The following is a 72,089-nucleotide window of genomic DNA, read 5'->3' on the forward strand; positions in this document are numbered from 1 at the left end:
TGTTAGAAGAAGGATAAATGAAAGACAGAAAGATGCTAAAGACAATTGCCATGATTCTGTTTGGGCCAAATAGTGGATTTGCTGAGAAAGGGAACACCAGAGAAAAAACAAGTTTTGGGATCGTTTATTAAATTTCTGACTTTTGTAATAAAAGTTGACAAGCTTATGAAACATCCAGATGGAATAAAATTATTTGCAAATCTTATGTCTGATATGATAAAGAACTTGCAGCTAGAATAAAAAAGGAACTCTTCTTTTTAATTTTTAAAGTTTATTGGGGTGCCTGGGTGGCTCAGTCGGTTAAGCGTCCAACTTTGGCTCAGGTCATGATCTCGAGGTCTGTGAGTTCAAGCCCCACGTCAGGCTCTGTGTTGACAACTCAGAGCCCCTCCCCCTGCTCACACTCTGCTTCTCTATCTCAAAAAGAAAGAAAGATTAATTTTTTAAAGTGTATTTATTCGTTCTGATAGGGGGGAGAGGCAGAGAGAGGGAGAGAGAATCCCAAGCAGGCTCTGTGCTGTCAGCACAGAGCCCAACACAGGGCTCGATCCCACCAACTGCGAGATCACCCACCAACTATGAGATCATGACCTGAGCCCAGGTCAAGAGTCGGATGCTTAACTGACTGAGCCACTCAGGTGCCCTTAGGGGGTTAGAACTTTTAGTCACTCTCCTCTCACACATACCTCCAAGGAGGGGAGAGGGGCTGGAGGCTGAGTCAGCCAAGGATGGTGACTTAATCAATCCTGACTACTCAGTGAAGCCTCTGTAAAGAGCCTAACAGACAGGGTTTGGAGAGCATCCAGGTTGGTGAACACGTAGAGATGGGAGAGAGAGGCACACCTAGAGAAGGTATGGAAGCTGTGTACCCTTTCCCTGTGCCTCACCCTGTGTATGTCTTCATCTGGCTGTTGATTTGTATCCTTTATCACATTATTTAATAAACTGGTCCTCAAAACTAAGCGTTTTCCTGAGTTCTGTGAGCCGCTCTTGCAAATTAAGAGAATAAAGGAGAAGGTCATTGAAACTTCCAGTCCATAGAAGATTGGTCAGAAGTATGCAGGTAACAGCCTGGGGCTTGCAAAACCGGCCTCTGAAGTGGGGGGAGCAGTCCTTAACCTGTACAGTCTGTTACCTCTGGGTAGGCAGTGTCAGAGGTGAGTTGAATTCTTAGACTTCCTCCTGGTGTTGTAGGGGATGTGGGGACCCCCCCCCCCCAACCCGACACACACATTGGAATTGGGTCTGAAAATCTTAAAAGAGTTCCAGATTTATAAAGTTATTTTCTATGTTCTTCTAAGAAACTGGGGCATGACTGAAAGTTTTTAGAGAGTGATTAAATAACCTCAGAGTTAGCATTCTATGTGAAAATTCCAGCAATTATGAATTTGAAAGGATTTGTGCTCATTCCAACTTTACGTTCTCAGTCCACGTAGAGGTAGCATGGTAGAACAAATAAGGCATTTTTAAAATTCATTCATTTTATCACTCACACATTCGAGAAACATTGGTAAACACCGACAACCTGCCCGGTATTTGATTAGGCACAGCTAAGTGAGTAAATAAACAGGATCATCTAACCTGGTAAAAAGCACTCTAAAGAAAAACATCAGTTTCACATGATGGAATGTGAGGTAAATTGTAATATGAGAACCAAGTGATGAAAAAAGTAAGGCAAGTAAAACTTATGGGAGGAACACTTCAGGCAAAGGAACGAGTTCCAAGGCTCCAAACCAAGAGAACCCAGAGTGATTGGAGCCTGGTCATCAAGGAGCTTGTTAGGAGATGAGGGTGGGTCAAGGCCATGACAAGGGGTTTGAGTTTTATTTTTAAGGAAGCTAAGCTCCTGGAGGACTTCAAGTGGAAGCTGGTGACCATACGTTACATTTTAAAGGCTCCCTCTGGTTTCTTTGTAACAAATGTTTCTATATGTTGCAATCATGGGGTTCATTTACACACACACACACACACACACACACACACATGCACACACACACACACACACACACAAATCACTTCTCTCATTTTGGGAATAGGGTAGGAATGTACGTTCCTACCTTTTGTAATGTTAAGCTTGGTCATATGATTGGCTTTGGCAAACGAATTACAAGCAGAGGTGATTTGTGTAACTTCTTGGTCAAAGTTTTAAAGAGCCCTTTCACAATTTATTATGCCCTTTTTGTTCTGCTTTGGGGATCATATGTGGAGATTGGAGCCTCCATTAGCTAGATTCCAGAAGGTCTCAGATGTGCTGAGCACTTTCTGTGTACTCCCTCCTCACTTGTTTTAAGCCACTGAGATTTTTGCTTTGTTTTGTTACCGCGGCATAATCTAGACTAACTGATCAACACGGCATGTTTAGGGAATTTCCATCTGAGTCCTGACTTGCCAAGCTAGAAGCCATCACCCTATTTCCTAGCTTCTTTCGTGGTAGGAGCACGAGTGTGATATAGGCATTTTCTATGTCCTACTTTTTCAGTTTTGGAAATTGTATGTTTCTAGGAATTTATCCATTTCTTCTAGGTTGTCCTTTTGTTGGCATATAATTTTCCATAGTATTCTCTTATAATCCTGTGCATTTCTGTGGTATCAGTTGTTACTTCCCCCTTTTCTTTTCTTATTTTATGTATGTACTTTCTCTTCTTTTCGTGACAATTCTGGCTAAGGGTTTGTCAGCTTATTTATCTTTTCAAAGATCCAGTTCTTGGTTTTATTAATTTTTTTCTTTTTTTTTTTCTCTCTCTATCCTTTGTCTCTTTGTGTCAGTTATTTCTGCTCTAATACTTATTATTTTCTTTTATTCACCTTGGGTTTTGTTTGCTCTTCTTTTTCTAGTTACTTTAGGCGGAAGATTAGATTGTTTGAGTTTTTTCCTGTTTCTTGAGGTAAGCCAGTATTGCTGTACTTGCTTCTTAGAACTGCTCTTACTACAGAGATTTTGGACCATTGTGGTTTCATTTTAATTTGTCTTCATGTATTTTTTTAGGTTCATTATTTATTTTGAGAGAGAGAGAGAGCAAGAGCAGAGGGGCAGAGAGAGAGAGGGGGAGAGAGAGAATCCCAAGAAGACTACACACCTTCAGCATAGAGCCCAATGCGGGGCTCGAACTCACAAACTGTGAGATCATGACCTGAGCTGAAGTCGGACACTTAACTGACTAAGCCACCCAGGTGTCCCCTGAAATTCCCTATTGAAGACTGTCAAAGTAAACACGACTGGAAGAACTGAGGTAAAATATCTTTATTTTACTTTTTCCCATAATCCTCTGCCAGGGCAACATTTCCCAAAATGTGTGCTCATGAACGTCAACTCTGTAGACGCGATAAAAGATGTTAGATGATAGAAAGTTTCAATGGCACACTAAAATTTATGGACATCTGAGTTTTGAAAAATAAGCTTTTAAAAAAATTTTTTAAATGCTTATTTATTTATTTATTTATTTTTGAGAGAGAGAGAGAGAGAGAGAGAGAGAGAGAGAATGACGAGGGGAGGGGCAGAGAGAGAGGGAAACACAGAGTCTGAAGCAGGCTCCAGGCTCTAAGCTGTCAGCACAGAGCCCAATGTGGGGCTCAAACTCATGGACCCTGAGATCATGACCTGAGCCAAAGTTGGACGCTTAACTGACTGAGCCACTGAGGTGCCCCTAAGCTTTTTAAAAAATGTACTATTTCCTTAATCCCTTAGTATGTAAATGTTTATTATGATTCTCTGGAACATTGAGAGCTACAGTTTTTTTTGGAGCAGAGTTCAGGAAATTGAGGTATATATCACTTTCTCTTAAAGTTTTCTGCTTTAAATTTATAGATTCTGAGAAGTAAAGACATTTATTAGTAAGTCATTTGCTGGTTGGTAAGTTTTCCCATGAACTCCTGTTGGTGCACAGAAACGTGTTAAAAAATAACCCTATTAAACTGTGTATTTTTCCTCAAAGATATATAAGCACTGTCTTTGACTAATAGTGATTAGTCGCTTTGACTAATCAGTCAACACCACCAAACACAGAATTTTTATTCTCTGTACTAGACTGTGTTTCAGGAACAAGGCTGAATGAAATATAAGTTCTCTTATCAAAGAAATTTTTGGTCTCTTTAGGGAGAGTAGACAGAACTAAATATAATGTAAAAGAATGTTCATCTCTAAAGGGAGTTAAAGTTTATTGGGAGTTTTGAGCCTGGAGAGATTCCTCACACCTGGGGTCACCTTTACTTTAAGAGACAAGATTTCTGGCCATCCTCCGCTGGCTTGGCCAGTGCCATTGAGCTTGTAAAGTTCTGTGGGATCCTGCTCTGCATTGGTTTGGCTGCCTGCCCTGGTGGAAATTCTCATTTCTCCATCAGCCGATACCATAAACAAATATGCTTTATGTGCTGCTTTTGTGCTTATAGGATCTGCATGAAATATGGCCTTGGGCCACTTGAAAATGTAACTATAAAATTTTATGGGGGATAATGGTTCCCAGAGTGCTGTCCCCCATCTTCTACACTCAAACAACTTTTATGCAATGCCTACTGCTTCGGCAATAATTGACATGTCTTTGCGGAAACCAATCCAATCTCTGACTATTAATTATTTTTTAATATAAGATGGACTATTTAAACAAATATTCATGCTAGTGGGGCTTTGTGAAGAAGGGCCACGGTGAGGTTGAAGGAGAGGGGCTGCCCAGGAAAGGGTGACCGGCCATCCAACCAAGCTTCCAACCGGGGGCCTTCACTTTCTTTCATCCATCAACCTTGTCTGTGGGCTCACCATCATTCTTTCTGGTAACCCATGCTTTGAATGCCCCCAGAATTTTGTGTTTTGGCTTCCCAGAGTCTGGCTTATGCTTAAAAATAGTTCACAAATATATGTTATTTTGCTGTCTTTCCACCTCTCCTCCCTACCTGCCTCCCACTTCCTTTGTTTCTTATGTTTTGAAATGGATAACTTAAACCCGTTTCTCATGTCATGACACACTGTGATCATTGGTCTGCTCAAGACCTTTTTTGGTTTGGTTTTGTTTTCAACAAAACTTTGACTTTGTGTCTTCATTTCACATAGTTGTTTCTATTTATACCTTTATGGAAAATTTTTCTGATTTGACTAATGTGGGTTTTTTTCTTCTTTGGAGGGAGAAGCTGGAGATTTTCAAAGTTTGGACTGATATGTCATCTTTTGCACTCATTTATGGAAGTGGTATTTTCATAAATATCTCATTCTCTTTCTTATTTATTTTATACAGTTCCATGTTATTAGTATGGAACCATGTTTGTACATATAATCTATTGCTTCCAATGATTATGGAGAAGAAGTTCAGTGTATATTCAACATGCTTAACTTGTCCAAATGATAGCCACTTACACCAGGTCTAACTCTCTGCTACCAGGCACTGTAATGAACATTTTTATACATGTGCCCTTATGGATCTGTGTGAGACTCCTTTGTGGCATATGATCTAGAGAAAAAAGTTGCTGGGTTATATGTATTGCATGCATTCTCAAGAGTGATATTCTTGGAGTATGACCACAGGAAATGGCCAATAAAAATGGACACTGTCCATGGTTCTGGAGCAAGTTCCTGGGGGACCTCAGCTCTGCCAGGTATCACTATTTGAGGTAATGGACCATGAATGATCTAAAGGTTCCCTGAGAAAGATCCAGGTTATTTGTGGTGGCAGGAGGCAATTGAGAAGATCGAGAAGAAGCAGCTATCAACCAATCAGAACAAAAACATTAACAGATACATGGTTCCTGTGCCTCCAGCTGGCACAGGAACTCATGTATTGACTCCATAGTGCCAGTCAGGGTCTCCGGAATAGAGCCCTGGTCCACACTCCCAATAGCAGTGTGGGAATATTTTGAAAAGATGGACTTCTACCACGCCATCAGTTTGTTTCAGTGGTTTTTTTTTCAGATTTCATTTTTTTCTTGAGTCAATTTTATCATTTTTTTATGTTTCCACATTTGCAAATATTATAGAGGTTTTCAAATGCACTTATATATCATTAGTCAATATTCTCTCCCTCTCCTCTTTAAAATTTCTGTGTGTCTCTTCTAAAAGCTCTGAAAGTCCTAGCAGACATTATTATTATTATTTTTTTTTGCAACATTTATTTTTTATTTTTGGGACAGAGAGAGACAGAGCATGAACAGGGGAGGGGCAGAGAGAGAGGGAGACACAGAATCTGAAACAGGCTCCAGGCTCTGAGCCATCAGCCCAGAGCCTGACGCGGGGCTCGAACTCACGGACCGCGAGATCGTGACCCGGCTGAAGTCGGACGCTCAACCAACTGCGCCCCAGGCGCCCCTAGCAGACATTATTAATAAGAGTGGTCAAGTTATATGTTTCTCCAGAAGTATTTCTTTTCTTTCCTTCCCTCCTCCTCCTCATTATTATTCTTATTCTCTTTTCCTCTTGTTTGGGCCCTCCTCTGACAGTCTTACATGCTGTGCACAGAAGTAAACTATGGTCACCACTGTGTCTTTTTCTACACACACCCATGTCCAATGCTGCTACTTCTTATGAGCACTGCCCTGTCCATCATGTTCTGCTTCAGCCTCCATTATATAATACCAACTCCCAATTGACTCCAACTTTATTACTGAATACAGCAGCCCAGTGGCCCCACTGCTTCTACCTGTCAATCATGTTGCAACGGTATCACCATCTTCTGTCAGATATGGCGTTGCCCTCCTGCCACCTTTCTGCACACTTTTTTCACTGCAGTGCCCCAAACAAAGGGCATTCTGTGTTGAATTTACTTTTTATGACTCTCTGAGAAAGATTAATAGAGCACATGTGTCCTAGTATTTCACAGAGATTTAGGAAGCCAGATCTGGAAGCTTTTAGTTATAGCCACCAACCCTTTCTCTACGACTCACATGCGAATATTGAAGGCCTGGATCAGGAGACAGATTTTTACGTCAGATAATAATGTTCTTCTTCTGAAACAGAGGCCAAGCTTGTTTGCTTGGTATTTCTCTCTTTGGGTGTGAAGGCTCTTCCATTCCCTAAGGAAATGGACTTTTAGTAGATTAACTTCCATCAGTTCAGCTATGTCAGTACCCCAGGGATGTACATTGCTCCTTCTCTCCATTCCATCCAAATAAGAATGCCAACGGAGAAAATAACTAGAAGATGGATAAAATGTTGGCAAGGGCCTAGTCAGTGTACCTTTGCTCCAAATATACCAAGTTACAGAGTAAAAAAAAAGAGTCAGATGAAAGTGGGCACAGATGACAGGTAATAGAGCATAAGAGTAATTTACAATTATAAATATGTCTGGGAAGTGCTTCCACCTCTGGATCGTATTTGGATGAGTTTTGGCAGTCAGAATTCATGAACCCACCTGCCCTGGGGATCATTTTGTCTCTTCAGTATGGCTTGTATCTCTTTACTGATTTAGTCAGTATGCATTATGTATCATAATCTCCAAGAGGCCAAGATGATACTTCTCATTTCCAGGTTCTTATGAACCTTTCTTCCATTCCCCTACCTATGCAACAGATATTCTAAATCTTATAACACTTTTTCTATAATATTTAAAGTTTAACTTAACGTCTGTGCTGGCTGACATGGTATGACATTCTTAAGCTTTTGACACCTTTTTCTTTATGAAAGAACCATTGATGAAGGCTAATGGGAGGTAAATTGTAATGTTCTTTTGTGCTTGAAGGAGTTACTTGTGGAATAAGAGAGAGAAGGCTTGAGGTTGAGTCCCAGATCACCAGCTCCTCAGACCTATGGCTGTGGCTAACTTATTCAACCTTTGTAGGTAGACTACCAGGCTTCTTTCTATGATAAAAAGTAGGATAATTACCCCTGGCTATTATGGTACCACTATTGAATAAAAATCGGTACGAGAACACTTTATTGTCTCTAAATTTTATGCATGTATAGCAAGATGGATAATATTTTATTTTCCTAACAACTTACTAGGGGCATTCTTCTTAGAATAGAACTAACTTTATTGAGTCAATTATTTGATGAGTCTGCCAGGGGTAGAAGTTAAACCTCTAGTTGGACAGACTAGCATAAAGTCTTCAAACTAAAATTTTGAACTGAGAACTTATAGAAGAAATTAGGGAATATGTGATGAGTAGAGGGCTTTGTAAGCACCCTGAGTATCTCTTTGTGAGAAATGTAGTATCTCCACTTGAATCTCACCCACCCCCACCCTCAGTCTCTACCATGTATCCAACACATCTGAATGTGTTGTAAAATCTGGTGGAAGGGGTCGTTTTTCATTTTGAGAAAATCACTTCTGAAAGTGGTTGGAACGCAAGGTGTATGGTTGGGGTGCTTGCTCCTGCAACATCTTTGTCTATACCAGATACATCGTTTTAGATGAACTGACCGAGAAGAAAAGAAACACAGTTGTTGAGTTAAATTCTTGTGGATGAATACTTCCCACCATTATTTCTTTGTAAAAGTTATGAGCAAATGTAACTACCAACCCCAAACCATGGCAGTGCAGGTCAGGCACTGGGAAAGAAATATGTCCCACTCGTATAGGCAGCTTGGAGATTGAAGACCAAGTATAGGGTTCCTAGAATGTGCAATGGTTCCTAGAACATGGCAGAAAGAGTGGCTGATAGCTTAATTTGGGCTATAGAACCAGGGTTTCTTCTTGGTAGAGAAGGGGAGGGTATGAAGACATAGGCCTAGGGCAAGTTATCAGCGTATGGGTGCTCTGCAATTAGCATACAGACTTGAGAGCAACCATTTATGGTCAATATCACAATTTCTTCTGGGTTACAGTTGGTGGAAAGGCTCCCTCTTCTGGGCCAACATCCTGAAGTTCTCGGAAGCCTATGAATTCTGCCGGAAGTCTGGAAAGATGGCCACAATTCCCAAACGTCTGGGAACCATAATCTAGAAGATGGTGAGGTGAGAGATGGCAACTGCTAGATATAAGTCAGTTACTGGAACTGTGTTTGGAATAAAGGCAGCAAGAGGAAGAGAAGCTTAATCCTCAGGTGTCCAGGGAGAGGCCCTGGACAGAGTGAGAAAGGCTTGTTCATTAGGAAACACTCCCCTGCCTTGACCCTCAGAGGAGCAGACCCACCCCCTACCAAGTTCCATATTCTGATCCTCTAAACCCTGCCAAGACAGAAGCAAAATCAAGGCACACCTGAAGAGGGCCAAACAGAACAGCAAGCCTCTGCATATGTGGGATATCCTTGGTTATTCTCATCTTTCCCTCATGTAACTTTGACATGAAAGTTCTTTTTTTTTTTGTCCTTGGACCCAATTTAGCAAAATCCCCTATTTGAACCTCATGTTATCCATAGAAATGTAAGCAAGAATGCACAGAGTGAGATGGAAGAGTTTGCAAATGTTATGTCACTGAGACAGACCTTCCTCTTATCAATGGTGGAAACTTGACACTTGTTAAGAGAATATACTCAAAACTTGAGACTACATGCATTTCAATATTGAACTTGAAAACTATCCCTTAGGGCTGCTGAGGAATTATTTAAATCTCAGGAGAAATTATGTTTCCTGGCTTTTCATTTATTATTGATTAGAGTCCAGACACTGAAATTAACACATAAACTTGTAGGGATTGAGGAGTTATAAACGATTTTTGATCACCAGAAGTGGAAATGATTTTCTTTCAGATAGCAAAATATAATCCCAAAGATCCATAGTTTTATGGACCTGTAGAATTTTGACTAGTTGTGCATGTAACTTAGCAAAATCATTTCACTATCCCAGTTGAGCCTGACTATATAAATTTCTGTTCCTTAAATGCTCTTATAACAGCTTTACAAGCCTGTTATTTAACTCATTAATAAGTTAAATTATCTTTGATATGTTGGTACAAGAGTCATGTTTTACTTTATTGTAGAAACATACATTGAGAGACTGACAGAGAAGTCTGGACAGTGAAAGAAACTCCCATCTAGTAATTTTTACTCCTTTTCCAAATAAACCAGAGTCTCAGTTGCATCTCGTGACTGATTCCTTGATTTTAACCATTCATTGTGCGTAAAGTTAAATCCCAGGGCATTTATCTTGTTGTATATACCCGGATAATTTATAGAAAGAATATGAAACTCAAGTCATGCAGACTAGACACCATTATTATTTGGGCTCAACACTGTAATTTCCTACTGCTTGTCTGTCATCATTCTAAGGTTTCTTGTTTGATAAAGTCACCTCTGTTTCTTTTTAATGCTACCCACTCAACGCATGTATCTGAAAACTGCTTATTTTCCCCCTGTTTATGTATGATGAGAAAATGCCTACTCATATTTAAAAGTATAAATTACTCTGATTTGAATAGATGTTCTAGCTCGCTCACTTTTTCTTCCTCTTGTTCTGTGATTCTTAACTTTTTGAGGGTACACTTAGGTAATCTAATGAGACCTTTGGATCCCCCACCCTGGAAAAGATGGACATATATGTGATGTTTTGCAAATAATTACAAGATTCGAAAGATCCTATGGAGCTCGCTCTGTGAATCAATCAAGAATCTGGGAGCCACAAATCAAGAGACCCTCCTCTACCATTAAGTAAAGCCTTCCTATCTTTCTTTTTTTTTTTCCTGTTTCTAAATCCACATCCTTAGCCTCCTGTTTGAATTTTAGGACCATGTCCTGGGTTCTGTTTATAACCAAACTGTTTCAGCATCTTATTTCGTTCTGCTCCTGTGTCTCCCTTAGCATTGTATTTAGTTTTAGCCATAATATGATATACATTTTTGGGACACGAATTGTATCTTTCACAAGAGATATGGTCTCATCTTATTTCTCTAATATATACTTTTCTTGATGTAACTTGAACTCCTAAGCCATTTATCTTGCCTTATGACTTTCCACATACCGCTAAAATTTAACTATGTGAGATGGAAATAGAAAAAAAGTCAAATGCCAGTTGATATTGTAAGTAATACCCACTCTTTGGGGCCAAGTGAACAACCCTTAGATAAGAGTTATCATCCTCACTGTATTGTTTTTAAAGAGGTTGTATTTTCCACTATACTATGGGTCCTTAGAAGCATACAAATATTATCATCTTTGAATTGTTCCTGTCCTGAGTGGACCATTTGGCACGGAGCAGCAGTTCATAAAACAGTTGAATGGATAATGAATGATCGAAGGTATTTGAAAGATTCTTTTCCTTCAAGCAGATATTGTGTTTTTCAGTCTCATGGTTCAATTACTGTTGGATTAGTTAGTAAACATACCCCACTTTCCTTCCAAGCGATCTATTACTATTGACATTGTGATTAATAATTCTAGTGTATAAACAGGGAAGTAAATGAAAATGGAATTTTGTGTGTAAAATATACACTAAGTAGAAGAAAGAGAAGCAGTCAATATTTTGCAAATGGAAAGGGTCCAGACCATTTAAGGTACATCATTTTAAGCTTACAGACTGATGTATTTCTTGAATTTCACCTTATGACCGGACTTTTGGAAGCTAAAGTCAAAACAGTTTGCCTAGAGAGGTATTTATTGGTTCTTGTACTTAAAAGTGTCTTTTCTGAAACACTGCAGACTAGAAGAAAGAACATGTGCTCTGGAGGAAAAGGACTGACTTAGAATGTGGGATTCATTCCTTTTAGCTGTGGGATCAAGACCAGGTATTTAACTTTTATATTTCTCATTTTATTCATCCATAAAATTTGAAGTTATAGAACATATAGGGTTGTTCACTCATTTCTTAAGTCAAATAATAGCAATATCTCAGGATAGTGCCTGGACTATAGGATGTATTAATACATGGAATTTATTAGTATCTTATTTCTTCATGGTCAAGTTTTGCTCTGCAATTAAAATTTTAATTTACGTGGTGCCTCGTGCAGAGGATGTGAAATTTCCCGCAGACATAATATATGTAGATTTGCTCATTATATAGAAACAATGAAATAGCAACAGTAAGGAGAAAGGGAGAAAACACAGTTGAAGTAAGAAAAGAAAATATGCAAAACCCACCTTTGAACTTCCTGACAATGGCGATGGCTATGTAAACGAAATGGTAGAATTCAGAAACAGTTTGGATGTGTTCCCTGTTCACATGCATTCTTGCAAAGATCCACATATGACCCATTTCCTTCTTTTTAGGGTATCCTTCTTCAGATACCAACAACCAGATTATTGTAACGTATGGATGGTTGGGGCCTGATTCATTTCCCCTAGTTGAACGGCCCACTCCTGTCTGTTAGGAGATTATTTTACAGTCCTCTTCTTCAGATTATAAACTTCATTCCACACCTTTTCCAATTTGCTGCCGTGAGGTTTGGGGTGAGAGGTAACTCACTGTTGTTGTCATACATTGATGAGGCTAAATTTGGAGAGAAAATTCTTACCCAAGTCTTTTTATAGAGTGTAGAGTGCTCACCTTTTCAGAAGTCTTGGTGCCAGTTCTCTTTCTGTTAAGTCTGATCCTCTCTTTCTCATTCTCAACCAGGAAAATTGATAGGAAATTTTCCCCAGTAATCAATTTGCTAGTTCCTTACTCCAAGAGCCCAGCAGTCTGTTCTCCATCCCAGCTTTGACTTTTATCCCCGATTTATTTAAAGATTTTTCGTAAATTATCCTTCTGTTTCCTTCTAAGATTTTTTTTCTTCATATTTCTGAAATCTCTTCGCTGCATTTTCCTTGATATGGTCCCATGTTCAGTACATTCTGTAGAATTTTGAAAAATAATTTCTTGTGGTTCCTATTTATTTTCGTATTTTGGGTAGATATTTTGGAAAAAGTTCTTTATAACTTAGATGCTTCCTGTTTGTTTAGCACTTTGGTCTTTCACGTGGACATCTGGAAGGAATAGCATCAAATAAATGGGCAAATTTTATCATCTTGGAGAAGCAGTCTCTTCCTTCTCTTGACCGAGAGGCATTTTTAGAAGATATTGTGTAAGAAAGAGGTAAAAGGTAATTATGTAAAGAGACTGCAAAGAGGGCCCAAACTCTGTAGTATGCTTCTTGAGAGAAGTATGCTTCTGAGGTACATAATCGAAACTCCCACCTCTCCACTTCTAAAGACAGTTAAGAGAGTTCACTCTGGCCTCCACAGTCTCCTTACCAACCTCAGAGTGCTAATTCACAGACAGCAATGTTCTGGGTATGTGGCCATCTTGCCTATAGTCTGTGAGATCCTCAAGGGTGGGGTGAAAACCTCACTTATCATTTTTGTCTGGTTTCTTGCCCCATGTCTAGCAACCTGTATTGGTCAATACATGTTTGCCAAAAGAGTTAGCAGGAATTAATTGCGTGTCTCCAATTTCAGTCTTTCTCTAGAACTAGAAAGGGTTCTGTTTATGAACTTTGAAATTATTCCAATTATAGAACTATAATATGATCAGGGTGTTTTGTTTTGTTTTTTCCCACCCCTATACTTCTACCTGACAAGAACTCAGGAGCAAATTTTTAGAGATGACCCTTATAATTTCCCCCATGTCAGTATTAAGAAACATAGCAAACTGTCCCGAAATGGTTACTGTAGGGACATTATGCTAGGCAGCCTTTACTCAAGAAGCATATTCTTGAAACTTCCTTTGATGCATATAAACCACATTTCATCTTTGGCCCTGTGTTCCCAATCTCACTTTCTGATTTTCTCTTGCTTTGTCTTTCTCCGGTTGAAATAATTTTCCAAACTAGTTCTTTAATTCTCATTTTCCTTTTTCTCACCTTCAGTAAGTTTTGTGCCTTCAGGCATGGCATTCAGACAGACTGATGGACTCAATAGCACAAAGCTTACCTCTGGTAACTGCCCCACTCCCCATCCACAGCAGTAAGAGACAGACAGACACCCCCCCCCCACCCCCCACACACCCACACACCCACAGCAGTAACTGCCTTTATGGGAAATCATAACAGCAGCTATCCTAAATTCACTGAGTAGTACTAATAAAGGTCTGGGTTAATCAAAGGAAAGTATCATAAAGTTGGAAGCTGCATACAGTCTATAATCAAAAGGAGCAAAGCTTCACCTTATGCATGACGGTTGGTGGGGGGGGGAACTTTATTACTGCATGCATACAGCCTCAGATCTCACAAAAGGAACAATTTTTGTTGTGCAAGAATTACATTTGCTTAATGTTTCAATTGCCAATATCTTACTTTATCCTTTTTGGAGACATATGTCTAAAAGATTATAGACATCATCAATCCTCCTTTTAAAAGAGATGGAGAACAGAGGCTCAGAGAAGCTAAGCGAATTGCCCAAAGAATAAACAAATAAGTAGCCATAGGACTTGGACTCAGAACTTCTAACTCCAAAAGGCATATTATCACAAGCACTTTCTTTTGAACCCTAGGGTTTGTAAAACACTCTCACATAATCAACACATTCAATTCTTATAATTTTCTATTAAATTGATATTTTCTATATTTTACTAATAAGAGTTTCTACCAAAAGCTGCCCCAGAGTTGGAACCAGAACATACCCCAGGTTACTTGTCTCTAAATCTATGAATTTTTGACTGTCATTACTGAACATTCTGTCCATCATATTTGCTCTAAGAATAGTGATGAAGAGAATTAAAAGTAATGTTGAAATTATGTTTTGTTAAAGTCGAAATTATCAGTGACATAAAGGTTCTTACTTTAAGCTCATTGCAACTCTTACTTTAACTCATTGCAACAAATGCTTTATCTGCACAAGATGACAAGGATCATCAGACAATCTGATCACTAGCCAAAGTGATCAGGGTAAGATGTTCTTGAAAAAAGAGTTTGTTGTGGGTTGGAGGGACACAATTCAATCACCCACCTCCACCCTCATATGTTGAAGTCCTAACTCTTAGTGCTAATCCTCAGAATGTGACTATATTTGTAGATAGGATCTTTAAAGAGATAATTATGTTAAAATGAGGTCATTAGGGTGAATCCTAATCGATTATGACTGGTATCTTTAAAAGAAGAGGAAATATGGATACAGCCACAGACAGAGGGAAGATGATATGAGGACCCAGGGAGAAGGTGGTCATCTACATGCCAGAGAGAGAGGCCTAGAACATGTCCTTTCTTCAATGGCCTTAGAAAAAACCGATCCCGATGATACCTTGTTCTTGAACTTGTAGGCTCCATAACTATGAGAAAATAAATTTCTATTGTTTAAGCCATGCAGTCTGTGGTACTTTATTAGGGCAGCCCTAGAAAACTCACAGTGTTCATAAATAATTAATTAAGCTAAATCAAAGATGACTTTGCCAGTCTTGAGAAAATAGCAAACTATCTTTGATGTGACAATAAGAATTTCAGGGTGTATACACATGCAAATTTCATAACTAAAGAATATTAATCTAGCCTCTCACTCTCCAGGATACTGGTAGTGCAGTCAGAATTAGGGAGCTATCAAGCATTAAAATCTTGAAATTTTATAGGACTGATTAGATTATAGGGGTTACCTCTCTTCTAGGCATAAGGAAAGTAACAATTAGAGCTTGCTTACAAAGATTGTATGGTAAGCAAGGATAGTTTGAGGTAATAGCAGAAAGCCAATATCCTAAATTATCCTCCAATTTTTGTCGTTCCATTTTCAAAATCATTTTAGCGTCAAGGATTTTCATTTGTTAATTTATTATCAGGACACCAGTAGCTTCCCTTTACTTTTGCCACCAAGTGAATTGGTATCAGTTAGCAGTAATCTATTTGGACAGTTGAGTATCAACAGTCTATTTGAAGATAATGACTATAAACTGGCATATGCTACGCTAAAGAATTTCCTATAATTTTCCTTTTATAGGGAAGTGTAGAAAAAGAAAAAAGGAAGTTTTTTCCTTTTCTACCCTTGTAGGTTCTTGGCTAGGGCTCTGTAACAAAAGACAGATTAACAAGAGAAAAACAAATAGAGCTTTATTAAGGTGTGCATCTCATATGCACATGAGAGAAACTCAGGGATGAGTAACTCAAAGGGGTGGCTAGAGCTTAGGCTTTGTAGCATCTTAACAACAACAACAACAGCAACAAAAACCCAGTAAACTTTTAGATAAATGACAAGACACAGGAAAAGGACCTTGAATGTCTGTGGGGTGGCAAATTGTGGAAAGGCAAATATTTAGGAACCTACTGGTAGAGAAAGTCTCCTTAGTAAAGTTTGTTACCCAGATTCCTCTGGTGCCATCTCCAGGCTTGTAAGAGTCTAAAGTCGTCTCTGCTGATTAGCTTTTGTTCTTTCTGGTAGAGATTTATAAATTTAAATCCTCCTTTTAGGCAAATAGGGGGAGGACAGAGAGTTTTACTTCTTTCTCAGCTGACTTCAGCTCAAAATAATCATTATGTCAAAGTGACAGACTAGTGGCAAATTCTGCTATCCTTCAGAAGCTCCTCTGTAAAATGAAGTGGTAAGAAAGTCCATATGAAAGTCATAGGTTTTAAGAGCTGCAGGGAGTGTTAATTCATCCAGCCCAGAACTTAATACCAGAGATGTACATCATACTCCTCTATGAATTGTTTGACGTAAAATATAGCTGAAAACTCCATGTTCCATGAGCCTGGGATGAGCCCTGAGCATCCAGAGCTACAAAAATTATCAGAGGTGATTCTGAGTCTCGCTGGTGATGAAGAACCAGGGCTCCCTTACTCATCGGCATCTGCAGTGACCCAGGGCTCTGGGGCTGGAACAGGCCAAACTCTCTTTTGCTGCATCGTAATTTCCTCCAACATTCATCCTATGTGTTTTCTTGTCCCCTCACCCCATCGCCGTAACTTTTCCCTAGATTTAAAGTGACTTTGGCAAAAAAGAAGATGAGGAAATCACAAAAGCCTTATCAGATAAATGCTCAAGCAATCAGAAAAAAGAAAAAAAGACACTCACCTCATCATCATCTTTTTTACTCCCTGGTGGGTGTGATTTCTATTTCAACATCAGCCTGGCTGGGCAGCCCCCTAATTAAATAGCTTCATCAGCTACAGGCTTTGAGATAACAGTGAGAACAATAAATGATAGGATATGACTTCAGAAAAATACTTGTAGCTAATGAATCACAATCATACACAGAATTTCAAGTGTACATCACAGGAAATATACCGAGTTAGAATATTGTGACTGGAATTGCTAACAGCACTAACAAGAACACTGGACCTTATGTTTTCCATACTGTAGGCCTTCTCTTCTTTGGAAACTTGGCTAACTCAAATTTGCCTACTCTTCCCCTTCCTTTATGTTAAATATTAGTCATAACAAACATATACATGGCACCATGTACCTATTTGCCAGTTGCTTCGAAACCTGTATCTTAGGTCTTATGTATGTAAATGGCAATGCTTTTTATCTAGATTTCCTGAAGAAGGACTATGTTTATGTCTTCAATTTATTTTAATTGCTTAGCAGCACTTAGCAAGACTTTCCAATTACTTCAGAGATTGGATGGTCCAGTCTAGTGGAAAGAACATTTCCATAGGAATCTGACATCTTGAATTTGAATTTCAGCCTACATGCAAGGTAAGCCATGGTTACTTAAACCTGTTTCCCAAATTCAATGAAGTATTTATAAGCTTTGATTTATGAGTTGTTGGGAGCATTAAATAAAACATGCCAAAGTGCTTTGAGGATTACAGAGTGTTGTGAATATGTAACGACTTTCTGGTCCAGTTCCATGGACACATTGACACATTCATTAAAAATGACACAATTAATTTCCAAAGGCAATTAGTCTTTTAAAAATACATATTATATTATTTAAGTGTGAAATGCAATAAAGGAAACATTTCAAATGGAGTTGGGAGGTCAGCACGGGGCCTCTCACGTTTATTTCACTCTGACCACTTGCTCTCAGTTGCAGACCCCAACAGGAAGAGAGGTACATTGCACTCCTAACAGGAAAAAGCCTACTCTACTACTTCAGTAGGAGATAGGATCTTCTTTGCCCACCAACAGGCTCAGCCAATAAAAAAATACCTCAGCTCAGTGGATGAGAAACCATGAACACTTGCTTTCTTCCAGCGGATTTCATCCAAAGCAACCCTGCCCAGCTTCCTTCTTTTCTTTGTAAACTTTCCTTCCATCTCTGGGACTTGCCTCTGGTCTGCCGTAGCTTTAGTGTCCCAAATTACCATTCCCCTGCTATTCCCAAATAAATCCATTTTGTTGGTAAAATAACTAGCTGTTTTACCTTTAAAGTCAACAAATTGCAATTTTTTAGGTTTGGTATTACCGCCCCTTATATGGGAAATAATGGAAACTGAAAGACTAAAAATGTAGTATAAATGTAATTAGATTTTATTTTTTGCTAATATCTTTGGTTCTATTCTTTTGTCCTATTGGGGCGATTGCCTATCTATTTATTATACAATCTTTCAGATTTATGACACAAGTAACACTTCCTTAAAACCATTCAGTAAATGCAATGGTATCTTTACTTGGTGCATGTTGTGTTGGTCCCAACCTACTGATGCTAATGCTCTTGCTAGAAATGCCTGTGGCACTTGTTCTTGCATATTACTTGTAGAAGCTCCACCCACATTTCCCCAGCTGGGGCCACTGTCGTGGGTGGGCTGGCCCTTGTGGTTCGTATGATTGCAGGATGCACTTCAGCAAAAAACCATCAGGGAACATTGAGGAACAAGATTTATCACTAAAAAGCCCTGGAGGATATACAACGTGCCCCAGGACTACACAGCAAGGTCACAGGGAGGTGGGGAGGGGGAGTTGTGGGGGGAGAACCTGTGGCTTTGCCTTTGCAAGAGACTGATGGCTGGGTGTCTTGGGGCTTCACAGCACCCCACATTATTGGCTAATCTGAAGCATAAAAATGGAAACCAGGGCACTGGAGGCAGGGTCGCTCAAGCGGTCAGTTATCTAGGTCACCCGGTTTTCTGAAGGAGAATTTCATGACTGTGCATGACCTAGTTCTTTATCTGGTTGTGTTGCAAGTAGCTGTGTCATACAGCTGGCAATATGTTTACTCAGGATGGATGTCTTTTAAAACAAATGCCTGGCACAAATGTCAGGCACTTACACTACATTTCATATAAACAAGGAGGCAGAAAGGAAATCAAAGGTGCGGAATCTTAAGGAGGGGCGGCTTACCCACCATCAGTGGAACCATATTTACCTGTGCTTTCCCCAATTTTCTAATTTATCTGATCCAAAACAGTAGAAGGGATCATTCCTTCAAAACGGACTGAAACATTATTTGTTTCTAGAGAGGTGCTTGGGATTGGTTACAAAAGGAAGAGTGATCAAATACATATTCCCTTTTTATGTTATCTTATTTGACTCGAATATGATTGTAGGCTCTTAGAGACATGGAACAAATATATTATTCATTTTTGTATATTGATTTTTAAAAAGGAAGTTTTATGCCGATTATGAGTGATATAAACAGTATAAAAATACTAGACAATAAATAAATTTATAAGGATGCCAACGAAAGTCATCCATAATACTGCTCTCAAGAGCTAAAAGCATTTGGTGTGTTCTTTCAGACTTTTTTTTCCTTCTAATATGTTTCCTTACAAAAATATGTGTTTATGTATGATTATAGAGAATGGGACAATATTTTACATGCTGCTTTGTAAGTTATTATTCTCATTTGATACTATACATTAGTCATGTTTCAAAGTAAGTGCGGCTGTACATCATCATTTGTCATGATTTTAGCTTATTTCCTTTAATGGAATGGTCATGATTTAATCTTCCCAACATTTATATTGGGCACTTCCAATGCCAGAGGCATTTCCAATTTTTTATTGTCATAAACAATGCTTAGCTTTGAGGAGTGTTATCTAATCTACAAAACAGGAGTAAGAAAGCCTACTGCCCAGGTTTTACGTGGGGAGTACATAATGTTTGAGTAAGCCGACACAGCATATATTCATACACAGTTTTTCATGTTATCTAGAGTTTGAAGTGTGTTATATGAATGGAGACTGTATAGATTCGTAATTTAAAATTATCTCTGCATCTGTATACATACCATTTCTCTTTCCTAATACTTGTGGTGTCGCTTGACTATATTTGTCTGAAAGTGTGAGGTCTCTCATTCAACAAACATCACGGACGATCTTTCCTGTGTTGGGCACAGTGCTAACTGTTAGGGATACAATGGCTGATAAGGCAGTCGTAGTTTGTTCTCTAATGGGGTGGACAATCTCATGGTAGACACAGATTTTAAAAAGAGGAGACAATGAGCAAAGAACGTTCAATTTTGGTAAGTGTTATGAAGGAAATGAGCAAGGTTTGGAGAATGAAAATAATGGGGAGGGGTTGCATCAGATGAAGTGTTCAAGGAAGTTCCTTTCTGAAGAGGTGACATTCAAACTCTGAGATAAAAGATGTCAGAAAATGAAAAAAGAAACTGTAGTAAATGGAAACATCTGGGAAGGATGGGAGACTGGCAGAGACAAAGTTGGAGACTTAGGATGGGTTAATATAATCCATAGAGTACAAGAAGGAGATTTGGTTTTAACAAAGTGCCGGTGGGAAGCACAGATGTATGGACATCTTTCATTGTTTTTCTTTAATTTTTTTTTAAGGTTTGCTTATTTTTTAGAGAGAGTGAGCGAGCGAGCATGAGTGGAGGGGGGGGCAGAGAGACAGGGGAACAGAGGATCCCAAGTAGGCTCTGCACTGACAGCTGAGAGCCCAATGCGGAGCTCCAACTCAGGAACCCTGAGATCATGACCTGAGCAGCAGTCGGATGCTTAACGAAGGGAGCCACCCAGGTGCCCTGCTCTTCCTTAAGTTGTAAGTTTCACTTACATTATTTTTCCCTTTATAATGGGACCAAATAGTTGTAAAACATTGTCTTTCTAGATAGGCCTCACCCAACACTGCATTTGTTCCATGTGACACCTGCTGTTTAATGTTGGTGAAATATTAGGAAGACTGTGTAACATTTTGTGAATTTAAAAAATTAGCCCTTTGACTCTTTCTAAGTTACCGGGAGGGATGGGTTCAAATCATTTACGATTGTGGATTTTTCTATTTCTTTGGGATCTGTCAATCTTTGCTCAATATATTTTGATACTCTGTTTTTAGTTGCATACAAATTTAAAATTGCCTATCTGCCTAATGAATGGAGTCTTGTAGTGACATGTCCCTTTTTACTCGAGTAATACTGTTGCCTTAAAATCTGCTTTAAAATTTTTTTTAACGTTTTTGTTTATTTTTGGGAGAGAGAGAGAGAAAGAGCAGGGGAGGCACAGAGAGAGAGAGGGAGACACAGAATCTGAAGCAGGCTCCAGGCTCTGAGCTGTCAGTTCAGAGTTGGACACGGGGCTCAAACTCATCAACCATGAGATCACGACCTGACCAAAGTCGGCACTTAACCAACTGAGCCACCCAGGTGCCCCAGAATCTTCTTTGCTTACTGTTTATGTAGTTAGAACAGCGTTCTTGTGGTTAATGTTTCCATGATATCTTTTTCTTATTTGCCTGTTTTAGGTTTTAAAAGTATTATCTCTCTAACAAACACAGGCACAGAGCTTTCCATTTGCTTTTCTCAGTTATGTATCTTAATTTACTGCACTTAACTTTCATCAGTAATTTTCTTTATGATCTGTGGGTTTTGTGTCCTGCTTAGAAAGACTTTACTTGTAGTTTGCAAATTTAGTCACTCATTTTGTTCAAAGATTTGTATGGTTGTGTACTTTGTGCTTAAGTTTTTGTCCCACTTGAAATATTTTTCTCTGTAAGGACTGAGGTAGTAATGTAAAGTTTTGTAGGGTGGGAAGGCTATTGACCAGTGGATTCTGATGTATAGTAAGCGTTTAGAATAATGTTAGCTGAATCTAACATAACTTATGCATTAATTTCTTGTAGTTAGCACACAACAACCCTATAAAGCTATTCTTTTCTCCATTTCTTTGAGGAGAGAGTTGAATGTTAGGGAGGTGAAACAAATTTTCCAGAGTCATACACCTAAACATTGTCTATTTATTGTAAAATTTCTTTAAAACATCTTATATCCATTTTTATTTCTGACTTCTATTTCTTATGCTATATATATATATTTACTGTATTTTTCCGTATGGAAAACATTTTCTTTTGTTTTGTCTATCCTTAATTTTAGAAGACATGTATATTCCTTTATGTTGGTCAAAAACCTATACCACCCTTTCAACAATTTTTTAACATTTATTTATTTTTGAGAGAGAGAGAGAGCTTAGGAGTTCACACGAATTGGGGAGGGGCAAAGAGAGGGGGGCAGAGGATCTGAAGTAGGCTCTGTGCTGATAGTAGTGAGTCCATTGCGGGGCTGGAACCCACCAACCATGAGACCATGACCTGAGCCAAAGTCAGATGCTTAACTGACTGAGCTACCTGGGTGACCCCCAATTCAACCATTTAAAAAAATTTTTTTTAAATATTTATTTAATTTTGAGAGACAGAGGGAGACAGAACATGAGTCAGGGAGAGACAGAGAGAAAGGGAGACACAGAATCCAAATCAGGCTCCAGGCTCTGAGCTGTCAGAACAGAGCCTGATGCGGGGCCCAAACCCACGAACGGTGAGATCGTGACCTGAGCCGAAGTCGGACTCTCAACCGACTAAGCCACCCAGGTGCCCCCAATTCAACCATTTCTGAGTGTGCAGTACAATAGTGTTAACCATAGGCACATTGTTGTATAACAGATCTCAAGAACCTTTTCATTTTGCAAACCCCAAACTCTATATCCATTGAACAACTTCCTTTTCCCCCCTAGTCCTCAGAAGACATATACTCTTAAAAGTTTCCAAAGTATATTGTGCTTATATTTTTAATTATTTACATCAAGAGTACCTTGAAGTTACCCAGTTGAAGTTTGAACCTAAGACACATTTTCTCCCTTTTCCTAACTTCAAGTGTTTCTTAAGAGAACCTGAAGTTTATTTCTGTACAATTATACATAATTGCTTTTGACCTATGTATTTTTAAAGAAGAATGTTTAGACCAATTTTTCAGCTTTCTAACCACATTTGTAAGACTTAGAATTACCTCTACTTTTAAGTGGCTTGAGCTCACTTCAAAATCATTTCTGTGACTTTCCTGTGACTTATCTCATTATTTCAATCTTTCTTTGATGATTAGAATATGTATTCAAGAATTTCTTTCTTTTAGGCTGTGGGAATACCTGCTATGCTTTTTGAGTCCTTGAATATGTAAGACTATTTCTTATTGTTCTAATAATTCCCAATGACACATTAAGAGTTGCTTTTTATAGCAAATTAAGAGTTTGAAGGAGTTTTCAACTATGATTTCAGGTATAATATTACTTATTTTTATAGTTAAAAAAATTTTTTTAGTGTTTATTTTTGAGGGAGAGAGACAGATCATAAGCAGGGAGGGGCAGAGAGAGACACACACACAGAATCCAAAGCAGGCTCCAGGCTCTGAGCTGTCAGCACAGAGCCTGATGTGGGGCTTGAACTCATGAGCCATGAGATCACCACCTGAGCCGAAGTCGGACACTTAACTGACTGAGCCACCCAGGCGTCCCTAGTTTTTATTTCTTTTTTAATTTTCCTTATCACGTTAATCATTAACGTTTAGGTCTGCTGGACTCAGTCATCATGTACAGATATAAAACCATATATATTTATAAATAAAGATGTAGTTATAACCGTAGGTATAGCTATTGGTTACTTTGTTTCTGGTTGCCATTTTATCTGGCTATGTATTTGCATAAAGACATGCTGGCTTGAGTATGGTTGACCAATGGACTTCAAACAGTTTTGATTGCACATATTTATCAGTAAAAGTCTAAGCAGGCACCTCAAAAAATCATGTATTTGTTTAACAGTTGTATATATACAGTACTATTAATCCACATATTAAATGACAAAGTTCAAATTGTTTCCAAACATTTTAGAAATAATTATTAAAAAATTAAAAAAAAGAAGCAGTTATAAACACATGAGATTTTCTTTTTGGCTCCACAGTTGATGTCTGTATATTTTTTTTTTTTTTTTTTTATTTGGTTGTTCGTTAGGCTGTAAGCAAGGATCACGTCTTATCACCACTGCATCCCCCCTGCCTTCCACAGTGCCTGGAACCTTTTGATGCTCAGGAAATGTTATAGAATAATCTAATCTTTTGGACTAAGAATGGCTCATACATATGTTAAGTTTGCAGATGTTGAGGCAGTTACCTGGAGAGAGAAATTCGTTTGCTGAAGTCACACTACCTTCATTCTAGACCTGTAAATCTATCTTGCACTCCAAAGCTGTTCCAAATGGTGGTGCAAAGGCCAAATTCCACGGCTTCCTTGTGGGCCTGTCATAGGAATTGAACGGTGAAGGGGAAAAAGGAGGATACATTTCATTTTGATATCCCCAAACAAATTTAATCAGCTTAAATTTATGTTTTTCTGTTCACACAAATGCAATGATAAACACAAAAAAAAACAGACCAAGATGCGGTTTAGAAGTCATATCCTGGCACAATGCTGTCTTATTTATAAGGTACCTATTATCTCTAAGTAGATTTATATATGTGCATGACACTCATATTTCCTTTTGTCTTCTGGCAGTAAATAGACCTCTAAATGTGAGCGTAATTAGTATATACCCACACAGTATAGAAGGACACATGTACATTTTTTATTAAAATAATGAATAAATTATATAAAATACTTTTATAGGCATTAAATACATATGATTAGTTTTAATATGATTAATAATTGATATTTTTAGCTTTTATCCTAGAAATATCAGGGGGATTGCAAAGCCCCACTGCCTGGGATAAAGAGTTGAGACAGGACAATCTATTTCCAGAGAAAATATTAGGTGCCTTATCTATCTTGCAGCAAAGCATGGCTGTGATAAATGCGATCAATTTTGATACTGAAAAGTTATTGAAGTATCCACAAGATGGCAGACCCAGAGTCTAGGATGATTTATTCACTGGCACATGGCCAACGTGGCCACTAAGTCTTATTTTACAACACTAATTGGCTGAGTTGATTGCAACAATTAAAATTAGCATGCTTTTTGAAAAACCAACTTTCTACTTTCTGTCTCTATTAGAATACAAGTCACAGAGAGCCTTTTAAGACAACAGTCAGCCTGATGCCATACTGTATGGGTTATCAAAAGAAGAATCCAAACATAGCTAATACTGTTCAACTTTTCCTAATTACTTCAGAATGAATCACCTTGCTTTTATATGCATAATTCATAAATGCAGTTATGGGGTAACAAGATTGCTTCTCACAAAATACATATGAAAGCCACTCTGCTTAGCGTTGTCTTCCCTATAGTTTCGGGAGATAAATATCTTCGGATTGCTGCATAGCTCAACAATTAATAGATGACTAAGTCCTATAGAAAACCTGAAAGATAGTTTGATGACTCCCCACCTAGATCTCTCAGTCGTCAACATTATGCCACATTCTCTCTCTTTCTCGTATATACATACATATATGATTTATATTTATATGCACACTATAATTAATATACTGTATAACATAATACTTTATATATAATAGAAATATATATGCATTCATATACTTTATATATATGCCTACATCATGCTGAAATTGTTCAGCAAAAAGCAACTGTTGCATACCTTATATTATTACATATAATACGTATAATCCCATTTACTTTATATAATATATAATGTATATATTAATAAATATTACTATTTTTTCATGATATTTAATTTTTGGAAGTTTCTAGAGTGTTGTAGCATACCGCACATTTTGCATTTGTGTGTTTAGTTGTGATTCGATATGAGTAAAACATGTTTTGCAAATGTTTTATATTTCTTCTTGCCACATGTAAGGAGATAATATTGGATTGTTCTACAATCAGTGATGCTAAGTCGAATCACTTTGCTGACTTGGTGACCTGTAGAACTCTCTGTTATAAGAGTGCATTTTCCATTTTATAACTAATAAATATTCTATGCCTTTGAGACTTTATGAATATCTGGCTTATAAAATTGCTTATCCACTGGTTTTGGTATCAACTGGTCCTTTTTTGAAAACATTTTTGTAAAGTAAAAAATTAAAATATTTATCCATGCATTCATTCCAAGATTCTCACTGAATGTCTTCCAACTGTGAGACTTTGTGTTGACTGATGATATCTTGAACAACAAGAGTGACATACCCCTCACTCAAGAAACATAAAGTCCAGTGGATAAACAACTATAAACAATTAGACGCAGAATTTGGTAATTTTTAATAGATTTTAGTAAGAGCCAGAAAACAAATAAACATAATACTGTGAAAATAATAATGGGTGTGTGTAACTTAGAGTGGCTAGAGAAATTTTCTTATAGAAGTGACATTTAAAATTTTTAAAGTTTATTTATTTATTTTGAGAGAGAGAGAGAGCGCACCAGAAGGGGAAGGGCAGAGAAAGAGAGAGAAAGACAGAGAGAGAGAGAGAGAGAGAGAGAGAGAGAGAGAGAATCCCAAGCAGGCTCTGCACAATCGGCTCAGAGCCCAATGCGGGGCTTGAACTCATGAACTGTGAGATCATGACCTGAGCCGAATAGAGGTGACACTTAAACAGACCCTAAACATATATGGAACAAGCTGTGTGGGGCATGGAAATTTAAGTGCTTGGGAAGAAGATTAAGGTAAAAGTTAGAACAACTGAAATAATTTTTAAGGTCATTCTGCCTGTAATATTGAGAATCAATTTTCAGAGTGCAATATTAAATGCAAAAAGACTTGTTAGAAAGTTACAAAATTAATCCAGATGGGGAATAAGGTGAGGGCTAGTGAAGGTGAGGAAAGATCAAAAGAGATATAACTGACCCAACAGTATTAGCTAAATGTAATATTACATCCTTGTTCTGTGAAGATGTTTATATAAATGGCATGGCTTAAAGTGATAAATATTGTAAGCATTTGTTTCTAAAAAATAAGGCAGCTTTGATTTAGTTTCAGTAAATTTGGTAGTAACATGCCTTTTATTTTGGTTTGAGGGAAGCAAGGCAGCCTGTGCAAGTCTGTGTGTGTGTGTGTGTGTGTGTGAGTGAGCATTGCATGCACACACATTATATGTTTGTGTTTGTGTGTTTGTGGGGTAGAAGAAAATATTGGGTAAATGGCTGTGGGTCCACGTATGAGATTATTGGTAGATAATGTATGCAAGTTTAAGCTATACATTGTGAAAATTAGATACAGGTATATATTGCAAAAAGATTACCACAATAAGGTTTTTTAACACTTCCATCCCCTCACATAATGATAATTTTTTTGAGTGTGTATAATACATCGTATATAATATATTTAGTATATATCACTATGTGTAAAGAACATGTGAGATAGATTGATAGATGGATCTATTTATAGCACATCCTCTTTATTCATCACTCTGTTGAGGGACATTTAGGTTGTTTCCATGTCTTGGCTATTGTAAATAATGCTGCAATGAACATGAAGGTCCAGATCTCCTTCGGATGTATACCCAGAACTGGAATTGCTGGATCATATGGTTGTCCTATTTTTAACTTTTTGAGGAACTTCCATACTGTTTTCCATAGGCTGCACCAATTTACATCCTCACCAACAGTGCACAAGGGTTCCCTTTACTCCAGGTCCTCGTCCACACTCATCGTTTCTTGTCTTTGTGATAATGGCTATTTTAACAGGTATGAGGTGATATCTCATTGTGGTATGGATTTGCATTTGATTGATTATTAGTGATGTTGAGCGTCTTTCATGTACCTGCTGGTTATTGGTATGTCTTCCTTGGCGAAATGTCTATTTCAAGCCCTTTGCCCTTTTTTGAATCAGATTGTTCATTTTTCTTTTCTTTTCTTTTTTTTCTATTAGTTGTATGAGTTCCTTATACACTTTGGAGGCTAAACCCTTATCAAATCTATGATGCGGAGATATTTTCTCCCATTCTCTGGGTTGCCCTTTTATTTTGCTGACTGTTTATTCTGCAGTGCAAACGCTTTTTAGTTGGATGCAGTCCCACTTGTTTATTTTTGCTTTTGTTGCATGTGCATATGGTGTCAAGGAGGGCTTGAGAAATTCTTACGTGGAATTTTATATTGATAAACATTCTAAAATACATACATCTGAATCTTATTGTCTTTTAAAAATTTTAAGTTTGCTTATTTATTTTGAGAGAGGGACAGAGAGAGAAAGCTGGGGAGGAGCAGAGAGAGGGAGAGAGAGAATCTTAAGCAGTCTCCATGCCCAGCACAAAGCCCAACAAAGGGTTTGAACTGCCAACCGTGAGATCATGACCTAAGCCAAAATCAAGACTCGGATGCTCAACTGACTGAGCCATCCAGGCATCCCAGGAATCTTATTATCTTTTATTCCGTTTTTCACAGTAGACATTTGGAAAAATAATTCATGCCCTGGTCGTATATTTTCCAAGCTCAAAATAAAATAAAATAAAATAAAAAGTCAAGCTATGGGTATTTTAAAGAAATCAACTATAACTCTGGACTAGCTTCAATTCACATAGTTTCTTTTCTGTTCATAATTTGCCTAAATTCCAACCTTTGGCACTAGGTCCCAAATTTATCCCTGTTTTTTTTTTTTTTAATCAATTGATTTGTCTGGGACATGCCCTCTAAATCATCTGCCACACAGGAAGGACACTTTGACCCAGTACTCAGCCCTGGCACTTTGAGCTCCAGTCTCCAGCTCGGAGTCATCTTAGGATGCCATCCCTGGCCCAGAATTCAAATAGGTTAATAATACACACTTGATTGCTAAAACTTCAAAAGACAAGCCTAATATCTCAGACTTGTCATAATAGATATAGAAATAAGTTAATAAAGGCTCATAATGTCACTAACAAGGTAGCCATTTTCAGGTTCCAGGGAGTTCCATTTGTTTGTGCTTTGTTTTTGTTCTTGTTGTTGTTTTTTAGGGACTGCCTTCAGAGTCTCAATCTTGGTTTTTTGTTTTTTTGTTGTTTTTTTTTTTTAATGCCCTCAAATATTGGTACATCTCTACCTTTGCACAACAGATTCAATATTCACCTTCTGTGACAATTATTCAACATCAGATTAGGGAAGTAATGGGTGAGTTAGAAATTGCTGTTTAAGCTTAAAAAAGAGTAGTTACAAATGCATACAATATTTTCTCCCGTGACCTGTAAGCTTACACTGAGGGTTATTTAAAAAAAAAAGTCTATTCCAAGATCCAAATATCTTAAGTGATCTTTCTGGGCAAGAAACACTGTTTCACTTCATCCAACTTCATCGGCCAGGTATGGCCCATCCTGCCCTCAGCCAGGCCCACTGTTCTCCTGGGAGAGCTGCTGAGAATCAACAATGCTGCTACGGAGGCCTGCTACTCCTCCTTAAATATGCAAAGCTCCAGTAGAACATGCTGTACTTTCCGGAAAAAACTTGTAATACATGTAATAAGACTATTTTGTGACTGTCAGATAAAGTGTATGGCAAATACACCTGCTTTTCCTATAGTCTGGCATCACAAGAGAGGAAGTGTTAGGTGTAAATATGTGGAAATAAGGTCTAAACTCTGAGAGATCTGTGCTCAGGAGATGGGATTCAAGCTGTGATTTTCTGGATTGGAAAATATTACTTCTTTCCGCTTTAGAACGCTTTGGACTTGTATCTATCAGGGTTTTCTTTCTCTGAATGTATTCTTGGCACAAAAGCAGCCCCGGAGCAGTAGACATAAGAGCAGAGTCAGAGTGAAGATTTGATTCTTGGAAAGAACAGCTTTTATAAGCATGTGCTATTCCTCTATTTGGCATTCTATTTGCACCACAGAATAAGGACGGGGTGATTTTGTTTTTGGAGTTCCAAGGCACCTGCATCCTAGGAGCTCTGCCAATATGCTTTGTGACGTTTTGAAATTTTCTTAGTGTTATTTTTTTTTTCTATAAATAGGGAGAAATTATCATTCCTGAATTTAGGTCGTGTCAACATGTCAGAGAAACATGGGAAGTTCAGCTCTGGCTCACAGCAGAATTACCAAGTTGGTGAAGTGTGTCTTTTGAAATGTAAACTTTCTCCATGTAGGCTTTCAGAACTGACCTTTGGTGCTGGGCTGAGGGAAGTTCATTGTCCTTGGCCACTCATTCCTCATTTCTCTCTTCCTCTTAGCTAGACCCTGGAATCTTCAATTTTTAAAAAAAAAATCCTCTAAAAAGATTAGAGTAAGCTTGAGGGTACTATTAAGAAATAGATGTGAATAAGGTGATGGATGCTCTCTCATACGCATGGGGAGACTGAAACTCCCTCCTGCGAACTGTTGTTCTTGGTGTTGGTGACCCCATCATGAGGGAGGGATTTGGGGCATCATGAGGTGTGGGCACAGTGGAGGGCTGAGGAGCTAAATGCTTGGAACATGCCATTGTGCTTCTAGTTTAAAGAATATGTAAAGCTCGGGGCGCCTGGGTGGCTCAGTCGGTTAAGCGGCTGACTTCAGCTCAGGTCATGATCTCGCGGTCCGTGAGTTCGAGCCCCGCGTCGGTCTCTGGGCTGATGGCTCAGAGCCTGGAGCCTGCTTCCGATTCTGTGTCTCCCTCTCTCTCTGCCCCTCCCCCGTTCATGCTCTGTCTCTCTCTGTCTCAAACATAAATAAAACGTTAAAAAAAATGAAAAAAAAAAAGAATATGTAAAACTCAACCCAGGCCTCTTACATAGTAAAATCTCAGTGCTTATCAACTGCTATACTTTTATAATTATCATCTTTCTGAAGGGAGTGGAAGATGTAAAAGAAAGACTTGGAGGGGCGCCTGGGTGGCACAGTCGGTTGAGCCTCCGACTTCAGCCAGGTCCGATCTCACGGTCCGTGAGTTCGAGCCCCGCATCGGGCTCTGGGCTGATGGCTCAGAGCCTGGAGCCTGTTTCCGATTCTGTGTCTCCCTCTCTCTCTGCCCCTCCCCCGTTCATGCTCTGTTTCTCTCTGTCCCAAAAATAAATAAACGTTGAAAAAAAAATTTAAAAAAAAAAAAAAAAAAAGAAAGACTTGGAGTTCAAACTGGAGCTTTAGGAGATGAGAAAGGGAAGAGGAATCCTCTTTCCCTGAGCCTCCTCCTTAGGTCAGAGAATTCTGTTCTACAGGATTCACATGCATGGTCAAATCAGTCCTCCACGGTCCTGTGAGAGATGCAAAATTTCATAAAAGCAACACCAGTCCACAAATATGGGAACTGATAGAGATTAATGTAGAGCCATGTCCTCATGTTCCAACAGAGGAAGAGTCCAGATTATAACCCGGTTCTTTTTTATTCCAGATTTCATTGTCCCACTCCCCGTGCTGTCCTGATACGCTTTAAATCGCACCCAAAATCAATAGAATGCACCGCTGTCTACCGGCGAGTGATTAGTCTTAGAGTCACCTTCCAGTGTGTTTTAGAACATGGCAATCAAACGTACATCTGAGTGATGATTTTGAGCCAACAGGCACTATTGCTACCTGCTGGCTGAATGGCAAGCTCATCAGCTTTTATAATGTCTGGATCAGAACAAACCTGTTTTTATCCGCTGAGATGTGCTGATAACTCCCCATCCTCGGCTCCCAATTTAAGACCTTGATTACAAGAACACAACATGAAGTCCTACTCCAAAGGCTTGCTTTAGACCAGAGGCCCCACTTGCTCTTCAGTGTAAACATTTTTAAGGCCTTTGTCCTTATTAGACTTCTATCCTCTGGAATAGGTTTTCCAAATTTGTGTGTCATGTACTTATTTAAAAATTTACTGTGTGTGCTTTCAGTAAGTGCTGGCCCTTACTAATCTTTTGTGCAAATTAGAAAGAGATGCCTTTTCTTGACTTTACTTCTGTGTCAGAAATTTGTCACAGTGTGATGGTCTGGATAGGACAATCCACTTTTCTGTTATCTGCTTACTGAAGCAAAGATACTAATCTCCCTTGTCGGTAATATAAATGCATTGTTTTTGTGCAGTGACCAACCTAAACTGTCGGAAGGGCTGGTTCCCAATAGTCAGCAATAATTTAATGAGTGTCTATGTGCTGTGATAATTTTAGTAAATAAAAGGAGACCAAATTTCCATCCTTCACGGAGCTTAGGTTTTGTGGAAATCGTAAATAATAATACAAAATACAAATGAGGAAAATACATATTGAATTATGATAAATGCTAAGAAGGAAAAGTAAAGCAATAAAGTCAAATGTAAGACATGAGTTTTTAGAATTTACATGTATTGTGTATGAATATATCATGTGCATCATGAATGGGACACAAAAATCAAAGTAAAAAGATTAGGTGAAAATAAACACCAATGGCAGTTCCAATATAATTCCCAGTGGATGAGTTCACATCTCTATTTGTAAACCATAGTTGAATAGCAGCACCACCCCACAGAACTTTCTGTGATGTTGGAAATTTCACTCTGGGCTGTCCACAGATTGAGTCTTTAATATGTGTCTAGTGAGAGTGAGGAACTAAATTTTTCTTTAAAATGCAAATAGCTGTAATAGCTGATGCCTGTTAGTGTCGTTCTAGAGAAAGCAAAGTTTTGCTAAGGATAGAGAATCTGAGGCAACTTTGCCCTTGCCCTATAATATCTATTTTACTTCCAGACCCTAAACTTTAGCCCAGTTTGATCTGAAATAATGACATGCCTTCTTCATTCAGTCTCTAACTTGCTTCTTCCTGAATTCCAGTATGCTTAATGAACCCTGCCTGCCCCTGCTCAGTACACCCCGCCCCTGCTGGGATGTGATCTTGTCCCTGGCTCCAACCATGTGATCTGACATAGTCACTGGCTTTAGATACTGCCACCCTCGCTACCTCTCTGTCAACTCCCCGAGGTTGTCTTCAGCCCTCTTTGTTAGGACAATGCTGTCCCCACGATCCAAATCTTCAGAAATCAAGTCTGTGATATTTAGGGTATTAGCCCTGGGATGTTGGCTGTGTTGTGGACTTGTGCTTCTCCAAACACTCCCTGGATCTTGACTAAAGAAGCAGTCTTATCTTCTGGCCTCATCTTAAACTATCGTTTGAGACCAATGTGTTCTATTAAAGGGCTGCATGAACCCCTCCTAAGAGAGTGCTTCTGTGTTTAATATTAGATTAAGTAAAGCATCTGGATCTCTGCTAGCATCTCCAGAAAAGAGTGGCATTAAATACATAAAAAATGCTTAAGAGTTTCTTGAAGAAAAGGTGGTGTGGAAACAGTAGGTGGTCTGGAAACAGTTGTACCAAGTTTTACCAGTCTTCTGCCCCTCCAAGGGAAGCCTCACCACATGGACATCTAGATTGGAGGCGGTCATCAAAAGCATCTCAATAGGAGGTGAATGGTAAATAGCTCCAAGTAAGCAGCATTGTTCTCCAAAGTTCTGTCACACTTGGACAAACAGCTCTATATCAGGAGGTGTTTCATTCGTAGTACGTGGCCACATACACACATTTCCATCCAGTCATCCAGGAGCCCCCCACACAGCACGCAAGACCCAAAGTCCTGAATCCAGCTGGGACTTGCCCACCTAAAGAGCGGGTGTGGCACCAAAGCTAAAGCTCAGGAATTTCTTTCCCAGCCATTTATACAAACCTAGCAAGACTGATGGGAAATAAAAATGCAGTCTCAGCAAAAACATTAAAAGTTCATCTTGAACAAAAAAGAGTTAGAGTGGGAAGAGTCATGTACAAAACGAGGGTTAAAAAAAGGAAATTTGTAAACAAATGAAAAAAAAAACCATGGTATTATAAAGCAGAGTAAAATAATACTGAGGAAACGAAAGGTGTGAATTACATAAGAAGAGAAACAAACTAATTAAAAAACAACACAGAGAATAGAATTGATGAATACATAAAAGAATTAGTTCTTTAAATAAATCAATACAATAGAGAAACATTTAATTAAAAAATATTGAGAATGAGAAAGTTATTGTAACTCCCAAGAGGATATTATATAAACTTCTATGATAATTATGTTTTAATTTCTTGGTAAAATGAACAGCCTTGAAAGGACATAAAAATAGCTATCGCTGACTAAAAAAAGAATGGAAGCTAATAGATACCAAACTATCAAATAAATTGAAAAAAAAAAGGATTAGAAATATTTATAAAAGTTTGGCCCAAGGTAGTTTTAAACAAAGTTATTGTAACCTTCAGGTAGCAAATAACTCCCATGACGTTTCACAATTCCTGCATTTAAAAGTATTTTCATCTCTTGAAACCAATACTACCCTATATGTTAACTGACTTGAATTTAAATAAAAATTTTAAGAAAGTATTTTCAGTCCCGCCAGTTGTAGCTTTTCTGGGACTAGAAAGTGGCAAAAAGTCATGACCGGCTGCTCTGGCAGGGCCACCTGGGCCTTTGGGACCACCTAGATCACCATGTCAAAATAAAGACCTAGAAGCCACTGTCAGGGTCTGGGAAACACAGATCATAGTTGAGGACCAACTGAATGTGAAGTGGACACATATTGTCTTGTTACTAGTACCAAAATTCTGAATAAAACAAAGGTGAACAGGACATATTTCAAAGAGTTTGGGACAGAAGCAAAATTAAATAGACGTAAGAAACAGCATGACCCCCAAAATTATGTCCGCCGGTTAAAAATGATGTAGCTGCTTTGAAATACATTGTCAAATACAAAATCTGACCTATTGAACCTAAAACAGAGAATTGATAACAATTTTGAGAAGGCAAGCAGCTGTAAGAAATTCTCGAAAGATATGCCTAAAATGATAAAACATGAGTTGTAATTGGGGAAATACAGTTTAAAAGTACATGTGAGCCATAATAAAGTAAGGTTTCTAAGATTAGTGTCTATGCCTTTACTATCAAACTCAGTGGCATAAAAGCAAGAACTGTTTTTGGATACTTCTGCAGATTCTGGGATGAGGAATCCCAACAAACAGCAAAGATGGATGGCCTGTCTACACTCCATGATGTCTGGGACTTCCACTGGGAAGACCTGAATGGCTCAAGGTCATTCACATGCCTAGGGCAGACATCACCTGGAAGCTCCTTCACTTAACCTGCAGAGCAGAGGCTGGGCTAACTGAAGGACTAGACTCAACTGGGACTGTCACTGATGGACCAATGTGTGGTCTCTCCATGTGGTTCAGGCTTCTCCCGATACGATGGTTGGGTTATGAGAGGGAGAGTACCAAAAGGAAACATTTGGAGAACCTGAAAGAAACTACATGGCTTTTTAGGATGTAGCTCAGAAGTCACATAGTATCTCATTTCTTGCAGACTCTGTTGATTGAAGCAGTGGTAAGTCCATCAAGATGCAAAGGGAGTGATGTATACTCCATTTCCCATTGAGACCTTTTATAAACCTCCATAAAAACAGACCATATGGAATCCAGAGCTAGAAGCATTAAACAGGATAAAGTCAATTATTTTATTTACTAAGGAGTACCATTGACAATAAAGCTACAACTATTGAGAATCTCTACTTGCTAAAGAATTATATCAAAATACATAATGCAGAACACTTTCCCTCTCTAAGTTTACAAATTAAGTTTCAAAAACATAAAAGATTTAAATTCCATACGAATGAAGTTTAACCTGATATATTTAATTAAACATTCACACACTAGGAAAAAGGCACCTTTTTCCCTGTGTCAATTGATAATTTCAAGATTAACATATGTTAGGCCACAAAGAAAATGTCAATAAAATCTTCAAAGCATAAATTGTCTGGGCCATTTTCTCTGCCACTAAACTTCTGGTAATAAAACTAAAAATAAATAGAAAAAAATAAATGTTTCGCTAACACTGAAAAGCAATAACACAGCAATTAAAAAATCTACTAAATATCATGTGTCAAAGAGGAAATCAAAACTGCAATTATAGGCTCTTTACTAATTAGAGAAAATGATAACAACACATAGCAAAATGTACGGGATACAGCTAGCCCTGAACTCAGAGGAAAATAAGAATATGCTTATTTTATACACTTAATTCCTGTCCACAGCTGTTCTGGAAGGAAAGTTCCAATATTACTCTAATTCTGTCTATCTATCTATCTATCTAATCTGTCATCTACCTATCATCTATCTATTCAGAGCCATTCTTTACTTCTTTTGTCTATGGGTTTTACAGCTGTCATGATAGGAAGTCATCTCAAATACTCATCAATAGAACATCAACTCAAATAAGACATCGCTTCAATAAATGTTGCAACTTCCATATAATATAATTGTATGCAGCCATTATATAAACATGGAAGATAAGCGTTTGCTATAGTAAACCAAAAACGAAGACTTCAAAGAAGGACAGGGAACGAAATTTTGCTTGAATGTAGGACACCTAGAAGAATACAGCAGATGGAATGCCAGTATCTATTCCATCCTTCCTTCCTTCTTTTGCCAGAGCCCTTCTTTTTTCCCCGGGAAATTCATCCACCACATAGCCATGTGCTTCACTAACTTAAGCACTGCAATCACACTCACCTTTCTAGTGATTTCTTCAGGGGTTGATATGTGACATAATTCTGACAAATGAGGTGAAAGAACCTGGGCTGGAGGGTTCTGGAAAATGTTTTATAATTGTTAAAAGAACTAAAGAGTCCCTTCTTTTCAATTCAGTGCTTTTGCATTTGCATGTTGTATTAGAAATTGCTCTAGCTACCTTGCAACTCTGAGAAGAGCTGAGCCAACATGTTGAAGATTGCCAGTAGAAGAGAAAAAGTATCCACTTGGAATCAGTGAATAAATCAGCTTGGGAAGTGCTGTCTTCTCCTGGAACTTAATTACATAGGATATTAATTAACTCTTCCTTCCGTTTCAGCCATTTGAGTTACCATAGCCCCTTGCTTGCAGCTAAAGTCATCTTGTAGGATACGGAAGATACACCTCAAAGATGTGTCTGGGACATGGTTGTGTGCATTTTTTGTTTTTCTTTTGTTTCTACGATTGTTTTTTTTTTTTTGGTATACTGTTTACATTATGGGGCTTGTTGATGTTTTTGTTTGATAGTGATTTTTCTGTTTTTCCCAAGACTTCTGCAGCTCTTCAAGTCTTGGATCTATTTCTCAATCCACTTGTTAGAAGAACAACAAAAGAACTGCTCTATGAGGTCAAATGCAGATAAGGTTGACTTCAAGTGCTACGTACCGTGGCATAATTATATTTTATTTCACAATACATCTTGAGTGATCTTATCCTCAGAATTGTGGAGGATATAACACAGGAAGGGAAAAGAGATTTCTAACTACATGTCTCACAAAGGAAAGAAAGAGCTGAGGTTTGCCAAATGTCAGCAACAAAATAAGAAGACAGAAAAAAAAGATGTAGATGTTTAAATGGAGGAAGCCCAAATAGCGAGATTGTAACCGAATTCTCGGACATATTTCTCCAGCTCTTTCTAAAGATGTAGGAGACAAAAATTAAAAGTGTTTATCCCTTATTCAAAGCAAGTAGTCATATAATATAATATTAAGGGGAATTAAGGAGAATTAAGGGGAAGTGACATAAATATCAACCAGTAATCTAAAATGTTAGATTATGTGACTAATTAACACAAACACTGAAATTTTTTTGAGGCTTTGAAGGAGCAAATCAAAACATATTATACCTGCATAAAATATTATGTCAGCATCAGTGTTATGAAAAGGAAAGCATAGTAAGTCTAGAATTAAAAATAAACAAAACAAAAAATCAAATAAAGTAAAGAAAATACCTTGGGTCAGTTCTAAGCTCCTTCATTAAGTACCTAGGAGATCTTCGGGATACTAATCAGATGTTTGTAAGAGCTTTTTGTTCTATTTGACTCAAACTTTCTATGTCTTACTCCCTGGTTTGTGAAGTTGTTTTCATAAGAAGCAGAGGGGTTTTCTGTGGGCCACATAAACAAAAAACCCAAACTGTGGGTTAGCCTATAGAGGAAAGATCTGTGTTTAGGGTATCAGGACTCAGGGATTCTGTGGCCAGGACCCCAACCAGAAACACCCAAATCAGGTGGGAATACCCAAGATCTGGAAACAAGGATGGCAGGTATCTGATCTGAAAAGGCAGGGATCCAGAGCTTAGGAACTCAGGGAACATCAGAAGCAGACAGAGCAGGAATTTTTGGATCAGCAAAAGGACAAGTCATTGAGACTTGAGGGTCTAACGTGTTTCTGGGCTTGAAGGGCTGCTGGAAGAGGTCACCAAAGTGCGTGACCACTGGTCGACCCAGGTACTTGGTGGCTCTCCACTGCCTCCTCGCCCTTGGAATGTGGGTTCTGCTTGCCTTTCCTGGTTCCAGAAGCTGCTCCAAGGATACAGAGATGGAGATGTGGCATTGAGGCTATCTGGACCGGGTACATGACTGAACCCAGTTAAGGCCTGTATTTAAATTTCTAAGTTTCTGAGTCAAGAAATCTACTCATCTTGCAACAGCCCATGCCAAGCTTCCTTGTGTATAAATCCCTGTGCTTATTAAACTTGCCAGATTGGAGTAACCCACCTCTTTTGTCCCTCCTTGCCCTCTGCTCAGGTTATACCTGGGAAGTTCTCTAGAAAGGTTGTGAACTAACAGAGCTCTACCACCCCCAGTGGTAGTCATTAGTGAGACCACTGTTTTGGGCTCTCTGTGGTTTAGGGCAAGGAAAATACCTTTCTAGTTCTGAGTCATGATTTGTGTGGAAATGTTAGCGTGTCAATTCTCTGCTGGTGCATTTATATGCTCAAGAGTTTTCTTTTACTCTATCATGACCAGTGATATTCCAAAAAGAAACTAGTCTATCACTCTGAGTCCCTCAGTGAGGATAAAGCAGAGTAGATGTCCCAGAAAACCTACTTACAGTATGAGGGAGAAGTAAACATTTTTATTAAACCACTGAGAATTTGGCGTTGTCACTGTAGCATAATCTATTTTATGATTCAGCTAGATCAACCGGTACACCCCTCTATACTGTTAGAAACAGAGGCAGATCCACTGTAGAGGATAAATTCTCCGCGGAGAGTCCCAGTTAGCCAATAGGACTGCATCAGTTAGCCAATAGGACGGCATGATTGCATGGAGAACACCAAACGCATGAGAAGGCAAACAGAAACAAGAGTAGCAGAGTGAAATCACCGAAGACTGTAGATATTGGAGTCTCCACAGCTAAAATATGAAACATCTGGGTATGGACAACTTAAGGGAATAAATAAAATTACCAAAAGAAAAAAGTCATCAGAAAAATAGATTTTAGCAAACAAAATGGAAGGTCCAAATGTGAACAGTATAATTAGTTTAAAAAAAAATGTCCTGACTCCAGAGATGAGTTAAACAGTTATTTATATATATGTACAATATATAATATATATTATATATAATTAGAAGTATAATATAATATATATTATATATTATATATAATTAGAAGTATAATATAATATATATAATATACAATATAATATATATTTTTATATATGTTTATTATATATAATATATAAAACTAATTTATATTATTTTATATACAATAGATTATATTACTAGACCATGCAGCATAGTTCCATCATAGGAGAGAGGATAACTCTTACTAGAGGAAGGTAGAGGAGTGTTTGCCTGGAAAGAAACAAATATCAACAGCAGAAGGTAAAAGGAAGTTTGCCTATTTTAATAGTAAAATTAGTTCTCATGACTCCATGTTATTTGGTCTTGGTAGAATCAACATTATGGCCAAGGGAAGTTCTCATAGTGAAAATTAGTGTGATTTTCTTTTCATATAATTTCATTAAAAATCACCAATTAGCCTCATAAGGAAGATGATGGGGCATGAGGAGAAGTTGATTTTTCTTCTGTGGGGGGTCCCACACATTCTCTTACGGCACCAGCTCCACCAAAGAAAAGGAGAATACAAGAGAGGCATCCATAGATGCCAAGATCCAAAGAAAGCCCTCCAAAGAAAGTATTCCACAGGGCACTGGGAGAAATTAACTTATCATTTTCCTCCATTAATAAATCAACTCTTTCTTATGTAATCGTCTAGTTATTTTTCTTCGGCCATTATCTAAGCCGTTACTATTTCTGAGCAGTCCAGAGAGGGAGTTTCATTGAATTTACCAGAGAGATGAATGTGACACTGATAGTTGTATAGAAATATCATATCATGTAGAGAAAATCTGACTTTTGATGTTATTTTACCAACATAACAGTCATTAATAGATAACAAAGAGTCATTAAAGAGAAAAAAATATCTTTAGATTATTTATGTTAAGATCTCTGTAGCATACTGTGTGGGATTAAATAGTATTGGAAATAAAAAAGAAAATTAACGCATGGATTTCAATTTCTGCTCTGCCTCATTTCATAGTCTATTTGAGCTTTTAAAAACTTGTTGAGGCTGCATCATTTGTAATTGGTGTGGAATAAAGCAATGTCAAAAAGAAGGTAAAATGCATTTTTTAAGAGGCTGGTGCTGGCAATGTCAAAAGGCATAATTTTTAAAGCTTTAGAGTAAATTGTTCAGGTTTTAGGTATAATTGAATTAGATTACAGTTGAATTCAGAGCTAATCATTTTTTTTTAGAAAAGGAGAATATTATAGAATAATGAAATAAATCTACCCAGTGCCTTTTCTTAAAGAATGTTAAATGCATTCATCGTTGTTCCATTGTTGTAGAAATTTTACTTTAAAAATTTACATTTATTGAAAGGTAGATTTCTGGGCCCATGCGTTATTTCCCTGCTTCCCAATTTCCTGTTGGAAAATTACACAACAAAGGTAAAGTAGACAAAATCTGTATCAAGACCAGAAATCAGGAAAGAGTCCTGTCAACAAAATCATGAGAGCAGTTTTGCTACTTGGAACAGCAGACCGTCCCCTGCCTAAGAATGAACTACAATAACCAATATGGAAAAGAAAACACTTTCCATAGGGGAAATCTCCACCATATGGCTGTCTTCACCAGGGTTCCTATCTCATTTTTGACAGGACTAAAAACCACATCACACACTTCCAACTGTCTCTACTCTTAAAATTAGAGAAAATATTCTTATTTTCCCTTTGTCCCCAAATCCAAGTTTTAGCTAGCCATTTAATTTAACAAAGAACCTCTCTCAAATCTGGGCCAGCACATACACGGACTTCCTTTAAAGGTGCAAACAAAATGTATACAATCCATCAAAAGGTTTAGTGATTCAACAATGAGACATCTTGTAGGTAAATTAGCAAGCTCTCTCTCACCACCAAAGTAAACTTGCTGTATGCTGCAGTAAACAAATAAATAATAATGAAATATTTACCCTCTGGTAGTTTTAGCTAGAAATACTTGTTAATATTTTCAACTGTGAAGGGCAAAAGTCTTGGAAGTTAAATGGAAAACCACTGAAAAGCAGTGTAGAGTTTTTTTCAGTCTCCCAACGCTGAGAAAACAAAAGTCAGAGTTCCAGATGTATAAGAAAGTGGGATTGTAATAAATTTCACAGACGCTCAACTGGGATCCCTGTAAGTCTTTACCTTGAAAGTAAGGGCAACACACCTATGCATAGAAACTCAAAAAATCTGCAGTTAAGTTACATAAGGAGCCTTTGATAAATCAGAGTAGACGGTCCACCAGCTTCCCAATTCTGAGAACGCTAACACTGGAATTTAGAACTTAGGAGGAAGAGAGGCCATAGCAAATTCCACAGAATTGGCAATCTTGAAAGTCCTTCTCACAGGAGTAGAGTAAATAGAGCTTCATAAAAAACTGTGATCCAGCAGTTTTTCTCAGTTCCTTATTTGATTAAGATTATTCTCCTGCTTTGACCTACCAGAAGAGTGGACTTCCCTAAATCCTTATACCTTTTTACACAAACTATCTCATTAAGGAAAAAACTAAGAGGCATGTTAAAAAAAAAAGACTTAAAGAAAAAACAGAAAACAGACACTTAGATCCACAGATTATTATTACAATTATTAGAGTTATCAATATGAATGTGAAAATACTGTTCTTAATATGTACAAGAAAATATTGACAATAGTCACAATTTCACCAAATAGTTGAAGTCTATGTATTAAAAAAAAAACCCTGGAAAGCATAGATTTGATTTATGTAATAATAGAAATTAAAAGTATAATGCATGAGGTTGTCCATATGATAAAGACAGCATGAGGAGTTTAGCATATTTCCCTCCACAGAGAACAAGTCAAAAGAAACAAAATTATTAAAAGCAATCTTTCCAAGAAACATCCAAAGGTAGGCACAAGTTGAAAAAAAAAGAAAGTTTACTCATGGAAAACTGCTAGAGCATTGGATAAGAGCAGTGTTGATAACATTTTTTCTTGAGGACATTTTTGGAAGTGAGAGAACCATAGAAAGGCTAAGTTGACCCTCTACACGTCCCTCACTGACTACTAACTGTATTAGGGAGCGCAGGAAAAATTGAAAGCCTAGGGGCACTTTAATTTTGCTACACTTTTTAGTGTGTTCCTTAACCTACCCAAGATCAGAGGACAAAGAATGTGGTCTTATAGACTTCAGGTGTATGAGAATAATCTCTGCAAATCATTGACTGACTGATACAACATACAGGTTTAGGGGAAACCCCCTAGACAGCCAGGCCTAAGTATATATAATCTCAAACAAAATAAAACAAAAAACATCCATGTTGAGGTAGCATCAGCTCCGCATCACAGGGGAGAGAAATTTCAAAGTTTGAATCTATGCAAATTAATTGCCTACTAAAACAATAATAACAAAAAACAAGCCTCATAAGAATAGAACAGAGCTTAGCATCATTAAAATACATTATTTAAAATGCACAGTTTTGAATCACAAATTATTAGACATGTGGAAACCAGAAAGAAAATAAAAACCGTTATCCAAGGTTTATATATCCTGTACAACTTTGCTTCAAAAATGAAGGCAAACTTAAGACAAAATTAGATAAACAAATATTATGAAAATTCATTGGAGGTGGACCTGTATTATAAGAAAATGTTAAAAAAAAAGTCCATCAGGCTGAAAAGAAATTATGCAAGATAATAATGAAAATCTACAAAATGAATAATAGACATCATAAATGGCAAACACTTGGGTAAATATATATAAAGTTATATGTATGTACTACATGAACTAAAGTTATACATCATACACTTTTTTCCTTTTTTTAAAAATAACTGTTATAAGTAAATTTGTAAAGCAAATTTAATCACCATCTTGTTAGGTTTGCAGTATGTATAGATGCACGATATATGGCAATTATATTAAAAGGAGACATGACACTATTCTTATACAAAGTTTCTACGATTTATCGGAGATACGTATTAACTTGAAATAGATTGTGATTAGTTAAAGATGATTATGGTAATTCCTAGACAACCACTAAAAAGTAATGCAAAGAAATTAGCTAAGAAGTCAATAAAGAAATAGACTGAGAAGTCAACAAAGAAAATAAAATGTTATACAAAAAATACTTTTTTAACACGAGACCACAATAAAGGAGGAACTGAGAATAAACAAAAAAGGGAGACATGTAAAAGCAAATAGCAAAATGATAGACTTAAGTCCAATCATATGGCTAGCTACATTAAGTATGAATAAGTAAGCAATCTATCAAAAGGCAGAGACTGTTAACTGTATAAAAAAGAAGATTCATAACTTCCTGTTGAAGAAAGATGCATTTTGAGCTCAAAAAACCAAAAAGTTTGAAGGTAAGTGATAAAAAATATATGATACAAGAAATTAACATAAGACAGGTTAAAGTTGCTGTATTAAAATCAGTCCTAAATCATCTAAGATGAGAACTATTAGAAACAAATAGGGATATTTCAAAATTATAGAACAAGTAGTATAATAGGAAGATATATAACAATTATGAATGCATATGCACTAAAAAATAGAACTATAAAATACTTAAATCCAAAATTGAAAGGAGAAATACCCAGATCAGAACTAGTTGGAGTTTTCACTGTTTCTCTCTACATTATTGATAGAACAAGCAGACAAAACAGATAAGCTACAGAAGACCTGAACAGTACCAACAACCCACGTGACCTAATTTACGTGTGGAGAACATGCCAATCAACAACAGCAGAACACATATTCTTTCCAAGTGCACCGGAAACATTCACCAGGATAAATAATATGCTTCCAATAAAGAAGTCTTAATCAATTTAAAAGAAATGAAATAATATGGAGTGTATTCTCTAACCCCAACAGGATTAGGTTTGAAATCAATAACAGAAAAAAAAAAAAAACACCCTGGAAAATCCTTAAATGTATAAAACTTGACACTGCACTGCTAAATAGCATGTGTTTCACATTTGAAATCACAAAAAGATGAGGAAACATATTGAATTGCATTGAAATGAAAACACAAAATGTATGAGTTGCAACTAAAACAATGCTTAGAAGGAAATTTGTAGCATTTCAAGTAATTTTATTAGGAAAAAGGAAACTCTAAAATCAAAGCTTTATGTTTCCACTTTAATGACCTGGAAAAATAAAAGCAAATTAAACCCAAAGCATCTAGAAGATAGGAAATAGTGAACATGAGAGCGGGTATCAATGCTGTAGAACAAAGGTCAGATCACTTTTTCTATGAAGATCCACGTGATAAATATGGTTTCTGTCATAGCTACTCAATTCTGCTGTTGTAAGACAAAAGTAGCTATAGATGGTATATAAACAAATGGGCATGGTTTTGTTCCCATATAACTTTATTTACAAAATGGGCTCAGGTCACGATCTCACGGTCCGTGAGTTCGAGCCCCGCGTCGAGCTCTGGGCTGATGGCTCAGAGCCTGGAACCTGCTTCCGATTCTGTGTCTCCCTCTCTCTGCCCCTCCCCCGTTCATGCTCTGTGTCTCTCTCTGTCTCAAAAATAAAATAAACGTTAAAAAAAAATTTAAAAAAAATGGGCACCAGGATGAATTTGTCCTGTTACTTGAAGTTTGTTGGCCCCTGATTAAAAAGTGTAGAAAAATAATAAGGAACATCAATAGTCCAGAAGTGGCTCTTTCCAAAGAACAAATATATTGATAACCTTTAGCTAGGTTGATTAAAAAAGAGAGAGAGAGAAAAAAAATACAGTACCAGGATTGAAAGAGGGGTCATCTCTACAGATTTTGAGGGATTAAAAGGATAACAAGAGGGAATCTATGAGTATGTCAATAAATTTGACAATGAGTGAAATGGACCAATTGCCTGAAAAATACAAATTACCAAAACTAACTCAAAAGTAACACGATATCTCAACAAATCTAAACAAAGTAAAGAAGTTGAATTAGTAATTTAAATTAGCCCACAAGAAAAGTTCAGGTCCAAGTGGATTTAGTAATAAATACTATCAAACAGTGTAAGAAGAAATAATACTGATTTTAAAAAAAGAATTTTGAGAAAATAAAGGAGGAAGGAACATTCACCAACTCGTTTTATGAGGCCAGTGTTATGTTGATACTAAAGCGAATGTCATCACCAGAAACAAAATAAAATAACAACAAAAGCCTATTAACCAATATTCCTTATAAATGTAGATCTAGTTTCTTAAAGCAATCAATTAACAATTTATTTCAGCAAAAATAATGCACACAACTAAGAGGTGTTTACCATTGAAATGCAAGATTACTTTAACATCTAAAAATCAGTTAATATCATACATGATGTTAAAAGAAATAAATCATATGATCATCCCAACAAATGTGGAAAAAACATTGACAAAACTCAAATTCAAGATAAAATCTTTCAATGAATCAGCAACAGAAAAGACAGTCCTCAATCTGATATGGGCATCAAATCCCTTAGCTCCCTGGGTGCCTGGGTGGTTCAGTTGCTTGAGCTTCTGACTTCAGCTCAGGTCACAATCTCATGGGGTCTGTGAGTTTGGGCCCTACATCGGGCTCAGTGCTGACAGCTCAGAGCCCGGAGTCTGCTTTGGATTCTGTGTCTCCCTCTCTCTCTGCTCCTCCCCTGCTCATGCTCTGTCTCTCTTTCTCTCTCTCTCAAAAATAAATAGACATTTAAAAAAAATAAAATAAAATCCCTTAGCTCTTATTATATTTAATGGTGAAAGACTGATGTTCCAATCTGGTATTCTAAAAAGGCAAAAATGCCAGTTCTCAATATTTCTTTCCAGAAATCTTCACCTTGTCCATTTGGTGGCTCTGCTCCTCAGACCTGGAAGTATTACTGGGCTCTGGTAATCAATATTGTGCATAGCCGAAGTGAAAATAACAAACTTTATAGAGCACGTTTCTAGGAATAAAATTTTACTTGTAGCAGCCACGATGCTAGTTATATAATTACATACACTGTTTAGTTTTTACAAAAAAGATATATATATATATATATATATATATATATATATATATATATACTTACTTTTGGAGGCATTTGATGGATCCTTATTTAATTCCAAAACATTTTAGTTGTTTTTATTTTACAAATGTTCTTTGTTAATTAGGATATATTAAAACTTTTTTCCATATGATAGCAAATAACTGCCCAACTTAAAAAATCTTACTTAATCAATGACCAAAGGTTCTTTGAAACAATTCTTATAGGCTCATAGTAAACACTGTTAATGGATACGATGAATATATTATCTCGTTCCTCAAATGAGAAGCATATATATTATAGCACTGCAGTATAAATTTGAAAGAATAGCTCTTTAGTGGTCACAGCTGCTAAATTTATCTTCTATATTTCCACATTCTGTATTTCTCGGTATTACTTACTCATGGATCCTTTGTTTTGTTTCTGCATGAGATTTATTATTCTCTAGGGAGTATCCTACAGCTCTGATGCAGTTAACATGCTTCTCAGTGGATATACACTTACTACTGCTTCTATATCCCTATGGGTACAAATAAAAATAGCCAGGTTTATTGCTTTTCAGGTTATAGAGAGCTTTAACATTTTATGCATTGAACTTTATGATTCCATCCCATAAATACCACAGGAACTGTTTGCCCTATATTGCAGAAAAAAAAGTACATTTTGTTATGCCTTTTCCATATGCTTAATTACTAATTTCTATTAATGAAGGAGTGCTTCCAGAATAATATTTTTTAAAAGAATAAGAATGATAGTTAACCTACAGCCTTATTTTGTAGAGAAGCAACTGTGATCAAGGACTTAAGGTGGCTCATTCTCAGAGCTAATATGACCTATACACTTCTATATATTTAACTAAATGCTGTATTAGATTATTTTTCAGGCTGCCTGGGTGGCTCTGTCACTTGAGCATCCCCTGCAGCTCAGGTCATGATCTCACGGTCTGTGGGTTCGAGCCCTGCATCAGGCTCAGTGCTGACAGCTCAGAGCCCAGAGCCTGCTTCGGATTCTGTGTCTCCCTCTCTTTCTGACCCTCGCCTACTCATGCTCTGTCTCTCTCTCACTGTCTCAAGAATAAATAAATGTTAAATTTTTTAAAAAAGATTCCTTTTCACAATAATTTTTTGATATACATGGAAATTTAGTGGGTCATATGTGTTTTAAGAAGAGACACAATTTCAGTTTTTAAGAATGTATTCCCAGTGATCCATTACCATTTATTGAAAAGATTGTTTTTCCCCTCCTCTGCTTACCACCAACAGTGATCTGCTGATCTGCTGGGTGACCTCTTCTTGCTATTATGTATGCATCTTTTTCAGGGCTTTTCACTATCTTCTACCAGTATGGTTGATATCCATCTATCTTTGCATTCATAATAAAATGCTTTAACTGCTATAGTTTGAATGCTTTCAACATATGCTTTTCTACAGGAGTAGAATAAAATTCAAATAAAATTCAAATCAGGTGGTCAAGTTCCCCTAAAATATTTGAGGTTTTTAGTGGTATTGCTTTATATCTATATATCATGTGTATCTACATGTAAATATGGATGGGCAGAGATATAAATTTGAAGGATATTGGCATGTATATAATGTATGCATGCATACTCATATGTTTAAAATACGTAAAAAATTGTATTTAACTTGTGACGGAGCAGATGAAATCACACTATATTAAGATCATTGTGCTGTCCAGGAAGAAGTAAAATAGTTATTAGTAATTGAATTCAATATGTTAAAATTGCATTTTGTGACCTTTGTCAATGGGCTATTGTGCAGATGTTAACTTTTTGTCCTTCCAAGTTTATCTACGCACCAAAATGGCTTAGTGGGCCTAAAGTTAAGCCGCTTGATGACAGAAGAGAAGCTTTGCAGCAGAAATTAAGAGCTATGTCATGTAGCTAAACAAAGTACTGCCTGGCTACCTGGCATAGAAACAACTAGAGAAAAATCATAGGTAAAGAGAATGGAGATGGGGCAATGAAGATGTAGAGTAAATGCACCTGATAATAGAGGCTTATAATTTATAGAACTAATTTAAAATAAATAAACAAAAAACAGGACAATTTATAAATCCAAAAGTCGTATTTAGAATTTAAGGGAACCGTCAGTTTAGATAGCACATGGAGACAAAAACATTAGTAAGCTTTTGGAGATTTGATCAGTTCAATGAATAAACTTTAATTAACCTACATAAAGAACTCCATCCCAAAACTACAGGAAAAAGTACTTTTAAATTGCATATAAACTGTATACCAAATCAAATGCCTAATGATAAGCCAATTTCAATAATTTAAAAGGAATGAAATAATACAAATTTATGCTCTTCATTGTTATTCTGAAAATAACAAAAGCTAACTAGAAAAATCTCATGTGTTTGAAATTTGTGAAATATATTTCTATCCACGGGACCAAGAAAAAAGCATAATAGAAATCAATATATTTAGAAGTAAATTAAGGGTGCCTGGGTGGCTCAGTTAAGTGACCAACTTTGGCTCAGGTCACGATCTCACAGTTGGTGGGTTTGAGCCCCCCGTCAGGCTCTCTGCTGACAGTTCAGAGCCTGGAGATTGTTTTGGATTCTGTGTCTCCCTCTCCCCACCCCCCACTCCCCCCATTCACTCTCTGTCTCTCTCTGTCTCTCAAAATGAATAAACATTAAAAAAAATTTAAAGTAAATTAGTATGAAAATAATATATACAAAGACATAAAATTCAAGTAATGCCATGATTGGTGGAAAACTTAGAGCCTTAAATGCGTATTAGGAAAGAAGAAAGGCTACAGGTAAATGAGCTACACATCTATCTCAAGAAATTAGGAAAAGAACAGTGAAAGAAAGTAGAAGGAAAGAAATAATTAAAATATTAGAAATTAGTGTAATAGCTAATATGTAACAGAGAGGATAAGCAAAACAAAAATGTGTTCGTTGTGAAGATGAACAAATTTGGTGGATCTCTGGGGAAAGTAACAAAGAAAAATAGAGAAAGCATAAGTAATATCAGTAATCAAAAGGATGCATCACAGCAGTTACTTCAGATACTAAGAAGATAATATTATAAAGATATTATTGACAACTTTATGTCAGTAATGTAAAAAATTAATATTTATATAGCTATGCATATATATACTTGATCAATATTAATTCAAGAAGAAAGTGAAAAACTAAATAGTCATATTATCATTAAATAACATGGAGAATGTAGTAAAATTGATTCCCTCAATAAATACTTAGGTCCCAGTTGGCTTTTTGGTCAGTTTTACCAGTTATTCAAAGATTAACTATTTCCAATATTAAACAAGTTTTTTTCAAGAAATAAAATGAGGAAACATTCTCAAACTCAATTTATGAAACTCATAATCTTATCATAAAACTCTCTAAACAAACAAAACTATACATGATATTTTTCACTCATAGATATAAATAAAATACTAGCAAGGCCCCTGCTAGAAATATATAAAAAGTATAATAAGCTTATAAAACATTTATACCTAGAATGCAAGGTTTGATTAATATTGGAAACCAATTAACAACAGTCGGTACCTTAATAGATCATAGGGAATATAAATATGTGAATATCAGTGGATATAGAAAACGCACTTGAGAGTTTTCAACATCCTTTATAATAATTTATACAGCAACATTTGGCCTCAAAGAGGACTTTTAATGTGCAAAGGGTCCTATGATAAATATAAAGCAAACACTAAACTTAATGCTGAATTATTGAAAGCTATCACAACTGTAGAAGTTATATACATTAAGGAAAAAGAGAGAGCTCAATGCGAAAAGGAGCTGAAAATTTGAAAAGGCTCTTTAAAAAAAGAAATCCAAACCTATGTATAAATATATATCCAAACTATTCATTTATGTATGAAAAGTGATTAACTTCATTAATAATCAGGTACTTTATCATCAAAATCACAATCCTATTCATATCAAGTATGCAAAAATTATAATTTGACAATATAGAGTGGTAGTTAAGTTGGTAGAGATATGGAAATTTTCACACAGTGCTGTTAGAGTGTTAACAGAGGAGGGAAAAATCAAGAGCTACCTTAGAACAATTTTTATATATCTCTGTATAGGAATCTCTAAATTCAAATGTCATAAAATATGAAAAAAGCAGAGAAAATGTACGGGAGGAAGCAATCCAAATATTTTGATTTTGTTTTTTATTATGCAATGAGCAACATTAGTTTAAAATTTTAGCATTTTAGGGGCGCCTGGGTGGCGCAGTCAGTTAAGCGTCCGACTTCAGCCAGGTCACGATCTCGAGGTCCATTGAGTTCGAGCCCCGCGTCAGGCCTTGGGCTGATGGCTCAGAGCCTGGAGCCTGTTTCCGATTCTGTGTCTCCCTCTCTCTTTGCCCCTCACCCGTTCATGCTCTGTCTCTCTCTGTCCCAATAAATAAATAAATAAACGTTGAAAAAAAAATTAAAATTTTAGCATTTTAGCATTTTTGTACATTAAATTATATCCTCTGGAAATATTGAATACTGTAGCTTATCTTTACCAATATTTGAGATTCTCATATTTTTTCTCAATCTATTGGCTAAATCTTCCAGAATAATCTTAGGTAATGATGGTGGTTGTAACCACCATTTCCTTAAACGTAAGAATTCACATTGGCTTTCAATAGCTACTCTTTTTCTTTTTAAGGAAGAATTCTTCCATATATAGTTTCCTAAAAGCTTTTTGTTTTGACAATATTTATAAATCAGTAAGGGATGTTGAATCTTAGCAGATCTCTTAACAGCATTTACAGTGCTGATTGTATGCTTTTTCTTACTTTAGCATTTTGATGTGATGAATTATATTAATACATTTCCTTTCGCTGATTTGAATTCCTTGAATAAAACATTTTTGGTTTACAGAATTTAATTTCATGAAACAATCCAGATGAGGTCCAGAGTTGGGGGAAGAATCTTAAGTCTTCTTGAAGCTCCTGGAAATGTGTATATTTCTCTGTGGAGGCTGGTGGGCCAGAATCTGTCTACATAATGTTCAAAGGCATTGGAGGGGCTTGTCAAACTTGCTACTCCCAGGGAAGCACTACATCGCAATTTTGAAGAGCCTCTTGGAGTCGAAATTAGGAACAACAGCTTTTTAAACACAGAGAAGTATATTTATAAAGCGTATTCCTCTTAGCATCCCAGCAGAGGGGTAAACATTTGCCTGTTCACTGCTGGCCAACGGGAACTGACACAACCGTGCCTGCCCCAGCTTATTCAGTTGCCACAGTCGTGACCAGCAGTGTCAGCTGCATGGAAGGTCAGGGAATGCACAGTTGTGAGTAAGCAGATAACTTCCTAAGGGTCTAAAACGTAAGAGGAGAACCAACTGGACCTACAGTCTCTTAAGGGAGATGCAATGAAAAACAATGCCGCTCTCAGAAGACTAAGAAAGTCTAACTACTGTTATCTCCAATGTCACCCTCTCAACAAAGCCCATCTTGATCCCTGTATTTAAAATCGCAAACTCACATGTCATTTACCTTGCATTTATCCCTTTCCAACTCACAAACATTTTTTAAATTTATTATGTATGATGCTTACTAGGCTGCTTCTTTCCCTAATCTATTAGCAGTACAAGGGTAGGATTTTTTCTGTTTTATTCACTATGTATCCTTAGCACCTGGAGTACTTCCTGGCACATAGTAGATATTTGATAAATATTATTTATTTTTTATATTAATTTTATTATTTTTTTAATGGAAAATTTTATTATGACACATTGGTTATATTTCCTGTGCTGTACCTTTTTAAAGTTTATTGAGAGAGAGAGAAGGAGAGAGGGCGAGCACAAGCAGGAGAAGGACAGAGAGAGAGGGAGACAGAGGATCTGAAGTGGGCCCTGAACTGACTGCAGAGAGCCTGATGTGGGGCTTGAACTCACCAACTGTGAAAACATGACCTGAGCTGAAGTCTGACACTTAACTGACTGAGCCACACAGGGGCCCATTTGTGTGTAATTTAAACCAATATATATATATATATATATATATATATATATATATATATAATATCTAATTTAACCGTGCTCAGCTGTGCATTGTGTCTTTTTCCCCAGAAAGAATACTGTAACAGAATTCTGCAGGAAAAAGTGACCTACATTACGTATTGGTTGATGCATGATTTTCTTTTTCTTCTTTGTCATGATGCAATAATGGCAAATAAAACTTCAAGAAATGTTTTCCAGGGCTGTGGAAAGACGGTGTGCAGAGAGAAAGTGTCGCCTTGTTTTTTTTTTTTTTTTTTTTTTTAAAAAGCCTAATAAAGTTAGGCTTATTGTAGACTGAGGAGAGAATGCTTGCTAATGGAAAGATCTTGAAGACTTTTAAAAGCTGGGCTACATCATAAAAAAATACTCCAGAGTTGAGAAGAGGGTATGGAATTAACACAGCAGATAGCAAAGCTGGTTCTGCTATCAAGGGTTCGTTTCATTGTCATGGGCAAGAGGGACATTTGCAGCCTGGTCAACAAGCAAATTGATGAAAACAGCAGATCCTTGTTGTGCAAATGTGGAAGTGCAGGGTCTGATGTTTTCATATCATACCATCCATTTCAAATGTCTTTTTTACATTCTCTTTACAGTCTTTGCTTTCCCAATGGAGAAAAAGGTTGGGTTTAATTACTTTCCTCCAAATTAAAATTGAGCAGTGTGAGGTCTAGACTGAACTTGAAGATTGCATTTAGTCATTTGCCCTTGCTTAAATATAGAATAAAATGGAATTAATGTAAGCTTTTATCAATCTGTCAGTTCCTTGCACTTAGCTTAATATGCCTGCGTAGGCATACTCACATGTATCTGAGTAGGCCTCTAACATTAAGGTACTTCCATTTACATGTTTTATTTGAAGGCATTCATATTTCTGTAAGCTGAATCAGCAAGTTCATTGGTTCGGTAACTGTCATCCTACAACTTCTCTCATCACCTTAAGATCTGCTTTGGCTACTTATCATTTTAATGAGGCAGAGGTGATTAGTGGCCGAGGCTCAAATGAAGAGGAAAACGCTAGCCAGATTTTATTGAGGGGAAAAAATGGTCCTGCTGTGTATCCTGCTAATACCTTTTTCCCATCTTCACTTTTGTTTTCCTCAATTTTGGCACTGTAAATACACATAAGGACTAATATATTCCAACTCATTAAAAAACTGAATGCTGGAATTGTGTTTCCAATGCATTATTTTCGTAATTGCACTTATGTTTGTTAATTAAATCACTATTGTTCGCAGCAGGTTGTAGCAGAAGAAGTGTAACAAATCAGGTTTCGCACAGAGCCATCCCATTTAGAGAAATAGTCACATTTAGAGAGAATTAACAAAATCATTTTTGTCCCGATTTTTAAAAGTAAAGAGAGCAATAAAATTACTGAGTATACTTGAATTGCTTTTCGGAGTACGGACCGTTGAATGTACAACAGGCCCATACAACGAATGGGTCAAGAGACAACGCCGTGCTGAGTAGGAAACTAATGCCTGGTCAGGTCTGTTAGATGGGAGCCAGCTGTCCGATCTAGACCCGAAAGTAGGGTTTATCTATCACACAGAGAGCAAGGGGATAGGTCCACACTCGGTTGACAAACAGGCTACTTATTTATTTAGGTGATTGAGAAAAACATTTGGAAAGAAATCGAAGCATAACTTAAAAACATTTCCCTGATGGTCAGGTTTAAAAAACAGTGTCGAAAATCAACGGACTGAAAGAAAAGCTCCACAGAAGATCCGATATGAAGTAAGCAAATAGCTGACTAGTACTTTCAGCCAAGCTATAGGATATGTTTTCACACAAGTTATAGAGGACTGGCTGAGAATTGTAAATCTCCCAGCATTAAAGACTTTTTTTTTTTTTTTTGCACTGGTAACTGTAAATACTCCCATAGGAATTTCAAAGGTCTTTTGAAGTAACTTAACAACATCTCCTATTAAATTATTGCTCTGCCATCAGACTTGTCTACTCTACTAGCTTATACTGAATTCTTTAGATAAATGGCAGCTTAAAAAATTGAGACACTTAATCCAGAAGTATTCAAAGAAAGCAAAAAGATAATTAAATCTATATCTTTTTAAGAATGTGTTGTACGGAGACCAATTTGACAATAAATTTCATATTAAAAAGATAAAAACAAAAAAATGTAGAATGGATATGCATTACAGTGTTAATAATTTAGTGAATGGTCACAGATAAAATTTAACTTTACAGCTCATAGACATAAGTGATGTATATTTAACAACTGATTTCTTTTCAATATACATCCTTTATTACCTATCCTTACAATTTAATTTTGCCACTTATACCTATACCTAAATGTATACTTCATTTACAGCTACATTTATATTTATGTGAAACAGTGCCTAAGAAATAGCAGATACTTGGAGAATCTCAAAAGGTGGAAAAAGGAAGATACAGGGAAAATACAACTGTGCCATGATCTCCAAGATAGATTTCGATTAATGTCCTAAAAGAAGCTCCTTGTGTGTCACTGAAGAAGCACAAAATAGGTACAGCCACAACCTTGGCTAAAATATGAACCTGAAACTTGAAAATGAAATTAAAATTGTAGAAAATAGAAATTACCACTTCATAGTCTTCAGTGCATTTGAAATAGAATATACCCACTATGCAAGCTATTTCATTGCTCTTCTAAACTACCTGCATGGGTCGTTTACTGATGCAAAAACGAGGCAAAATCTATCACCTTCGGTGAACGTGTTTGAAAGACACCAGTACATGTTGTAGACATGAATCTCTCGTGACTATCTTCATTTGGAGAAACATTTCTTTTGCCAGCACCATTTTATCTGTCTGACCTACATCTATTCCTTATCTATGTGGATATATGTGAATTCTGGTTCAGAAGGTGACTCACAAGAAATCAAAGACTGAGTAACCTGAAGTTTGCAGGGAGGATGAACAGGAATGAGTTTTATGTCCTGCTGGAGGATCAGCTCAAGGAAATGAGCTGGATTTAGAGAGATGTTCCTGGACGGTGAGGCTCATGCATCACATATGTTATCAAAGATGGAATGACTTGGACCTTGACCAACAAATGAATGTTTGGCTTTTATTTTTGGTTAGTTTTTTAATCTTTCTTTAGAGTTTACTGCATACCAGATATCATGCAAAGCACTTTATGTTGCCTAATTGACATGAAAACAGCCATTAAATACACTGATTTTTTGTATCCTCTTTTTAAATATGAGAAAAGAACATGTAAGTAACTTTCTCTAGTTCTCACAGCTGAACAAGTGGATTCAAAAACAGGATTCAAAGCCAGACAGTCTGATTCTAGGACCTATGCTCACATACACTATGTGGATTTATTTTTTCTGATTTGATTGGATTGTTTGGACCACAGAGCAAAGCTATTCTCCATGTATAATCATGTCTCCACTAAAAAGAGGATATATGCTGTCAATCAATTTAGGATAGACAGATCTTATGATAAGAAACAAAGTCCAGTGAAATTGATGAAAATAGCTCAAGAAATAAACCATTTTTATGGAAATTTAAAAATAATATGATACAATATAACAGTATAATATGCCCCCTGTACTCATCCTCCAGGTTCAATTATTACCACCAATCTTGTTTCACCTACACCCTGACTCATCATCCCCCCATCACCCATCGCCAAATTTACAACTGAGTTTTCTAATACAATTGCTACTTGCTACATAATTTCATCAATAAATCTTTTAGTAGATACCTCTTTAAGATATATGTTCTTTAAAAATACCATCATTATACCTGAAATAATTAACAATCATAATTTCTTCATGACATCCAATATACAATGAGTTTTAAAATTTGTCTAATTATTTCATTTGGAAAGGTTTTTGTTTTTTTTCCACATCTGGATGAAAACTCTGAGAAGAAATTTATTCTTTTTTCTTTGCCTCATTATCTTTGATCTAGATTCCGTGAAGTCTAGGGATACTTGAAGACACTCATGGGGTATGGGAGTAAATGCTCTCTAGCCAATCAAGACACTTTGTAGGCTGGATGGGGGAAGACTCGCTTGGCATTCAGGAAACCATTGACATCAAAAGGAGTCCTGTCTGGTAGCTAATTGTTTGCTAACTATTGTGAGAAATCTTATTCCATTATTCCTGAATGTTAATTAATACTAGAAAAACTTGCAACCTAGTCTCTACTAAGCTTTGGGTCACAGAAGAAGGGGATCTCTGTACATAATTGAGTCTGAATGTTGAAGGGGTCAGAACCCCAGAATGTAGGGTACAACAACATGCAGCTCATAGAGAGTAAAAAATTAGCAGTACGAGGTCAGTAGCCTGGGATAGAGTAGAAAATGGGTGGTTGATAGTCAAGCAACACAGAAAATACAAGCAAATATTTGGAATCATATGAATGCACATACGTGAATGTATATGCCTTCCCATAAAGACTCATTACATATATATATATATATATATATATATATATACACACACACATATATATATATATATTTTTTCTCTACCTGTGAAGTCTGAATACATAGACATACATCCATACATCTTTGGAAGACAGTCATCTGGGCAACTTTGAAAAATTATTTATATATGTATATGAACTATCTATCATCTATCTATGTATCTGTCAAATAAGAATCTAATATCCATATATCTCTTTATCTCCTTGTCTGTCTCCATATTTATTTATATAGCTATTAAATCTATCACAGAAACCCTAGATAAGATGAAGACATATGTACTATGTAACTTAGAAATATCTATCTAACCCATTGATGTGCTATCCTCCCAATTGTATATATATACTTTTTACGAGACATCAAGGAATTTCACAGAAGGTAGATAAAGACTAGCTGACCAGGTTGGTTTAAGAGCAATACCCTGATCATAGGTGGAAAAGGGAAAATCTGAGCAGAGTATGTTTTGTGCTAGTTGAATGCAATCAGGATTATATCCTTAAGAAGTAAAATGCTCATCACATAATTTTATCAATAAATAGTTTATATCTTTAGAAGGCATATATTCTTTATAAACATAACAACAATACATCACTATACCCCAAATCATTAACAATAATACATAAAATGAAAAATAAAATTAAAAGAGATATTTCAGGAAAGATGGGGCAAAGTATTTATGGCTTAGTATGTAGGCAGAAAAATGACCTCACCAAAGATATCCATATCCTAGTCCTCAGAACCTATGCATATGTTAGGTTCTGGCAAGACGCAAGAATGAAGATTGCAGATGAAATTAAGGTTGCTAGTCAGGTCACTTTCAAAGAGGGAGATTATCCTGAATGATGCATGTGGGTGCAGTATAAGCACAAGGATACTGGAAAGCAGGAGAGGGAGGGAGACAGAGGAACCAGAGAGATCGCAGCTTAAGGACTCTGACCGCTGTTGCTGGCTTTGAGATGGAGGAATGGGAACATGAACCAGGGAATGCAGATGGCTTCTAGAAGCCAGAAAAAAACAAGCGGATTCTTTCCTAGAATCTCCAGGAAAAATACAGCCCTGCTGAGACCCTGACTTTAGCTCAGTGAGATTCATTTTAGACTTCGGATCTCCAGTACTGTCACATAATAAGTTTATGTTGTTTTAAGTCATCAAATGGTGGTGATTTGTTACAGAGGTAATAGAAACCTAATACAGTCTGGATAGTATTGCATTGATGGAAATAGAGATTATCCTCACCTTAGTGATCTCTGCATAAGTGAGGAGGGAGACAATAAAATATTACACTAAGCTTGAAGTGACATGTGCCTGTGTAATCATTAGTATATATGAATTTAAGACTAGATAACCAGGTTGATTTACCAGGTTTAAAAAGTATAGAAGACCTCAAAGCATGACATGAACTCTCACAATAAAGTGTGCATAAAAATCAAGTAAATAGTTTAATTATTGCTAATGAAATGAGGATTATAACCAGGTTGACCACAGATATATTTCCTTATGCTTATGTTTAAGATACACATACACATACATATGTATGTGTGCATTTGTGTGCATGTGTGTGTGTGTGTGTGTGTGTGTGTGTGTATACAAAAAAAAAACCAAAATACCATATCATAATGTGCCCTTCTGCTTGTTGAAAGTGTTACTCATTACTCTATTTTGGTTAAGAGAACTGTAAGGAAATTTTATGAAATTATTTTGCCTAATTGTATACACATTTGGAAGAAGTGCAGGAAGTCTGAAAGAGAGAGAAGGAAGGAGTGTAAGAAAGGAGAGAAGTAAGAAGAAAACTGGGAATCACTGAGAGAAAGACCAGCATAATGGCAAGATATTGGACTGGGGTTGAAGAATTTCTGGTCAGGATTGTAGACCAGAAACTTCACCTTCCTTTAAATTATTTGCTGTACTGAATCTAGCTGGAATAAAATTCAGTGAGCAATACAGCAAAGCATACCTTATTAATTGTCTGGTGGAGTTCTTTTGAGGAACTTAAAAGAAACACTGTTTCACATCTAGGACCATGGAGGATGGGTAAATAGCAAAATCCAAAGGTTACACGGGAGACCAATTCAACAGAATGAGAACAATTTGTCTAAGAGTTGGCTAGGTGAAACAAGCCTGTATTTTGTATTTTAGGGGATATTTATGGCATAGAAAGATTTTTAGAGTATCCCAGAGTACACTGTGATACATCGGGAGGCACAGATTCTGTACCAACCATAGCATTGATTTAGAACTCTTCATTAAAAAAAAAGGAGAGAGAGTAGCCCCTGATGCTGGAAATTTATGCTTATCTGTGCAGTCGACACATCTTTATCCCTATGGCTAGCTCTATAATTTTCTAGATTTAGATATAAATCTAGCAATATATCGTACTGGTATCTATTCAAACCATCCTTTAAAATAAGAATCCTATTAACATAAAAATAAAAAGATCAATATTACACCTTTTTAAAAGTTTCTAAATTCTGGTTCTAATAAATACATGGCTATCCATGGTCTTGAAGGTTCATCTGAATCACGTTTTCTCACAGAATTAGGGAATTGTATGGAGGATTGCATGTGTAACTTTATTATGCAGGCGGTGAAATCACAGTCAAGAGGAAAGGGGTTTGCCTAAGGCCAGACACCTGGTCAAGCAGTAATAGGCTTCGAATGCATCTATGAAGGGAATTTGAGTTATTTTTACCAAACCACATTGTTCAACATCTTCCACAAAAATGCTTAGACTCCTTTTCCAGGTATGTGAAAAATCACTAATGAAATATGAGATGGATCATATTGGAGATGCCTATATCTGTTAGGTTACCTTTCAAATGCATAAAAACAACAAAGTTTGACCAAAAAATGAAGTCTAGAGGGATAGTTAATATTTTTGCTATCTTGTCTTCAGTATTCTAAGAGCTTTTCTGAGGTGCAGAGAATGTCTATCCATCATTTCTAGCACACCATGATTTAATGTCATAAGAATAATAATAAAGGAAGAAGAATGTGTGCTTTTTTCCCAACGGGGGCACATCTATAAAGATTTGAAATTATATTTTATTCTTGGAGGTTGCCTTGAAATCAGTGAGGGATTATTCATGACTGTTAAAAATTATAAGCTAACCTAATGCCCAGCAAAGGCAGTTGTTAAGTAAGCTATAAGACACCAAACTGATGGGATATTATATATCAATAAATAGCGAATATTTTGAAGTAAAGAAACTGAAGTGGGACTATGCAGAGCTGCTTTTTGAGAGGGCTGTAGGAATTTACTTCTTTTTCGTCGTATTATTAACGTGCTATATTGTTTCTGCAGTTGATGTATCCTGGAGAACACCGCAGGGGCACCTGACAAGAATGTGTAGTGTGTTTTTGTGGAGCAGAGTGTTGTGCACAGTCTATTAAGTCTGGATGTTTCATGGTGTTGTTCAAAACTACTGTTTACCTGTTAATCTTCTGCTTAGTTTGTTCTCTAAGGCCACGGTCTTTTATTTTTTTTAATTTTAACTTTTATTCAGTTTTGGGAGACAGAGCACGAGTCGGGGAGGGGTGGAGAGAGAGGGAGAAGCAGGCTCCAAGCTCTGAGCTGTCAGCGCAGAGCCCCACCCCCCCCACCCCCCCACGGAGCTGGAACCCACAAAGTGAAGGGTGAGATCATGACCTAAGCCGAAGTCGGCCACTCAACCAATCGACTGAGCCACCAGGCACCCCAAGGCCACAGTCTTTTATGTTGGAAATTCACTGTAAACAAAAAGCGGTCGTGCAAAATCCACACAACTTTTGCACACAAAATTGAGACTTTCGGAAGGGGAAAGCAACCGGAAGTCCAAAATAAATATGAAATTACGGGAAAGAACACATAAAAAGGAAGAAGTTCTAGTTAAAAATTGTACCCTACCCATTTTATTTTCAGAGAAGGTCAAAGTTATAAAAACATACCATCTCATCTGCGGCTTGTAATTAAGAAAATGTCAGGTTGCCTATATGTTTTCCCTTCTGACCTTCTCATAACAACTGTCCGAGAAGGATATCAATACCAAATCTGAATGTGACGTCACTTTTCCTCGTAGCCATATGCATTATATGTAGTAGTCTGTAAGGTAAAACAGTAACTCTGAATTTGAATTTAAAAACCTTAGGTAGGCACTCTGTTTATTAAACATTATTGTTTTCAGTGGTATTCTTTGGCTGCCTCAAACTAGGTTTTCTTCCCACTAAATGATTATTACAGTTAACTGTCCTAATGACTTTATAAGGTTGATGTCACAGTCAATACTACCTAATTAATCAGTAAGTAATAAGCAAACTGAATTCAGTGTGTATATATATCGAGGTGAAATAAGGCCAAATAATTTGGTCATACTGACAAAAATTGACATCTTTAGGGGAACACAATCTGTTGGGGCCAATAAGTGAATGTCTGGCATTTGATAAAAAGCTGAATCCTGATTTAATTTCAGCAGGAACATTTTCTTAGGTTGAAGGGTTGTGACAAGAGAAATGTCATCAAAAGAATTTTTTTCCTCGATAAAGGGTTTGTCTAGGTTTAGGTGACAGGCAAACCATTCAAATATTCTCTGCTTTAAATTGATAATTTTTATCAGATCTTCCACATCTACAAAACCTTAAATTATAGATTTTTTTTAATTAAAAAAATTTGTTAACGTTTATTTTTGAGAGACAGAGACAGAGCACAAGCAGGGGAGGGGCATAGAGACAGAGAAGGAGACACAGAATCTGAAGCAGGCTCCAAGCTCTGAGCTGTCAGCACAGAGCCCCACAGCGGGGTGGAACCCACGAACAGTGAGATCATGACCTGAGCCAAAGCTGGACGCTTAACCGACTGAGCCAGCCAGGCGCCTCTAATTATAGAATATTAAACCATCCTATGAGGATAGGAACTTAACCCATGGTTCATGCAAAACAGATTTAGGAATACCATATAGTGCTTGTATGAACATCTAATCATTAGCTCTATTTGCTGTCAGAAAAAAAACTTGAGAACTATAGCAGTATTTGTTTTTTTTATTCAATTAAAAAATCCTTACTTATTAACACTCACACACAAGGACCAGAGAGAGATGAGCAAGAGGTGATAATAGAAAGGTCGCCAAGGATAAGATCGAGAAGCTTCTCTCCTGCTGTGCCCAAAACTTTATGTAAACTGTGTCTGATGGGAAATGCAGATCCAATGAATGAATCTAACCGAATAGATTTTATTTTAAAAGTTTATTAAACCTGAAATATGGATTAATAAACTGATGGAGTAAGATCAGAAAAGAAAAATGGGTTCAGAGAATAAAGCAGTAATAAAAATTAATAAGAAGGACGTGGCTTCTGGGTGGCTCAGTCAGTTGAGCGGCAACTCTTGATCTGGGCTCAGGTCATGACCTCACGATTTGTGAGATCAAGCCCCACATCGAGACTTGCATTGGGTTCCACTGATAGTCCTGGAGCCTGCTTGGGATTCTCTCTCTCACTCTCCCTCTGCCCCTCCTCTGCTTACTTGCACTAGCTCTCTCTTTCTCTCTCAGGCTCTCTCTGTTTCTCTCCCTCCCTTTCAAAATAAATAAATAAAGTTAAAAAAAAAAAGACCCTTCTATTCACCAGATTTCCAGCAATAAGTAAGGCAGATGGGATGGGAGATCGTATGGTTGGTTACTCTAAGGGAAGCTTGGGGTGAAATAATAGTGATGCGACATATTTTATGTTTCTTTATCTGACAACTTTCTGTTTTGTCCCACTTCTCCCTTCTCCGTGAAAGCTGACTGTTTTTCTATTTCTTCATCTCCATATTTATAATTCCGATTTCACAGTAGAATGGATAGAAGTAGCAAACTTTGGAGATGAAGTACTGTATATCAAACCTTATCTGTGATTATCATTTATTCCCTAGGTCATTTTCTAGTTCTTAATAAAAATACAGTCGCAGAACGTGACTCCAGTCCTTAACCTAAGACACAATGGGCAGGTAATCAGTCCATGTGCATGTTTCTGAATGTGTGTTAAGAGAGGGAGGATTGTCAAGGAATATCAAGGGGAGAAATGGGATTACATAGTGTGTAAGCACATACTTCTTTAGTTTGAATACCAACTCCATATCATACTAACTCCCTGATTTGGGGTAAGTTACCTAACTTTTCCATGCATCAGTTTTCTCACCTCAAAGTGAGGTGACTGCAGTATTTCTCCCATGAGGGTTACGTTTGTTAATTAAATTCACAAACTAAACTAAATTAACTGAAGTAAATTATTTAATATTTATAAGATACTTGGAAAATTCCTTGAGCAGAGACATTTCTATTTAAGTGGTTTTTAAGTAAAAGTTAAAAGTATTCGTACATTTATTTTTCAAGCAGGATGGTGGATCTGATAAGCATCTGCTTAAAAGATCCAAAAGCTGAGGAAAAGGAAAGAGAACGAGTATTTAAGTGTATTCATAAGTGTTTGGGCAAGAAATTAACGAACTTTGTGGGCTAAACTTAAGGGAAAGCAAAAAATGAGAGCTAAAGCGTTCCTGGTGTTTGTTTGTCTTTTAATGTTTATTTATTTATTTAAGGGGAGAGAGAGAGAGAGAGAGAGAGAGAAAGAGAGCACGGGACGGAAGAGCAGAGAGAGAGAGATTCCTAAGCAGGCTTCGTCTGTCATCAGGAGACTGGCGGGGCTGGATTCCACCAACCCTTCCATCCAGACCTGAGCGGAAATCCAGTCAGTCCCTGAACCAACTGAGCCACCCAGGCGCCCCCTGGCGGTTTTCACCGTGCCCTGATGAGTCAGAGCTAGAACTGAAGGTAGAACCCAGAGGAACACTAAAAATGGGAAGTTCAAAGGGAAACCGCTACCCACATAGGTGATGATGAAGTAAACATTCACACTTAAAACAACAAACGCAGTAGATGAGACAGATGAAAGTCAGTAAGCCAGTTATATGCTGTTTATGAGAAACACTGAAGATACAAAGATAGGAACGATTAAAAGTAAAATGTTATAAAAAATATAACAAGCAAAAGGTAATAAAAATATTGCCATAAATCACGGGGCTTATTATAAATTGCTGAAAAGGTCAGTGAGCTCAGAAGTAAACAACTCCAAAGTTATATGCATGTAACGGCATATGGTGAAATATATAAAATAGGTATTGTTCGAGCCGGAAGGAAACGCCAGCAAATTTATGGTCAGAATGGGTAAATTTCTTTTATGGATGTAGTTATTTGTTTATTTATTTTCATACCTGAATATCCCCCTGGAATGTAAATTCCATTAGGCAGTGATTTCTAATTTTATAGTTGGTGTGTGTCACGTATTAAGAACAGTGCCAGGTGTAAGGTAGGTATTCAAAACATATTGCTGTATTAATCAATTAGTTAAAACACAATAGCATGTTAAAATCTGTTGAGAAAAAAAAAGCAGGGGTCCCAGATGGTTTAATTAACAAGTTTTAAGAACTATCAAGAAGGAACAAATTTAAATTTGATTTCAAAAAACGGTTCCAGAAAATAGAAAAAAGTATATGCAAAGATTCTATAAATCACTGACAAGAATTCTTCCTAACTTCCATAATTTTAAAAATTGAGAAGTATTTCCTAAATGACCAATTGAACTAAGGACACGATATAAAAATGCCATGCCGTTAAAGGAGAAAATTACTATCTATTAGAAGCAAGGATACAATTAAATCTAACATTCTTTTTGAAAAAGAAAATGTTCGTCAAATAGGAAGACAGTAGATTTAACCCATCTGTATCACTAACTATAATCAAGCTATCAAGGTGAATGGGCTAAACATTATAATTAAAAGGCAGAGACTCTCAGATGAGATAAGAAAACAAGCCTCCACTGTATTGCCAACAAAAAAGCTCATTAAACAAAACAACATAAATTAGTAAAAAGATGGAGACATGTACACTGTAGAAATACTGATAAAAATGAAAATGGAATAGTAGAGTATCAAAGGAGATCTTACCATAAGACACATTACTAGGAATGAAAAGACATTTCATAAAAAAGTGGTCAATGTAATAATAGCCTAGAACTTCAGAATTCATGAAATAAAAACTAGTGGAAGTGGAATGAAAAATAGAAAAGGCCACGCCTGTCTTCTGAGATTTCAACAGCCCTCCCTCATTAATTGAAAAAGTAAGAGTATAGAAAGCTGAGAGAGTACCACTCACAACTTAACGTTAATTGTTACTTCCAGAAAACTCCACCTTACGACAACTGAACAAACATCGTTTGCTGGTGCAAACAGAACATTTACCAGGATAGACTATGATAAGGTACATAATAAATTTTAAAAGGCATGAAATAATACCAAGTATGTTCTCTACCATAAAATGAAATTAAAATCAATAAAGATAACTGGAAGATTCCCAAACAATTTAAAATTAAACAGAACATCTATAAATAACCCAATGAAGAAATCAAAAGGGCATTTATAAAACATTATGAACTGTGGGGAGGGGCGATGGGTGAAATAGGTGAAGGGGATTAAGAGGACTCTCACCGTGACGAACACCGAGTAATATATATTGTTGAATGATATATTCTATTCTTGAAACTAATTTAAAACTTTTTTGTTAATTACACTGGAATTTAAAAGTATATATATTTATGTATATTTTATATATTTTATTTATATATTATTATATATTTATTATATTTATTATATATTTTATATACATATTTTATATATATATAGGGGCACCTGGATGGCTCAGTTGGCTAAGCGTCTGACTCTTGATTTTGGCTCCGGTCGTGATCTCACAGTTTGTGAAATGGAGCCCCATGCTTGGGATTCCCTTTCTCCCTCTCTCTCTGCCCCTCCCCACTCGTGCTCCCTCCCCCCAATAAATAAATAAACTTAAAATAAATAAATAAATAAATAAATAAATAAATAAATAAAACAAACAAACATTGGGTACTGAATGTAATGAAAATACAACATATCGAAATTTGTGGATTGCAGCAAAAGCAAAGCTTAGGAGGAAATACATAGCATTAAGGATTTATATTAGAAAAGAAGAGATGTCTCAAGTAAATGAGCTAAACCTCCACCTTAAAAAACTAGGGTAAAAAATTTAAACCAAAGTATGAAGTGGGAAGAAAATTATTGTGCTAAAATCAGAACCAATGAAATAAAAAAAAATAGGAATGCAATAAAAAAAAAATTAGTGACACCAAATGCTAGTTCTTTGAGTTAATCCATTTAACTAAAAACCACCTATCCATTCTGTTCAGAAAGAGAAAACGGAAAATTGAAAAATGCTTCTAAATTTCATGACTAGTATTTTAAATATCGAGCCTTCCAAAATTAATGTATGTATTTAATTTAATCCCAATTCATATCCAGTATTTTTGGTGTGAAAATTGCAAAGTGTTTCTAAAATATATATGGCATTGCAATGGAACAACAACAAAAACAATGTGAAAATTTATTGACAGTTATTGATGGAAGGATAGATAAATATAACAATGGAAAGCATCTGTCAAAAACAGATGTCTTATGTACTACCTACAGGGTCTGTTTATTTATGACATTCAGGGTACTGGAGAAAATAGAGAAACAATAGCATTTTAAAGGAACAGTCTTGGAGTGAGTGTTCATAGGTAAAAATATAAAATGCGATTTTTACCTTACATCATATATAAAATTTATATCCCAAGTGGAGCGCAGATCTAAATTTCAAAGCAAAATGCAACAATAATTCTAGAAGACAGTATAGGTACCTATGTTCATGACCTCGAGGACCTAAAACTTTTATTGAAAAGGAAGTAAATCACACCCGCCAGAAACTTGAAAATTAATTGGACTAGGTTAAAATGAAGAACTTTAAAGGACATCATTAGAATTGTGCACAGGTAAGTGATATAGCAAGGAAGAGATATTTGGTAGGCCTAAAGCAAAAAACAAAAATGAACTCATACAAATCAATATGCAAATGACAAAGAGGATAGGGTGTTAAAAACACAGTTCACATGGCCAATAAATGAGATAAAGTTAAACAGTTGAAGAGAAGGGCAAATTAAAATCACCTTGTGATACCATTAGTCACACAGGGACATGAGAAGAATTACAAAGGCTGACTACACCATGTGTGGCTGAAACACTGGAACACCTGGAACATTCATACACTGTGGTTAAGAATTCAAATTGTTAAAATCATTTTGAAAATAAATATTTGTGATATTTTATGCTAAATACCCAGTGACAAGCAATCCTGTTGAAGGAATATACCAAATAGGAGTACAGGAAGGACACATCATGGGGCGCCTGGATGGCTCAGTTGGTTAAGCATCTGACTCTTGATTTCAGCTCAGGTCATGATTCCAGGGTCGTGAGATCAAGCCCCAAGTCAGGCTCCATGCTGAGGGTGTTGCCTGCTTGGGATTCTCTCTGTCTCTCCCTCTGTCCCTTTCCCACATGTGCACCCTCACATGCAGTCTCTCACTCTCTCCCCTCCCCCCTAAAAATAGTGCTCTTTGTAGCACAACTTATAATAGTAAAAATATAGAAACAGCCCAAATGGCTGTAATAGCAGAATGGGTACCCACATTGTACTATTCACACACATTGTATATTATGCAACAAAGAAACTAAAAACCTAAAGCTACTTATAATAACAGGAACGGATCTTACAAATATCAGTTGAGCAAGAGAAGGCAGGAACAATATTATACATATGACACCTGTTATACAAAATTTAAAAGAAATATTCTAAATGAAATAGTAATAATTATTGATGAGTGCTCAGGTGGTAAAATTATAAGGAAAAACAAAGAAATCATTAAAAGAAAAGATAAGACACTGATAACTTTTTGGAGGGAGGTAAGGAAGGTATAGTGATTGGGGTAGCCACAAGGAAAACTATTCTTTGCAATATTTTACATCTTGACATGGGTTTGGTTGCACTAATAGTGTTTTTAATGTATTACACTAAGCTATATATTTTCATAAATGTGCTCTTTGCTGTGTATTGCAGTTTAAAAGTTGAAAAATAGGGCAGCCTGGGTGGTTCAGTCAGTTAATCATCCCACTTCGGCTCAGGTCTTGATCTCAACGGTCTGTGATTTTGAGCCCCCTTCGGGCTCTGTGCTGACAGCTCAGAGCCTGGAACCTACTTCATGGATTCTGTGTCTCCCTCTCTCTCTGCTTGTCCCCTACTTGTACTATCTCTGTCTCTCTCTCTCAAAAATAAATAAAACATTTAAAAAATTTAAAAAGTTGAAAAATAAACTAAGATATTTTTAAAGCAAAATGTTGGTAAAGCTTTTGTGTAGTATTAGAGTTCAGGGTGGCACAATTATGTTGGAAAACCATTTGTCATTAGCTAATAAAGATGATGATGTCAGTCACTAATGACCCATCATTTTCTCTTCAAGGTTTAAAGAAATCTTGCTTATTTTAGAAAGGAGTAACTTGTGTGTTTTACAGTGTATTTATTTGTTTGAGAGAGAGAGAGAGAGAGAGAGAGAGGCCATGCAAGTGAGCACCAGCAGAGGAGGGGGCAGAGGGAGTGGGAGAGAGAGAGAGTCCCAAGCAAGCTCCATGCTGAGCCTGACGCAGGGCTGGATCTCACAACCGTGAGCTCATGACCTGAGCCCAAATCAAGTTGGACGCTTAATTAGCTGAGCCACAGATGATGCCCCAGAAACTTGCATATTTTAAATAAAGGCATATACAATCATGAAAATAGCAGAATTTTTTAATCTCACATACACAGAAGCAAGACAAACTTAGTGAAAAGAGGATGAATAAATTATGCTACAGTCATAGAATGGAACAATAGAGAGGAAAGGAAATAAACTATTAGTTCATAGACAAATCTCAAGAACAGACTGGTTGAGAAAAATCTCATCACACCATGAATCCATTTTAATGAAGTTCAGAGGCAAAGTAAACAATATATTGTTTAGCAGTACAAACATAGTGGAGTAAAACAAGCATTATTTCTGGGAGAAAGAATCAGGTCAGAAAGTGGCTTTAATATAAATGAAATGCTATCTTTCTTAAAATGCATAGTGAATGCATGGATTTAAATTATATTTTTATTTTTATGAATCAATATATAGTACACAATCTTTGTAGCAATGGATTTTTAATAAAAATGTTAAAAAATTTTTTTAACATTTATTTATTTTTGAGACAGAGAGAGACAGAGCATGCACGGGGGAGGAGCAGAGAGAGAGGGAGACACAGAATCGGAAGCAGGCTCCAGGCTCTGGGCCATCAGCCCAGAGCCCGATGCGGGGCTCGAACTCACGGACCGGAGATCGTGACCTGAGCTGAAGTCGGACACTCAACCGACTGAGCCACCCAGGCGCCCCAAAAAAATGTTTTAAAAATGATACTTCTGTGTCTTCTAGCTATCTGTCACCCAATCACTGCCAAATTTTACATCTTATCCCTAACAAATTATTTAGAAAACAGCTTCATATAAGATTTCCCTTTATATGTGACTTAGTAATAAAAGCTGATTACATTTTCACTAAGTATTTTTTTCAATTTGCCTTTTATGAGTTATTCTCTATCTTCAATTATAATAATGAACTCTTTATAACATGGCTTTCATATACTGAGAAATAATTTGTCTTATTTTACTATTAATCACAATGTCAGAATTATGTATGATAATTTAAGAAGTTTAAAGAAAACAAACAATAAATTATGCAGGGAGGCTTTTTATTTCTCCTTTTGCATATTTTCAGCACCTGCAGACCATTGATTGGAATCAGTGGGATACAAGCAGCTCATGCAAACAGAACAAAGACCCGTGTTTTATCAAATGTAGCATGAAGGTGGCGTTTCCTTTTAAAATTCTTTTAATGTTTATTTATTATTGAGAGAGACAGAGACAGAGACAGAATGGGAGCAAGGGAGGGCCAGAGAGAGAGGGAGACACAGGATCTGAAGCAGGCTCCAGGCTCGGAGCTGTCAGCACAGAGCCCCACGCGGGGCTGGAACTCACGAGCCATGAGATCATGACCTGAGCCCCAAGGAGCCCCAAGGCAGTGTTTTATCAAAGGTAGAGAATGGAAACTTCTGTAACCCCCTTACACAAACCAGCCTAGTAAAGGCCCGCATGGTGACCTTATTTGGTATCTCTTTTCTTCTTTATGAGAGAATAAATAGATACATTTATGATGCACTTTCTCAAAATGTGTATGTGGAGATTTGAAGTTGGCAATAGGGGTTAGGGAGACAGGTTTCTATTAAGCAGAGAAGATATAAGGACCGTTTCTGATTCAGTTTATTTCAGTATAACAAATTCGCGGTTCTATTCTTTCTCAAATAATCCTTATATGCACAGTGCGTCAACCTAATACTAATGTCTTATTTCTTACACTGCCCTTCTTTAATTCAAGTCCTGTAGAGGAGACTCAAATCTCTTTTCAACACATATCCCCTAAATTTATTTCTCAGTGACCAGAAGGGAAAGTCCATCATGTACTCGAAAAGAAATTTGCATTATTATTCAGTCCTGCTGCTGTCCTTAAAAGTCTCCCTATGACTACTCAAGTGAGACTCTTACTATACAGACTAATGAAAACATAACCTTATATAACTTTGAAATAACACCAGTAATACAGAGACCTGTTGTTTTTGTGGTTTTTGGATTTCTTCCCCCTTTTTCCTTTCTTTTGGCTTTTTAATGTTTTATACCTAGCCTCTCCCCATCAAGATCCAAAAAAAGAAAAAAGCCACAAATTTTAGACCTTCAGCTAGACCACTAAGTTACATAAATATTATTTGAAATACGTACTGGACTGTTCTGGTCTTTTATCATCAGGGTTTAGCTGGCATTTGTGAGGGTTTTTTTTTATGATCTTATTTTTAAAATAATAGGCACTGAGAATAGGGACTTCTTGTCAACTTGGCTATGTAAGTTCATGCTATGAAGTAACTTTTTAACCAAGATAAATAGAAATCATAGGTAAACTAGAGGATAAACATTAGTACATATTAATATAATATGTACATTATATATATTAAATATATACACACATATGTGTGCAGCTTCTATAAATAGAAAATGAACATATCAATAATAAGTAAATATATTAATAGGTCATGAAGAGAAAATAAAACAAAAAGTCATTCTTGGGAAAAGAGCAGAAGCTAGGAGCCTTCGGGATGTAGGTGCTAAGGAAGAAGTTGGTAAGAGCATCTCATGGGTAATTATACCAGAAAGTTTGCTTGTGAGCCAGCTTCACTGTATGAAACCAGGGGCTCGGGTTGAACTTGTCACTCAAGAAATGAAATTTGAATTATTGGTTTTATGGGGTTTTAGCTGAAATGACATCACATGTCTTGGACTGAACTTAAAGAGGAAAGTTTTATTAAAGCTGGCTTGTGCCCTGAAGGAATTTTCCATATCTGACTAATCAGCTTTTCTTTCCTCTACTTGGCAGGGAACAGGGAATAGGGGAAAGATACTGGGACCCAACCAAGTTGGCATATCTAACAGGAAGTACTCGTCACAAAGATAGGAACATGGAAAGTTGAATTGGCTGTAAATTTACTCCCAGGAAAAGTTAAGAAAAATTGCTTGGCTGGAAATTTAGTTCTAGGTGGGAAAAAAAAAAAGAAAAATCTCCTATAAATCTCTCAGAAGAGTTGGTAACTGTAAATGGTCCTCAAATGGGTTTTTACTCAAATTAACGCTGCCTGAATAGTCCAAAATAACTTAGTTCAAATATTGAATTTGAAGGAAATCCCTTTTTGTCATGTCCTCAAGTATCTGTAAGATGTAAGTAAAAATCTTCCATCTACAATATAAGTTATATAGAATTCCTACAAAGTTTTAAGGGATTTGAACTCAAAGCCAAAACTTACAAATAATACTAGTAAATAAGAAGTCAATAAATAAATCCTGACAGACAATAGGCAACTATATCAGGCATCCAGTGCTGTGCATATCAGAAATGACATATAAAACTAATTTATACTTATATTTTACATATATCCTAAATCATATATTAGGATTAAAATATATCAGTAAAGACAATACATTAATTAAAACAGGTGCTTGGAAAAAAATTTAAAAATTCTAGAAAAATACAGTAATTGATATTTAAAATTTATTGCACGCATTAGAGAGCAGAATATACATAGTTGAAGAGAAAACTCATGAAGTAACAGATTAAAATTAAGAATGTATTTAGAACAAATGCAAAAATACAGAGATATAGAGAGTAAGCAAAAGGGCTCTCTGTAATATAATCTGTTAAATTCTGATATACACTCAACTTGTAATTTTTTTTAATGTTTATTTATTTTTCAGAGTGAGAAACAGAGTGTGAGCGGAGGAGGGGCAGAGAGAGAGGGAAACGCAAAACCTGAAAGAGGCTCCAGGCTCTCAACTGTCAGCACAGAACCTAACACGGGGCTTGAGCTCAAACTGTGAGATCGTGACCTGAACCAAAGTGGGACACTTAACCGACTGAGTCACCCAGGCGCCCTTCAACTGGTAATTTTTAAATGGAGAGAAAAAAATATAGGGAAGATGAAATATAAGAGGACATAATAGCAAATAATCTTTTTTTTTTTTTTTTTTACTGAATAATTAAAGACATCAGTTTTGAGATTCGGAGGGCCCAGTGAATCCCAATCAGGCTAAAAATTATCTCCATCTAAAAAATATATCATAAGGGTCGCCTGGGTGCCTTAGTCAGTTGAGTGACTGACTCTTGATT

The 72,089-nt window shown here is 36.7% G+C and overlaps 1 long non-coding RNA gene across 1 annotated transcript; it reads left to right on the forward strand.

Moving 5' to 3' along the window:
• Nucleotides 1–8,625: 8,625 nt before the first annotated feature.
• On the forward strand, nucleotides 8,626–18,071 carry LOC123381036. The gene is made up of 4 exons (XR_006587539.1): nucleotides 8,626–8,869; nucleotides 10,329–10,500; nucleotides 11,488–11,573; nucleotides 17,269–18,071. It is a non-coding gene; the product is annotated as an uncharacterized LOC123381036 (long non-coding RNA).
• The last annotated feature ends 54,018 nt before the right edge of the window (nucleotides 18,072–72,089 follow it).

This window comes from Felis catus, chromosome D2 (assembly GCF_018350175.1).
Source record: "Felis catus isolate Fca126 chromosome D2, F.catus_Fca126_mat1.0, whole genome shotgun sequence".
NCBI classification, from domain to species: domain Eukaryota; kingdom Metazoa; phylum Chordata; class Mammalia; order Carnivora; family Felidae; genus Felis; species Felis catus.